This window comes from Chrysemys picta, chromosome 11, assembly GCF_011386835.1.
Source record: "Chrysemys picta bellii isolate R12L10 chromosome 11, ASM1138683v2, whole genome shotgun sequence".
NCBI classification, from domain to species: domain Eukaryota; kingdom Metazoa; phylum Chordata; order Testudines; family Emydidae; genus Chrysemys; species Chrysemys picta.
The window spans coordinates 29,923,691-29,995,779 of NC_088801.1; the positions used below are offsets into that span (position 1 = coordinate 29,923,691).

At 40.5% G+C, this 72,089-nt stretch overlaps 1 long non-coding RNA gene across 2 annotated transcripts; it reads left to right on the forward strand.

Annotated features, from left to right (window-relative positions):
- Window positions 1–12,590: 12,590 nt before the first annotated feature.
- On the forward strand, window positions 12,591–22,013 carry LOC135974249 (uncharacterized). 2 transcript variants are annotated; one of them, XR_010591474.1, is made up of 4 exons: window positions 12,591–13,334; window positions 15,311–15,443; window positions 19,086–19,153; window positions 21,832–22,013. It is a non-coding gene; the product is annotated as an uncharacterized LOC135974249 (long non-coding RNA). The 2 variants fall into 2 exon arrangements; XR_010591475.1 differs by lacking the exon at window positions 21,832–22,013 and adding an exon at window positions 21,561–21,678.
- The last annotated feature ends 50,076 nt before the right edge of the window (window positions 22,014–72,089 follow it).

The following is a 72,089-nucleotide window of genomic DNA, read 5'->3' on the forward strand; positions in this document are numbered from 1 at the left end:
TAAAGACTGCAATATCCAGTGGGGTGAGAAAAACTGCTTCATCTAGTTGCTGCCCAGTCTAATAGGGTTGAGAGTTCAGACTGTGTGCTTATATTTTATTTCTTTTGGTAACTAACACTGACTTTTTGCCTATCACTTAATATCTATCTTTTATAGTCAATAAATTTGTTTAACTGTTTATCTTTACCAGTGAGTTTGTATGAAGTGTATGGCAAAACTGCTCAGGTTTGCAAAGGCTGGTGTATAACCACTTTCCATTGTTGAAGTGGTGAACCAATTAATAAATTTGCACTGCCCATCTTGAGCATTGCAAGATGGTATATTCCTGAAGTACGGAGCTAGTGGGATTTGGCTCTGGTGCCTTTCTCTGTGTGATTCATGAGTGGCTCTGGGAGCATTCATGGAATATAGTTGGGTGTGGGGCTCCACGTGCGGTTGTGCTGAGTGATAACAGCGCCTGAAGGAGTTTGTTGATGGTCACTAGCAAGGCACTGTGAGAGACAGCCCAGGTTGGAGAGAGTTAAGGGAGAACAGTGGTCCCACAGTCCCAGGCTGCACCCTGGGGGGATCCCGTCACACCCACCGCCCTCCTTTCGTATGATGATAAAGGGGAAGGTGGACAAAAGGGGGGCGGGGCTATCTCTCTGCTATGCCAGACACTAGGAACCACAGCCTTTTCACAGCTTCCTTAAAGCAAAGTTCACTTCCAACTCTGGATTCTCAGGGAACCATATGACCTTTGTAACAAGTACCTGCACTGGACACCTGTAATAAGAAAGTGTTAGCAATTAGCTTGGCTGCCTCGCCCACCCCTCCAGCTGAGTTCCCCAGGAATTAACAGTTCCCTCCTAAATCAGCCAAAAATATATGCACTCCCCAGTTGTCCCTGGATAACTCAGGTATCAAATATTATAATTTTTTTGGTAGATAAAAAACAGTCCTCTCCATTGCAGATGTTTCATACATCTTCTGGCCTTTATAACCCAAGGAGGACTGGCAGTTTCCCGCAATTCCCTTCACTACAGTATTTCAGACCAGTTTACAATCACCCATGGGAAAAGGTCCTGGATCTGCCCTAAGTGTGTCTGTGCCATGATGATTATGCCAACCCACTAACAAAATCCAAATAGTTTTCACCTAGCTGTACAATATTTCAGGTGCCTGTTTCCTGGATGCATAACAGGGGCATCAGCGGGTACCACAGCATGCTTCTCTTGCCATGCCAACTCAGATTCACTTCACTACCGAGGTCCAGCTGTGATCTTAAGGGGAACTGGCTACATGCCTAAGGGCCCAGTGCTTACCGATCCAAACATCTATTCTCATGACCTGTTCCTTTGCTCCCCGTAGAGTGCTCCTCATCCATACTAAGTCAGAGATACCGCACCACTGAGGCACAGCAGTTACCTTCCAGAGGGAACTCACCAGCTTTCTCCAGGCCAGATGCACAGTATTATGCCAACCCTTCCAGTTATCAATAGGACCCTTAAAGGAGTCCCAGCCCCTTTTCTTCCTGCCAGCCAGACACAAACTCTCTCAAAGCCTCTTTGTTTCTAGTGTGTGTATTAGCTGAGTGGCAAAGATGGACATTTAAAGAATGCTCAACATTGACCTAACTCTGATCCCATTGAAGTCAATGTGAGGTTTAACATTGACTTTAATGGGATCCGAGTTTGGCCAAACTTAAACACTTCTGAAAATCCCACACATTCTATACTCTCTCCCCATTACAGATCTGGCAGGCACTTAAACAGTTATTACTGTAGGTTCCACTACATCTGGAGTAGTACTGATTAACCAATAAAGCATTTGCTATCATTGTACCATGTGCTGCTTGCTCTTGCCTACACCCCAATATAATAATCCCTTTCTCTCTGCTTCGAGACCCATTTTGTGCTCATACCCCATTTTCTTCCCCCCTGACCCCTTTCAATAGACATTAGCCTTTCTGAACCCCCCCCCCCACACACACACACACATTTAACTTTTCACATAATTTTTGTGATGCCAGCCAACAAAATAGAAGCATTTGACACCACCATCAACCTTAATGGAGCCCTACCTTTCCATGAAAGTGAAGCTCAACATGTTTGGTTGAAAAATTATGAACCCAAGATGTTTAAATGAGTATGAAATTTTTCTACACAAGTTCTGCCATCCTTGTACTTTGGATTCCCAAAAAGCTGATGCTCAACATCCTCTGTAGTTGGTGCAGCTTCTAAATTTTCAGCATGCATGATGGATCTGGACAGTCAGCTTGTAATTCATACATAGAATCATAGAATATCAGGGTTGGAAGGGACCTCAGGAGGTCATCTAGTCCTACCCACTGCTCAAAGCAGGACCAATCCCCAACTAAATCATCCCAGCCAGGGCTTTGTCAAGCCTGATCTTAAAAACCTCTAAGGAATGAGATTCAACCACCTCCCTAGATAACCCATTCCAGTGCTTCACCACCCTCCTAGTGAAAACGTTTTTCCTAATATCCAACCTAAACCTCCCCCACTGCAACCATTACTCCTTGTTCTGTCATCTGGTACCACAGTCTAGATCCATTTCAGCAATCAAATCCCCCCTCATTCTTCTTTTCTGCAGACTAAACAATCCCAATTCCCTCAGCCTCTCCTCATAACTCATGTGCTCCAGCCCCCTAATAATTTTTGTTGCCCTCCGCTGGACTCGTTCCAATTTTTCCACATCCTTCTTGTAGTGTGGGGCCCAAAACTGGACACAGTACTCCAGATGAGGCCTCACCAATGCCGAATAGAGGGGAATGATCACATCCCTCGATCTGCTACCAATGCCCTTACTTATACAGCCCAAAATGCCGTTAGCCTTCTTGGCAACAAGGGCACACTGTTGACTCATATCCAGCTTTTCATCCACTGTAACTCTTGGGTCCTTTACTGCAGAACTGCTCCCTAGCCATTCGGTCCCTAGTCTGTAGCAGTGCATGGGATTCTTCTGTCCTAAGTGCAGGACTCTGCACTTGTCCTTGTTGAACCTCATCAGATTTCTTTTGGCCCACTCCTCGAATTTGTCTAGGTCCCTTTGTATCCTATCCCTACCCTCAGCATATCTACCACGCCTCCCAGTTTAGTGTCATCTGCAAGCTTGCTGAGAGTGCAATCCACACCATAAAGATCATTAATGAAGATATTGAACAAAACCAGCCCCAGGACTGACTCTTGGGGCACTCCGCTTGATACTGGCTGCCAACTAGCCATGGAACCATTGATCACTACCTGTTGAGCCCAAAAATCTAGCCAGCTTAGGAGATACTAAATGATTCATCCCTTTAAAGAAAATCACACTGTAAAGCTGCCAAATTTACTGAAACATTTTTTCATTTGCTATTTAAGTGTAATTGTCACGACTTTCAGGTACACAAAGGCAGATTTTACTGTTTGTGTCTTTAACTTTTTTAAAATGTTGCCTACAATAATCGGTTCTTTGTTGCAGATTACATTGTCTATTATTTCTCTCTGTGTGCGTCTCAACTCATCTAGTTAGACCTAAGCCTGTGATGTATTACTTTATAGGTTTAATATTGTTAAATTAAATAGAAAATTGTCCAAATGACTTACATAATGATAAGACATGTGGTGCTCTTTGCATTGTCAAAATTCTTACAAATTATGTATCTTATGGTTTACTTTTCCCATTCTTAGAAAACATACAAAAACCATTACATTTCTTGTAGCCAAATTGACCTGTTATAGGAATACTTTCTAGCTTTTTGGACACGTGGATCCCTATGATGAATGCTGTGATAGCTCAGAATTCTATACAGAAAATGTTGAGGTATTTTGCTACACTAATAATGAGCAGTTAACAAAAAAGGTACCCTTTGTCAGCCACAGAGGATGTAAATCTTATAGACTACCTTATATATTCACAACATCAGTGAAGCAAAAAGAGATAAATTTTAAAACCATAATATCTATATAAGGCATTCATTTCCACAACCTTTTGCCAACAAAAATCAGCCGAATTTAACCCAACACTGTGAATTTAGAACTAATTTTGAAGATGTTTTGGAGAATCACTTGGTGATGGTTGGACACATGAAGCCATACAGAAATGTTTGCTAAGAGAGATTGACCTGACATATTCACAAAGTATAGACACTGTCTGGAGAATGCAACACAACACACAGAGAAACTGTCCCAAAGTGAGGATGATGCACACCAAATTAATGTCATTCTGTAAACGTTGGACTGAGCAAACAAATTTTAAATATTCTCACAGTGGCCGAACAAACCTTTAACCATATGACTGCTGTTTCAAGGGAAAGTTGTGTCTGAAGTCCTGTAAGACAAGACATATATATGTTGTATGTGAAAATCTGTGACAACTTCATCAGAAAGAATAAAAGAATTAAAACTGTGCATAGAGATCTTGTGCTAGTGACAGTGACTATATACATCCATAGCTATCATTTGAGGAGAACTGCAAGTGGTTGGCAATCCTTTAAAAATGGAACAGAACATGGTCTGCAGTTGCCATTTCCTCCTCTAAAGATCATCAAGAGCTATTTAGAGCCATGCTAAATATTACAGTAACTTCAGACATACAAACAGAAGAAAAAGGTGATGGCAATCCTGCATGTTGAAGATGGAAAAAGATAAGCTATTTATGGCTATTTGCTATAGAGCTGGATTGTCATCCACTATTGGTAAGGAGGTGGTTTGGGCATGGTGCTAAAGCATCAGTACAACATGCACTTGACAGTCATGGAAATGACTTACCAAGACTTCCAGAAAAAGCTGTTATAGGTTTCACTGGTGGCATGGGTCAATTAATAACAGTGGAAGAAGTGTGCCAGTTAAATTTTAAGACAGCCCACCCAGTTCCACATGCTCTCAGGTCAAAAGATGAACCAGGACTAGAGAAGTTAGAGCTAGAAGGAACTGTGAATAAGGCAAATCACAGTAAATGGGTAGTGTCAATTGCAGCTACACCCAAGAAGAAAAGGGTTGTAGAGATCTTTGTTGCTACCAAATTAATACTTGATCCTATTTTAAAAGTAAACAAATACCCCTTATCACAAACAAAAGATATTTTTACCATGAATTGTGCATTAGCAGGTGGGTAAAGATGGACTTGGATCATGCTTATTTACAGATCACGCCTCACTGTGTACACCCGTAATGGACAGTTTCAATGTAATAGAAAGCTTTAGAGTAGCATTAGCTTCTGTCCTATAACAAAGATCCACTGGAAGAGATCCCTGGAATTGTTTGTGTTGCTGAGGCTAGACATGCCATGGGTCATGGTAATGGTAAACAAGGTTAAACGTAAAGAAAATTGAGAATTGTACCCATGTTGTCGATCAAAAGGGCCTACATAAGTTAGATGATAAAATTATTGTTGTAAAGAATGTCCCATGTTCTACAAACATTGCACAGCTGCATTCCTTGGAAATTAATAAATTACAAGCATTTTTTTCCAAAACTTGCAACAGTCCTGAATGCTCTGTTTCTGAAAGATTAAATACAGCAGCAGCTAACCTGTGCCGAACTAGTTAAGGAAGATAGGAATTCTAGTGACCTAGCACTTCCCCAGAGATTGGCTTGTGATGTCTCACCCCAATGCACAGGAGCAGTTATGTAATATATTCTGCCTGACAGCTGTGAAAGACCAGTTTTATTTGCATCTTGTTTGTTAACATCAGCTGAAAACAATTATGTGCAAATAGATAAAGAGACCCTCCATTTGGTTTGGGGAATTTTAAGAAATTTCACTGGTATTTATATAGTTGACATTCTACCTTAATAACAGACCATCAGGCTGACATCTTTATTCAGTCCCAGAAAAGGTATTCCCAATAATGACTTCTGCATGTTTGCAATGCTGGACTTTGTTCTTTGGCAAGTACCAATATGAAGTTGGCTATAAGAACTCAGCAAAGCATTCAAATGCCTATGGACTGCGCCAACCACCACTGAATAGTCTAGGATCAGTTTACAGAATACATTCAATGGATTTAATTGACACATCTTAAATAGAGACTTTATGAGGCATCTCTGCAATGTTGAAGTGAGTAAACGGAGGTCTGAACACAGTTGCAGTCTCTCCCATTTTACTGTTTGAGGACACAGAAAAATTGTCCCTATGTGGGGGCCATTCAAGCAGTCACCTTCAGAAAGCTACAACAAGTGTTGAAAATGCTGCATGTAAGATATCCAAGAGATGATTAAAATGAAAACTTCGGCAAGAACCCATGTTTGGTGGCCAAACATGAACAGCCCAATAGAAAAGTTGTCCAAATAATGTACTGCGTATCAAATGTTACAGAATGCACCAGACAAGGCAACAACCCACCCGTGGGAATAGTCAAGGAGATATATACATATATATATATATATATATATATTTCATGACAGTGCATATGCATGGATTTCATGGGACCTTTTCAGAGCTAAATAATACATTCCTGTAACTGATATCTGCTCAAAATGGCTGCATATATTTTCTGTGTCATCTACATGAGTGCATCTAACTGAAGTCCGACTCACTTTGTTTACAGGGGGTGGGGGAAAACCTCAAAGCAGGTACCAGTGATAATGTTCAATTGTTTGCTTCATCAGAATTTCAAGAATTCATAAAGTTAAATGGAATCACACATCTAACCATGGCCACATACAATCCATCCCACAATGACCTGACTGAGCAGTTTATTCTAATGTTGGAAGAGAGTATTTCAGCCTAGGAAGTCAGAAAAGAGCAATCGGAAAACGAAACTGGTCAACTACATTAAAAAATGTTTCTTGTGGCAGCGCTGGACAGGCACCACCTGTTTTGTAAGAAGCAAGCTCCCAATAAACAATACACCATATTACAGCAAGAGAATGGGAAAAGAGATGTTCATGGAGACCAAAAATGAGTCAGTCACAGTTACATCTGATGCTTTACACAGTACATGATAGAGATAACAAAATCCGCTGCAGAAACAAATCTATCACATGTAGCAAAGCTAACACCTAACTCTAATTAATTTGTTATGAAAGTTCCAGAATTAACACCGACAACACTATCACTGAACTGTGAGTTATTTAGTGTCTCTCTTTTCTTTGGCTATCCCTCAATGTGAGGATGTCTGCCTGCCAAGGGGGTTCATTGGTGGGTTTTAAGGTGGCTGAGGAGCCCAATTCGTGCCCTGCAGATTTTCCCACAGAAGTGACAGGTGTAATCTTGGAGGAGATATGGTTGTTGACTGGAGTGTTGTGCCCTTTCTTTCCTTTGTTGCTTTAGTATTAGTATTAAGTAGGGAAATGGAGCAAGACCCAACTACAGACATATCTTCATTTGATGACGATATCACAGTTCAGCAGGGTCAAGAAACTGCACCCAAAGAATCACAAACAAATCATCCAGGGAGTTTTTCAAGTCCTATCCATTTAGAGAGTATGCCTATGCCTGGCCATCAGACAAATAATTTGTTATTCAATAAATTGAGATTATACTTAAAGGTGTTGTTGCATTCAGGTCTGTGCAGTATTAAACTTACACAAGGTTACTTACATGACACATCACTGATGTAGGACAGTGTTAAAGCAAAAACAAGTAAAGTTAGTGTTTTTAGATGAAAGAATATAAGTTATTGGCATAAGTAATATAACTCCCCCAATGGTATGTCTATAGATATAGCAAGTCACAGGATGTTCTTTCTGTTTGTTAATAAAGTTAGTTTGAGACTGGATCTGAGCGTGATTATTTGTGTATGTGTGCGGGCATGACTCTCACTGCAGCAACTCACTAAGAAAGTCTTAAAGTTAGCTTAGTGTTCAATAGACTCTGTTGCCTTTGGTCTTCCACACATACGTCATTTTCTGTCTTTATTGGAAACTCAACTTAAAGCCAAATTCAGAATTCGGGCAGTACATGCCCAATCTAATTGATGAGTTTTTAAATTTGTTTACTTGCTCCTACTACTGACGGGGGGGGGGAGCAGGGATAGCTCAGTGGTTTGAGCATTGGCCTGCTAAACCCAGGGTTGAGAGTTCAATACTTGAGGAGGCCACCTAAGGATCTGGGACAAAATCAGTACTTGGTCCTGCTAGTGAAGGCAAGGGGCTGGACTTGATGACCTTTCAAGGTCCCTTCCAGTTCTAGGATATCTCCATTAATTTAATTTAATTTATAGTGCTCCAAGCACACAACACTAAGGCTATGTTTAAACTTCGAGCTGGAGGTGTAACTTCCAGCTTGAGGAGACATACTCACAGTTTCCTCAAGCTGGAAGTGTAGATATACACTAATAAATAACCTTCTCAAAAACTCAGTGCTTTGCAAAAGCATATGGCCCATTTTGGTTTATGGGAGAAGTTTGTTTATTGGAGGCACATGGAAGTTGAATGGCTTGCCCACAGTCAAACAGCAAGTCAATGGTAAAAACTCCTTATTACCATCCCTGTGCTAGCTGCACTGTACCACAGCTGCTTCTATGAAACAAAAGTGAAAAACAGTTTTAATTATCTAAATGACACAGATAACACCTATGTAACTTTGAATTTTATTATTCAGAGGTAGTGAGTTGAAAGTAGAAAAGGAATCAATAAAGAATAATGCAGAATGCCAAGCCCTCCAGAAGCCAACATGACAATTCTAGAACCTTCCATATAGACAACTGCCTTCCAGTCTCATCTCCTTTTGCATGGCTCAGTTTAGCAACAGCAGGTTTTGGCTTAGCATATGTAGGTGAGTATGAGGTCTCCTCTCAAGAGCCCATGACTCAATTAAAAAGTTGCATTCACTGTGAGGAAAATAATGCTTTTTCCTCTCTTGCTTGCTGCATTGCTGGCCAATACCCAGGCAAAAGGCTTTTAGTTCCAAACTGCTCCTTCACTACAGAAATAAACACTGGGGGCGGGGCGGAGAATCTCTGCCAGCTCCTCAGCCAGTGTAAATCAGAATAGCTCCATTGACTTCAATGGAGGAACACTGACATACATCAGGTGTGGATCTGAACCTTTGTATGTTGTTTCTAATGTCAGCAATAGGATGCTAGTGACACTGAAGCAAAGTTTACAGAATGTTACTGAAATTCTATCAAATAGCAAAGTAATAAGAGGGGAAGAAAGCAGGGAAATATAATGTGAAGTTTTCAGTTTAAAACATTTTCTGACTTCAGAAGAGTAAACCTTAAAGCAAAACGCAGGTATTTTTAGCAGGCACTGACCAACCCCTCATTCATTTTTCACATCTTCATTCACATATCTTCTTCTTCCACCGAACATACTCTCTTCATTTTCTTTAAGCCTCTTTCCTCTCTCCAGGCCTTTATCTTTATTTTTGCATTTCCACCATTGCTGCAATTCACTAACTGTCAGGAAAGTAGTTGCAATCATCTCTGCTTGGCCATATCACCACAGCTTACCTTTTCACTTTGCTACATTTTTCTATTCTTCCTCACTGAATTTTTTTTTAAACCAGCTACTATCTTCTAAGAGGTTCCTGAACAACCTGTTTGGAACAGTAGGTCTAGATTTGATGACTGTTCATGACAATCATGGAGCCTCAACTAAAACTTCAGCTGCAAAAGAAGGAATAGCTTTCACCCCAGAGAGAAGGATGTGAGCAGCTTATCTTTTGAAACTGACATTAATGGCTCCCCTCAGCTATCACTGATTGTTCCAAAAGGAGTTCCTCCAGACCAATCTTGATGGGAAAGTCAAGTCTGCTTCCAGACATGGATCAACTGAGCAATGCAGGTTTAAAATCTTAAAGTGCGATTTAGTGATTAGAGTCTGGGAGTCAGGATACCTAGATTTGATACCGGACTGTCACTGATCTTGGGCAAATCACTTAACCTCTTTGTACTTCTTGGAGGAAGTTTGGGTGCAGGAGGGGGCTCAGGGCTGGGGCTTGGGGTGTGGGAGGGGGTGTGGGTTCTGGGAGGGTGTTTGGGTACAAGAGGGTGCTCAGGGCTGGGAGGAAGTTGGGTGCAGGAGGGGGCTCAGGGCTGGGGCTTGAGGTGTGGGAGGAGTTTGGGGTACTGGCTCCAGGATGGGGCAGAGGGTTGGGTACGGGAGGGTGTGAGGGGTGCAGGCTCCAGCCGGGCGGTGCTTACCTCGGGCAGCTCCCAATCAGTGGCGCAGCGGGGCTAAGGCAGGCTCCCTGCCTGCCCTGGCCCTGTGCCACTCCTAGAAGTGATGGCACATCCCTGAGGCCCCTGGGGGGGGAAAAGGTGGCCTCTGTGTACTGCCCCTGCCTGCAGGCACCATCTCCGCAGCTCCCATTGGCCGCAGTTCCCAGACAATGGGAACTGCAGAGTCGGCGCTCGGGGTGGGGGCAGCACGCGGAGACCCCCCATTCCCCGCCCAGGGGCTGCAGGTACGTGCCGGCCTTCTGGGGGCAGCATGAGGCCAGGGCAGGCAGGGAGCCTGCCTTAGCCCCGCTGCGCCACCAGACTTTTAGCGGCCTAAAATCTCCCAGTTTGGCTTCAGTAGTCTCCAGGAGATAGAGCCCAATTCCGGGAGACTGCCAGCAAAACTGGAAGGGTTGGCAATCCTACACTACAAGTGCTAGCTGTTCATTCTATACCAAGTGACAAAAAGCCTGAACCTGCATTTCACCAGCTCTACAAACATAGAGCTTTAGAGCTAAATTAGCCTCCCACAGCAGTATGCACCTTACTTAGTCATTGTATTACACATCTTTGTATTTCACAAGGGTCTCTTATCATCATCGTTCACCCAATTTGTTTGTTAGAGGTAGGCTTTAAGTTAGTTACATATGCATCAGTTTCTTCACAGCTCTTATTACAAACAAATGATTTTCAGTAAGTAATATTTTTTCCCTGGGGTTACAGTACTGTATCTTTCTGATTTATCTGTCCTAGATTGAGGTGTCAAATAGAGAAGGTTTTGGGGAAAATTGATAAATTAAACAGTAATAAGTCATCAAGACCAGATGGTATTCATCCAAGAATTCTGAAGGAACTCAAATAGAAATTGCAGAACTACTAACTGTGGTAAACTAGCTGTGGTAAACAGCTTCTGAACCAGATGAGTGGATGACACAGGCTAACATAATGCCAATTTTTAAAAAGGCTCCAGAGGCAATCCTGGCATTTACAGGCTGGTAAGACTAACTTCCATTCCATGCAAATTGGTGAGGCGTGATTTTCCTTTACAACAGCCATGCTGACTCCTCTCCAACATATTACATTCATCTGTACGTGTGAGCATTCTGTTCTTTACTATAGTTTCAGCCAATCTATTAGGGATGTCTTTGAGGGAGTCATCAAGCTTATGGACAAGGGTGCCCTGTCCCTTTGAAGGGTCTGGCACTGGCCACTGTTGAAAGACAGGATAGTGGGCTACAGGACCGGCTCCAGCTTTTTTTCCGCCCCAAGCGGCGAAGCGATTGAGCTGCCGCCGAAGTGCCACCGAAGAGAAAGCGAGGCACTGAAGGACCCGCCGCCAAATTGCCATTGCAGACCTGGACGTGCTGCCCCAACAATGGACGGACTGCCGCCCCTTTCTATTGGCCACCCCAGGCACCTGCTTCCTTCGCTGGTGCCTGGAGCCGGCCCTGGTGGGCTAGAGGAACAATTGGTCTGACCCCCAGTATGGCCATTCTTGTGTTCTTATCCATAACCGATGACAAATGCCCTTTGTCTTCTTACCCTGCATTGTGTAAATGCCTTATATACCTAGAATAATGTACCTACCAGATGGGAGAGAGACTACTCTTTGGACATTAGGTGCTTCCTAGGCAGACCCAGTGATGTGAAAATGTCACACTGTTGCCTAGCATGATGCCTTATTTTGTGAAGTTTTCTTGTAAATCCAGTGGATATGGAAGAAGTAATCGTGCCATCTCTGGTTTGATGTAATTCCTGACACCATGCAATGTTTTAATAAACACTCAAGTGTCAAGTTCGTCAAGAAAGAAGACATTATTGTTCTAATAATTGCATGAGAAAGCAGCTCATACTTCTGGAACATTCAGTTTAGACAACAGATACTTAGAGACTTTATACAGACAGTAGCATAGCCAACGCTTTACTTGAACCTTGATAGCTATCCTTATATCCCTCCCCTGCACCCAGGCAATACAGACAACATGAAGGTGAACCAGATCTCACTTTCTCAGACACAGCAGTATGCAGGACAGATCAACAGCCTCCTACTGGCAGCTGGGGTAAAGGGCAGAGCTAATTATGAGGGACACACTTTGCCAGTAGGGGGTGGGAGAAGGAACAGAGTAGGAAGGAGCTGAGCCTGCCAGCTAGAACAGTAGCCAGCTTTGACCAAAGTTGCTCCAGCCCTTTCTGATTGCTGCAGCTCTTAGTTTACATGGTAATCTAGGGGCCTTGTCAGCATTTAGAGAACAGCTCCCATATATATTCATGTCTTAATGTTGACAACAACATCATCTGTATGACCCTAGAGACATGCACCATACATTCTTGTGTTATGCTGAACGGTGCAAGGCTGCATGATATGGAGGAACAAGCATAGGGCTAGGCGCTCTAATCCTGGGTTCCGCTACTGACTTGTGTGGCCTCAGGCACATAATCTTTTTGTCTCAACTTCCCATCTGTAACATGGGGTGCAATGGGGGGCACTCACCTCTTGAGAACCTCCTTGCAGCTGGGTGTGATATTACTGTTCTTTTCTCCCCCCTTGGCAACCTTGCAAGCTTCTGGCCAATCTTGGTAGGTCTTTCATGGCTTGGCCCTCCAGTCAAGTCACAAAGTGCAAATGAACCCCTTCCAGGGTAGTAAAGAGTTCAATAAATGAAAAGTCCCCTGAAGTTCAGCCTCAGCTTTGAGCCCTTGAAATTCAGCGCTCTGTTCAGGCTCTCAAATAAACCCTGTTCCCTTCTTGGAGTTTATTCCACTGTAGCCAGTATGGGGACCTAGTCCCACCCACAGCTCTGGGTTAAAATCCAGGGACCCTATAAACAGCAACTAAACACCGCCTGATTTTCGATTGTTGCTGCTTCTTCCCTGAGCCTCTTCCGACTTGGCCCCTTTTAGCATCACCCTTGCCTCAGGGTTAAGGTCTTAGGTTCTCTCTCTCTCCCTACAAATCCAGCTTAAACAAATGCGTCCAGAAACAAACTGGTTGTCCCTTGAGCTGCTTTGGCAAGAGATGAGCATCTTTCCTTACCCCTCTTGTCCCAGCCAGGAACTAACCTGCTGAACTCCTGCAGCTCCTTTTATCTGAGCTTGCCTGGCTCTGATTGGCTGCTTTCATGAGGCCTTTCTAGAAGGCCTGAAGGACCCACCTTCGCTGCTCCTTTCCTGTCACTTTGCTGCTTCCTGGGGTAGGAGTAGGAGGACTGCAAGGCCTCCTGTAGGGAGCTGTAAAAGCCAGGTAAGCCACATCACATGAGGTTACTAAATATTCACCCACCTACCTTGCAGGGGTGCTGTACTAAAACAATTAATAGCTTTGAACATGTTATAATATATAATTATATCAATGCTAAGTGTTGTTAATATTTGCTAGATACCACCAGACACCTTATCCTCCTTGAATTCATTCAACATGCAGCACTCATGGAGTTAATTAAAAATACAGATTTTTCACATTTTCTCAGAAGAGATCAAACGAGTGTCTCAAAATACAAATGTAAAGTACTAGTAAGGAAAACTAATTGCTCATTTTTCAATTAGATTATGTTTTAGGGATACAAAATTGCATATTCCATTCCTATACATGTTCCCTGCACTTTTTAAACACAGAACAACCCATTATTAAGCTATTAATCACCTCTTTCAATTAATTGCTCTAAAATTACCCAGACTTTAGGAGTTGTGTTGCAATTGAAAACTCACTGATATTTGGCAAGGTAAAGTTACAGGCAGTAGTAATTTGAGACAGTTGGGCTATTAGCTGCTGTTTCGAATCTCAATTATGCTAAAGATGGATAATTACAAACAAAACAAACTTGTGATCCTACATTAGTAAGTACATTTCTTTTTTACTTTATGAAATTTACGAGCAGTTTTTCAGCCACTGGATTTAATTTCCACATGAAAAATTGACCTTAACAGTATGAAGTATGGCTACAAGTAAAAACTGTGTTTTCAATGAAGAAAATAAATGCATTTCCTGAACACCGGCTGTTAAAGCTAATTGATTTATTGGTTCTCTGTATAGTGTACTATTGTCTTTATACTCATGGGACAAGTAAGCTCTTCAGAAGAAAACTAAATTCTGCCACACTAGCATGACAGCTGAAGGGGTTTTTAATATGTGTGGAGCTAAAAGAAATCTTTCTAGAATAGGTGGAAACTAACTGGATGTACCTGTTGGCTTATTGGATGTGTATTTTTAATACCTTAATATTCTTGGAGAGTTAATAGTGTTGGTGGTCGGGTACTTCCTTTTAATCAGATTCCTTCCATAGGACAATATTTATTCAAGCAAATGTAAAATACTTTTCAAAAGAAGAGAAATACGAAATTCCCATTTTTTAATTTTAAAGGAGTTAGTTTAAAACTCAGGAAAAATGCAAAGTTTAAGCAAAAATATTTTTCCTGTGTTAGAGAAAACAATTTTAAAATTCATGGACTAGTCAAATATTTGCCGTTATCTCCTACCCAAATTTAGGTTACTATGCAAATTAGTGTCTATAAAATGAAAGAAAATGGCTGTAGTTGGACTCAAACCCACATAATATTAATAAAAAGGCTATGAAGAAAAACAAATAAAATGAAAATCAATTCAAGGATGTTGTTCTCTAGATTCACTATTAAAATATAGTATTCCAGAGATCCATTGCTGTCTCCATAGGAAAGATGCAGATAACGGATTTTTTCTTTTACTGTAAGGCATATTAAGGGACAAATTCTACACTCAGCTATGCATGTAGGGGTCCCATTGATCCCAGAGGAACTCCCATGCATACATGAGAGTAAAACACAGCTGTAATGTTGTGCTTTGCAGAGGAGGATGTGGCAAGCATTTAAATATGTCATTTACCCCTCATACTTTTTAAAGTAGATGTGAAGGGTGTTTTTATCTGCCATTGGCAGTTTCAGTGGGTCACAGTTGTCAATGTCAATAAGCAATCATCAAAAGTTTTTCAGAGGTTTACTTCGGTTTGGAAAGTTAAAGCTTCCAGGTCCAGGAAAGTACATCAAGCCAGAAATCTGATTGTACTTGTCTTTATCTCAAGATTTCTAGACCTTTCCAATTGGTGGATGGACCAAAACATCATAAAAATGGTGCTTCTTGAAATAGTTTGCTTCCTCTGCTTCTAGTGCTAGCTGAATGCAGGAAGTGCAGGCAGAAGCATAAGAAAAATAAAATAAATTAATCTCACTTTTTGTGTTTCCAAACAGGCTCTGTATTTCAGACCCAGGTGACAGGGAAGTATGTAAATGAGCCACCTCCGCAGAATGGCAAGAAAGCAAAGAAAAAGTGAAACAGCAGCCAAAATATTGTTATAGGTTGGATTAAACCTCATTTAAACTGGTGAGTGTGACCGCAGCCTCTCATTTAAGATAGCTAAGAGGCAGTTAAGCTAAGCAGTCCCTGCTGAAAACCAAGGCATATGTCAGTCTACTCAGGAATTAGAACTGTGAGGGCTTCATTGAGTATGGTTTTGGATAAGGGGGCAGGGCCAGCTCCAGGTTTTTTGGCGCCCCAAGCAAAAAAAAAAAAAAGTTGCCAAAAAACAAACAAACAAAAAAAAGCCGGAGTGCCACCCCTTAAAAAGTGCTGTCCCAAGCACATGCTTGGGATGCTGGTGCCTAGAGTCGGCCCTGGGAGCAGGAGAGAGACAGACAGAACAACAAAAGCACCATGAAACAGCAGGAGCAGAAAGCACCAGCATAGCCTCACAAGCACTGTAGCTTTCCTGAGGAAAGGCCTAGAGAGTACGCTTTTGGGGGTTCTGGCAAAAAGAGGTGGAGTGAACAGGGACACACTCTAGTTCATTTGATTCCTCCTATGTTCAGGAAAACAGGACTTTGTACATTTAATCTTGTAAATAAACAGAATTGAATTGAAGAAACCTGACTCACTCATCCATTTTTCCTCGCTGGAACAACCTGCAAGACCCCAAATTTGGCTAGCTGCCTGGATTGAAATAACTAATATTTTCTAGCTGGAAGGAAGGGAAGCAGATAAAGTATTACAGATGGTTTGTCCCTATATTTTTTTTTAATTACTGCCTTAACAGACCTACTAAAGATAATAAGCCCCTACAATTTTGTGGACTAAAGAAAATGAACAACTCTCTAAGGAGATAAGTGGTTGTGTTAATTTGCCATTTGTCAGAGGGCAGATTTTGAGATACCAGCCTGATGTCTGTCAACTGGGAAGAGGCATTGTGGTAAACCAAGAATTCACTGTCTTTCAGATATTCCCAAGAGAACAAAAACACTCCCAGCTATAAAACAGACAATTGAGGATTACGTTGTAACCTCCTAGGGCAAGAAATCAGTGTGATCACAAACTATCATCTCTTAAACTGAACGAACAATAGCAGCAACTTCCCCCTTCCCCCCAAAAAAATACCATAAATTACTATGTTGTACTTAGTACTGCAGACATACAGCTACCAAACAGACTTCCTGGCTTCATGTGGAGTGGGGAAGACCACTGAAGTTGGGAAAGCAGGCTCCCCCAGCTGGGGAGGTATATGAGGATGCACTACCATCAGAACTATGTGAGAAAATCAGAAGAATTAAAAAAGAATAGATGCAAGTGATTTAGAAAATAAATTTTTTTTTAAATGTCCAAAAAGACTGACAGGTTTCAGAGTAACAGCCGTGTTAGTCTGTATCCACAAAAAGAAGAACAGGAGTACTTGTGGCACCTTAGAGACTAACAAATTTATTAGAGCATAAGCTTTCGTGGACTACAGCCCACTTCTTCGGATGGGCTGTAGTCCACGAAAGCTTATGCTCTAATAAATTTGTTAGTCTCTAAGGTGCCACAAGTACTCCTGTTCTTCTTTTTGCAAAAAGACTGAGGGGAAGAAGTAGGAGGATCCTGAGGAAAGGAGAAATTCCTAATTACTAGAAACTTGGAGCCAAATCATCTATGTGGGAGTGTTACAAGGCTTGGAATCCATACATGTGAAGTGGGCAGGGGCTGGGAAGAGAAGGGACAATCATTCTGCATTGGACTGCCACCTCACAGTGATTCCACAGTCCTTGCACTGTAACCTCCCCTCTGAATGGGAGAGGTGTTGAGTGCTGTAGATGGTGAGGAAAGGGAAACCCATGGAGCTGTGTTGCCACACAACGGGAAGGAGCCAGGAGACATTCAAAGGCACAGGGCCTGCATAAAGCTAGGCCTTGCCTATAGTGGGATACTGGTGTTTAGTGGGCTAGTTATGCGTAGGAGCAAACTCCAATCACACACAATGAAGTGAAGTAAATTCTGCAAGTGCAAACTGCAATTTTGTAATTGAACTGACACGTGACACCTCTCCTTTCTGAATATAACACCTCCCTCTCCCTAAATAGCCCCTCCTGCTACAGCAAACTAATAGTGACAGTCCTAACTATAAATGGTATATATGTATTTGATTTCATTACAGTAACATAGGATACTTCCACTGAAAGCTTCCTTTATTAACTATTAAATTCTTTTAATAGTTAATTCCTTAAATCATTAACATTTAATCAAACCCAAGTTTTAAAACCCTGACTCTTATCACAGTTAGTACCTATAATCCTTTTTTCCAGACTAGATGTTTCCAAATCATGTTAAATCTTTCATCTTTCTTCTGGTCAATTTCAAGGTTTTTACTGAATCAAGTAAGACATTCTTTAAACCTCTCTACTTGGTTTTTCAAGCTTTTAGTCACTTCCCTAGTTTAGATCAAGCTATCAAAATTAGGCGACCATTCTGCGTTCAGCCACTTCAGTAACTCTTTTTTTTAATGAGAATATCATAATGACAACTGTCTTCTTATTATTTTAATGCATGTAATAATTTACATGATAAGAACTGCAAAAGTCAGGCTATTTTGTTTTACGGACTATCAACAGCCTTATGACCTTGAAACTAGTTAAATTGTAAAAATCAGTGAGTCAGTTTAACAAAAAAGCACATATTTAGCATAATTTTATCAACTTTGGCTAGCCTTATGAAAAAGCAGTTCTGTCTAGATAGATAAATGTATGCTTCTGATATACTTTATACTATAAAGAAAGTTTATTCTAGAGAGGTACGTCATGTGAGAGTAGCATAAAAATGATGCTGCTGAGCTGCAAATGTGGGATGTTAAAAACTTTTTTAAAGGATTAGTTTTACTTTAATGTTAAATAAAGTTCCTGAATATACAAATGACAGAACACCAACCCGCAGTTAATTCTCTCTTAAAATGTGAAACCAAAGGAAAGGTAAAGAGGAAGAACAGTTAACCTCTGGTGACCAAAGGTGCACTTGATCTGTTATTTTGTATTCTATACTCTTCAAAAGAGCAATATAAACAGAATTATTTATGCCCAGCAAAATGTTGCTTAATTACTTATGCACCACTGTTTGCTTGTATTTTAAGCTCTCTCTACCACCCACAGGCAGACGTTAAACAGCTGCTAAAAGCTAGCTTTAGTCTTGCCTGTTTGAAATTAGCATACTTGAGCTTTGAAAAAACTTTGTTGCCAATTTACATATGCATAGAGACTGATATTTAGAATCACCATATGATATGTCCCTCAAGAGCTTTTCTTATTGCCTCCATCCTCAGGTCTCAACCTAGAGACTGTAAATCTAGCAGGTGATTAATTCTATACCCTTGAGAAACTAGCAATTAGCACTTGCAACCAGTAAAAAATTGTCATTTCAAAACCCTGTTTACTATGCCCGTGTATTTTCTATGAACTCACAGTTAACTCTAAATAGATGTATATGGCAATAGATTTGCAGTCATTTCTGTCTCTTTATCTAAAATATAATATAGCTCCCAGCTAATCAACCTATTAAATATACTGAAAGGGATTAAATAATTGACATTCCTTTTTTATATGAAATAGCGAGATGTAGCAAGCATGAAAACACTATACATGATGTTTTATGTTACCAAACCTTAATCAGCTCATTTCAACATGATGACTTTGTAGGGTTTACCTGTTCTGTGTCAATTCTTATCTCTGATAGCTGAAATTACCGTACTTCCAGATGTTCTTATGCATTATTGAGGTCTTCTGCAGTAGATGCTGGAAAAGGTAAGATAAGGTTTTATTTCTTTGTAGTAGTCACAACATTGAGATCAAAGACAGTAAAGTGCAGTGCTTAGTATTGAAAACTATGATGAACTTAACATTTATTTTCAAGTAGCAAATCTATCATAAAAATGCTCATCTATCTTCAGTTAACTATTTCAAGTGTAATCCATTGGACTAATACTGAACATTTTTAAGGTGAGGGGGAAGTTTAATAGAAAGAACATTTTAGTACTCATTAAATGTGTGCTAATCACCAGTGTACATAATAAGAACATAACACATTGCAAAGCTATACTGTGTTAGTTCAACTGAAAACTTGCATTGAAGAAAAAAGCTATGTGTTGAAATAATTTTGGAGATTAATTTATAGTTAATAGGGATTTTGGGGGCCGAGGGGGGAGTTAGAGGGCCAGGTTTCAGACATAGCAAAATAAAATCCTATGTCATGTACAAGTGTGATTTAAAAAGAAAAAACAACTGCTGCTTCAAATAGTAATTAGTTACATGATGTACTAAAGTGAAGTGAAAATGTTAGTTCCTTTTACAGAACATTTCCATAAACCAGATAGAAGTTTAGTGAATATAATTAACATTTTCATTATATTATATATACACATACACGTGTGCGGATATGCACGCACGTCCATGATCACACAGAGAAATTATAGTGTGTAACTTCTGTATAACCCACTACTTATATAACACATATTTACTGTACTTATCTTTATTAAATTATGTCTTTTTATTAGTGATCTTCAGTTAACAAATATCATTGCCTCCTAAAAAATCCCAAGAAGTAACATTTAAAGATTTTTGAAGTACACAAAGGCAAAACTTAGTTTAAAGAGTTTGAAATCTACATATTTCCAAACTCTCACTTTTGTCTAAAAACAAGAAAGTAGTGGTTAATGTAAAAGTGGTCACTAATGCAAATACTCATTTTTTCTGGTTGCACAAATCATTAGGCAGTCTACTGCAGAAGCCTGCTAGACTTACTTTCCACTAATTACATCATCAGATCATCACACTGTTAAAATCAGTTGCAGAGAGTACTTGTACACAACTAAATCCCTGCTTCTAATTACTATTTTAGTCTCTTTTTCCTTGTGACATGTTGGTGATAGATCATTATTTTTTCAGCAATTTGTTCGCATTTATATGCAATATAATTGGATCTGATTAATTATTATGATTAATGACTGCAGAATTTCCTTGCGAAGCTATTAATACTGGTAGTATCAAATGAAAGACATGGACAAATTAAAGCCAATGGAGTCCTGTTGCTTGTACTTACAACGCCTAGGCTAGAATAACCCTTTGCTGTTCTGAGCACTACAATAAATATGGAGATCTTATTTGGATTTCCCTACAAATCTGTATGTTTTAAGTGATATTAAAACATAACTAATGTGGGAGGAGAGATTCAGATTTCATTTTAGGTGAACTATTGTACTGTAAATTATATATCCATGGGTATATTTTTTAATGAGTTCAGCAGAATTACTGTAGCAGCATTGATTTAAAGCAGTAGAACTATAGAAAAAGAGAATAAGACTGAGAAATGCTTTTGAATAACCAAGTAGATTTATCCATTTTTCAGGTTTGTTTTTTGTTATGGCTTGGTTTGGGAGAGGTGGAAATTTAGAACAAACATGATAATAAATGCAATTAATTTCTATTAAATGTCATATTACAAAATTTCCAAAGGACATATTTATGTAGTGCATGTTGTATTTTAAATTACACTCTGGCTTAGAAATAGGATATTACATGTAAAAAAAGCAAACAATGACTGAGTAGCTTAGGGGATCGACTTTCCTGTTACCTCTGGGACCTGACTTTAAATCTGGCTTTGAGCAAACTGAAGAAAAATCATTTCAGTCTAATGGCAGTCATATATATATATATATATATATAAAATCAGATAGCATGAGTTCCAAGCAGGTGGCAAAAAGCTTTAGGGGGAAAAAAAGTGTCCAGAATCAGATGTGCTTTGAAAGTGTTCTGATTTGGGAGAAGATAGTGATTTTGCTTGAGTGTAAATCTCCAAATGTAAAGACTTTGAATGTGATTTTAATCTGTAATAAATGGCAGCAGCCCTAATCAAATTCTGAGCCAAAATAAGGACATTGAGATTTTGGGTGCAATGTTACTGAGACTTTGCAAAGGAATTTATTTTAGTACAGAATCAGAAATATAGACAATAGCAGGAGGAACTCACTATCAAATGAAAGATTTTTAAAACCTCTGAGGGAATATAAAAGACACTATAAGAATGCCTAACTTTAATGTTATGGTCAATACAATACAATGTGAGAACCAAAATGTGAGAAATGTATGAAAAGTGCATTGAAAAATTAGCAAGATTTCAAATATTAATAAAGCATACTCTATTCTAATTTAATAGATCACAAAATAAGATGGCTAGACACATGGAGTCTTTCTTGCCACGTGTACAAAGATGCCAATTTGTCAAAGATCATATCAGTCAAAACCACACTAGCAATGTGTCTAGTGAACCCAAGTGATTTCTCTGCATATTGTAAAGTCATGTTACACAGTTACTTGTAATAAAAATGTGTTTTCTCATGTAAGTGCATACTGGTTTCATAATCTTGCCACTCATGCTATGTGTAGTCTACATTTTAAATCAGGTATATTTCCTCTTTGCTTCTTAGGAAAAAAAGAAATTAATTCATATAAAAAACATCTTGAAAACCCTGTGTTCATGGAACATGTCCGTGCCAGTTCTTCATTTCAGAGGGCTGCACTTCACAGTAACTGAAAATGGGGAACAGACCATGAATGCTACTCAGTATTTGATCACTGCCCCAGTCACACAGACCAGGAGACAAGATAATAGGAGGTATTCACACTTTCATAAGAAAAATGGAACAATTAGTAACAAACTGATTAGTAACATCATTAAATACATGTTTGAAATACCATTAGGAAAATTAGTTTTGTGTTAAATTTTTCTGATGAAACGTGTAAGATGTAGTAAAATAATTTAATTTTCCAATAGGAACATCTAATAAGGCAGAATCAACACAAAGGTTTACCAAGAAAAAAGGTTTTGTGTGGTTTCCTTAATATGAACATTTTTACCCAATCTGTGCTTCCTATTGCCTATTGTTTACATAATGGGCCAGATATTCAGTTGGTGTAAATCAGCTTAGTTCCATTGAAAAAGAAAAAAACGATGTCAATGGGGGTTTTGCCCGAAGGGAGATCCAAAGTAAATATTACTTTGTATTCTGTTAAACACTCTAGAGGCTCTTACACCCACTAAATAGTGGGAAATGTCAGTGTTTTGATACCATGAGGGGACATTCATTTATTAATTCCTAGTTGAAATGGAATTAAGCATACCATATTTTCAACAATACCAAGGGAACTACAAGGGAAATCATTATTCTTGCACAATTACGGGAAAGTGTTTCCCTGAATTTCAATTTGTTAGATCATGGAATCATATTTGGATCATAGTTAGAGATAGAAAAGGCCTTATTGCATCATCAATCATTTCCCCCACAGTGCAAGATTGTTCTCTTCAGTATATTTTCCTAGTGTTTGTCCCAGTTTTATTTTGAAAGGCCTAAGCAGTGAATTTCCATCATTCCCCATAGCACAGTTCCACAATCCACTATATCTCACTTTCAAAATATAAGATTCTCAGCCTCAACTTTTTCCCTTTCTTAATTTCATCCCATTACTTCTAGTTATAACCCCTGGACAATGTGAAATAATTTCTCTCCAGCCTTGGCCTTTACACCCTTTTAATTATTTAACAATTATCATCATACCCTCTATTCTGTAACTGCCTAAGCAAGCTATACAGATTTAGATATTTTAATCTTTCCTTATAAACTAATCCCTTTAATTCCTGATAAATATTGCCAAACTGGAGGAAGGCCAGACAAAAAATTTCTGGTATTGGAGATGTACAGAAATAAATGCAATATTTTAGGTGTGGTATAATTACAGGCAAACATGAGGGACCATTAACATAAATCTGGTTTCTAATATACAGACTACATTTATATTGATTTTTTTTGCAGCCATAATTGCAAACTCATGTCTAATTTGCTGTCCACTATCACTACAAGTTTCAGAGTAGCAGCCGTGTTAGTCTGTATCCGCAAAAAGAAGAACAGGAGTACTTGTGGCACCTTAGAGACTAACAAATTTATTAGAGCATAAGCTTTCGTGGACTACAGCCCACTTCTTCGGATGCACTACAAGGTCTTTTTCACCATTACTTTTTTCAGGTTTCTTCCTTCAGTTGAATTTCACTGTTTCAAATGATTTTTCCCATATGTACTTGCTTTCATATTTCATTTTGGTATTTCCTAATCTTTCTAGGTCCCCTTGCATTAGTTCTCTGCTCACAAATCCCTTCATAGTATAGCTTCCTGTGAGAATTTCATTAGTGGGTCATTAACTTGCTCTTTTAGATGCTAAATAAGATCAGTCCTAACACCACTCCCTGAACCACCCATTATACACTTCCACTCCAACTCAGTACATTCCATTTAGTTAGGGATGCAGGGTTTACAGCAATATTACTATGGGAGGAAATGGCTTCTATTGCTTTGCTAACTCAGTAATAGCAGAGGTCTGTTTGTGAAGCACTGTCAGAAAGCATCATTGCAAAGGACTCTGAAAACGAGAGGTTAAGGGGAAAAGCAGAAAGGGTGGGGGAAATAAACTACAGCCATCATTGAATAAAAGGGGAAATGTTTTATTAGATGAAGTATTTGGAATGTGACTCTCATAGCAACACAAATGAGTAGCTCTATTATGTGGCTTGTCAAATGAGATCATATGGTCTCTGATCAGAAAGGGCATTAACACAGCTTACTTTTTTCCAAGGCTGCAGTGCACATACAAACTGTGCAGTCTGAGGACTTCACTCAAACGCATGCATGTGTTTTAGTACAAAGATGTGTCTATTTTGTACCTAAATTTAGAGGCATCAATGAAACCTACCCAGAATAAACAACAATGGAGCTTTTATAGTCAAACGAAACACTAATAGTTTCCCATCCTGCTAGATATGTGCAATATTGTATTAACTTGCTACAATACTAGTCTAACACAGAAATATTAGCAAATTTCAGCATTTTCAGCTATTTCATTATCTCTTTTTCAAAACTGCAGGAAATTCTTGATCACATTCAGCTGAAAAATACATGGGGGATGATTCTGATTTCAGTTACATTGGTTTAAATTAGGAGTAATTCCACTGAAGTCAATGTTGTTACAATGGTGAAAAAACAGTGAAAGTGAGGTCAGAAGAAGGCCCTATAACAAGCAGATTGCTCATTTAGTCTCATTGCTCCATATGTAACGGGACTGTTGGCCCCTTAGTAAAACTCAGGGGGGGGGTGTTGGTTGGCTAACCAAAAGGAAGGGGAAGGGTTGATGGGAAATCAGGACCCTGAGACTGACAGTCCCCAGGAACAATGGGGAGAGGCCAATGCTCCCGGTCAGCCTGATTGACAAGGGCGGGCAGGCTAATCTGGGAGTAAGGTGGTCATGGTGGGTCCCATTCTCCATATGAGCTGGAATTGCCTGGGTCAGACAGAGTGGGGCCGAGCTAAGGAGAGACCAGGGGCTCAAGCTGAGCTGGGGAGCAGAGCTGTGCCAGACCCGGAGGGGACAGAAAAGCAGCCCGGGAAGCAGGTCAGTGCTGGGAGCAGAGTCACAGAGCAGACCTGTGCTGGGAGCAGAGCTGTAGCAACCAGAGCCAGAGGGGCCGAAGAAGCAGCCCAGGGAGCTGGAGGCAGAGCAGCAGCCGTGCTGTGACAGAGTAGAGCTGGAGCTGAGGCAGAGTGGTGGGACTGGAGCAGTCCGGAGCTGGGTGCGGTGACCAGCTGGGGAAAGCAAGGGGGACCCTTCGCAGTGGGCCCAGCGCAGGGAGATGCCCCCAGGCAAGACGCCTTACAGACCAGACTTGGAGGGGGATCATAACCATGATGGGGTGGGGGCAACGCTGGGTAGAAGGGTCCTGCCACCTAAAGCCTGAGGGCGTGTGGCCACCGCCGGAGCAAGTGTCCGACCCGCAGCATCCCTGCAGCACAGCCAGAGCCTGAAAAGGAAGCCTGGGACTTGTGAGGAACAGACTGTGAACTTCCATTACATTTCAGAGACGCTGGTTGTAATGTCCCCGTGCCACAGAGCGGGGTGATGTGTTTTCCTTTAACCTTTCCCTTTTTTCCTTATTTTTTTAATTGATTGCTGTTTAATAAATTGTATTTGCTTTGAACTGTATGTGATGATCAGTGGGTCAGGGAACAATCCAGTGCAGAGAGAGCACCCAGGAGTGGGGACACCCTAGCCCCTGCCCTAAGTGACCACAACAAGGTTGGGGGTTGAGCCCCCCAGGAATCCTGGGCCCAGCCTTGTTGGGGTTATGAGGACTCTGCCACACAGGAGAGTGGAAGGGGAGCCTTTGAGGTCAGGCAGGCCTCTGGGTAAAGGAAGTGGGAGCGAGGACTCAGATCCTTTTTCGCTAGCCCACTTCACCGGGGTAGTGCATAAGCCAGGAAAGTTCCCCACAATAGTGGGACCATTTCCCCACTTACACATAGCTTAATGCCAGAAACATTCTTACCAAAACGTTCCATAAGCAGAGAAAATATTTCCACAGCAAGCAGCTGGGTGAACATGCTTTTATCAGTTTTGTTACACAAGTAACAAGTTAAAAGAAAAAAAAAAAAAAAAAGAGGGGACAGGTGATTTTAAAATTTTGACTTCATTTTTTTGTTGCATTCCACATCAATGAAATGCGATTTTCTTTCCAGGAAAAAGCTTGAATGTGTGTCTGCAAATTTCCACTGAGCAGCTCTGTGAAAACCTTGAGATTTGGTCCTCCACTCTTTTTAGTACAAAGATCCATGTTAGTGGAAGTGATCAACTCACCAACATCTTGTAAATGCACATGGAAACCTGTGTTCACATGCAAATATTTGTGAAACAGAAAATGAGAGTTTGGTGTAGCTCTATTCTCTAAGCATTAAGAATGTATTTTGAAATTTAAAAAAAAAATAAAAGCACGGGTTTGCACTTGCAAAACCATTTATCAGTTTCTTGATTTTTCAGGCACATCACAGTTGCAATCACTCTCCAACATTTTGCCAAGGTTAATTAGTGTCATGGATATTAAATGACCCACTATGTTTACTCCCAGGAGAAGGTAATGATTCTGTGCAAAAAGAGTTACCAAGGGTTTGTTCTTCACTGTGGATTCACTCATTATTATTATTACTTCTATTAATAATTTGTATTCTGGCAGAGCCTAAAGGCCTAAACCACAGCTGGGGTAGTATTGTACTAGGCATTGTATTCATACAGAACAGAAGATAACCCCACTCCCCAAAGAGCTGACAATCTAAAATACAAGACAGACACACAGATATAGACGAAAATAATTTGTCAAAGATACAGTAATTTTTTTTTCCAGTTTTCCTTCCACGGCATAACAATCCCTCTTTCCCACCAACTTCCTCTGTCCAGCTGCCAGTTGGACATCTTCACAGTCTTGAACCTGAGAGTCCGCCTTCACCACATCACACCCTACAGGAAAAAACCTGCCTCATTTTCTGAGACACACAAAAAAATATAAACCCCTAAACTGTGAAAGGTGTCTTAAAGTTTTTTTTTAAAAAAGCTAATTTGTTATTTGGTTAAAACTTTAATACACTGTATTATCTAATTAATAAGGCCACAAAAATCCAAAACTACTGCATTAAAAGAATACTGAGGTTATAACCACCAAGAAAATCTGTAACTAAACTCAAAATGTACCAGATGAAAACATGAAACTCCCACATCAAAATCTGAATAAGCACAATGGGCACATTAAAGCCTATTTATTCACCCTTGATCCCTGTGTATCAGTGAGACAGGACACAATACTTAGCATTTTATCATTTTTTATCTTCAAAGTAAGGCCACGTGAAGTAATTTAAAGGCATACCACCCTCTGAACACAAGGCTGGCCTTTTGATTTGCAAGACACCACACAAGAATGTGGTCTCACACCGATGAATTAAAGAATTAGGCTAGGCATTGCCTCTCTACATCGGTCCTTTCTGCAGGAGGAAGAGATCAGGCCAGCACATAAGTTAACCAAGTAAGCAGTTTATTGCATCACTTATTTTGCTCATGCATATGACTAGCCCTGATTGGAAGGACACAAACTGAAAAACAAGACAATACAAAACGAGATCTTGCAGGAGCCAGGTATCTCACATGATATGCTGAAATGAGTAGGAGATTCATGTGAGATGTCACTCCAGCTCCATTTTAACTCACCACCAGTGAGCAGTGGTCGTTACATGCTGTTTCACCCTAAATTGTGAATTTCGCTTATTGCTGTTTTGTTACATACATGAAAGCTCTTGTAGAATAGTTTTCTTGAATTAAGGGCCCAACTTGACTCTTCTTCCTATTAGAGTGTTTCCATTTACATCAGGGGGAGTCGATCAGAGCCCTAATTTTCCTGTTGTTTAAATTAATACATGGACTATGTTTAGTGCATGAAAAATAGGATTTGGAAATTTAAAAGCAAAGATCCATATGTTCAGAATGAACGTGCTGCAGTAACCATAAAAGGAAAACCTGTCAGGGTTTTTATCAGATATCATTATTTACTGTAGCCTATAACAGTCTCTTGAAATCTTGAATCTGCTTCCTTACTGATGCTTTTCTGGAATCATACATACCTGCGGCTTGTTATTTCTCAAAATTTGCTACTGATTTTTCCTTTAGAAAATAAAAAAAATGCATAGAAGTTTTGGAAACATATCACTTAATACAGGCACTTGTGTGTGTAACACAGACATACAAACAAAAAGGTCCATATTTTCATCCCTATTTTTGCCACACTCCATAGCATATAAGGTCACTGGGGTTTTCAGCATTAATGCAAGTAGCTACAACTATTGGTTGGTGGGAGGAGGCATGGTTGTAAGATGAGGGAAGACAGAGAAGGGAGTGATAGGAAATAAACAGAGATAAAGTGTGTTGAAGACAGAAAGTAAGGAGAAGGGAAGAGAGGTCCATGAATGACAACCTTCCAATCACAAGGTGCCCACTATCTCACCACCTAAGCCCACACATATTCTCTTCTGTCACATGGTCCACAGTTCAGAAGGAACTATGTTAACTGGAAATTGAATGATATATGATTTGTGACACGAAAAAGGTTGTTAAGGGAAATTGTCCAACAACAAGACGACAAAGACCAGAAAGAACACATGCTGCTGAGTGCATGGACACACAAAGGCTTGGACTCCTGGATGGAAGCTCCATCCAGACTGCCCTCTTGAAATTTTGTGGAGGGTTCGATTTGAAAAATTGTCATTGGTTGGCTCCAAAGGAGACAGGGAGCATGATCACAGAGGGGACTGGAGAGCTAGATTGTGGTGAGGGAGGGAAGCATTGCTAGGATCTTATAAAATTAGGCTTTCCTTCTTGGAGTAAGAAGTTAGAAGGGTTACTGAAAGCTGCTGTGATGTATGTTATGTTTAATCTAGTTAAATAAAAGTTTAGTGGTTTGTCAAATCCTGAGGTCAGAGATATAGTGAATCAGTGGGTTTGAGGAGATCTGCGGGGCTTCAAAAGAGAGGAAGGAAAGGCAGCCAGGATTGCCCAATATTTACAGACAAGTGTCCTGAGAGAGAAGCTTAGAGGAGTCAAAAGGCTGCACTAGTGAATCACAGACATGGTGCTGGACAAGATGTGTGCCCAGGAAGGTGCAGGTTGTGACATCGTCCCCACTTCAACAACCGATAACGGAGAGAAATGATCATGAGAGATGATGAAGAGGTTTTCTTTTAAAAGTTAATACCTCTGGATGTTCCAGCTTGTCTTTATTTCTATGTTGCAAAGCCCATAATTAATGCATAAGAAATAAGTGCCAGATAAAGTTTATTACAGTCCATTTGTCACAACTAACCAAAAACATTTACTCAGATTTAAAATCCATTTTTAACTGTTTTTACTGAACCCTGTTCCTAAGGAAAATGATAGGCAATTATGCATTATGCCGGATTCAAAGTATGTTAGAACACTATTGTGATTGTGTTAGTTCTCTGCATATGTTAAATCTCCCTTCTGTATCTTTCTAGGTAGCATTAACCTATTGTGTGTACAAAAGAGACTATCTGAATAAGCACACATCTCTAATCTGAAGATGAAAAATAACATCCTGGGAACCTTTTAAAAAAGATCTCGGAGCAGATGATGGTGAGATTTTGTGTTCCTATTTTCATTTTTATTAGGGGTTTTTCTTCATTTTTTATAATAAAGACAGTTGAGATGAGTGAGAGATCAGTTCAGAAGTTGGTAAGGAAACAAAATTTAGATCATATTAGCAGAAGGGGTAAGTATGAGCTTCATAATCTGTTAGCGCATTTTGCATTGTATTAGCAAAATACCATGTCATCAATCTCCTAATGTTTTTTTTGTCTGACTCTGCCACCTTTTGGCTTGCACACCCTGAGGATCATAATTACAGCCACAAAACATATGCATTGCGAGCTTGAAAAGTAGGGAATAGAAATGAGTTTGATACATAAATCACTCTTGATCTACTTTATTTTTAGCGTGTAAATGAGCATAGCCCTATTTTTGTTTGTTATAACTTTCTGAAACTTTTACACACTTTTTGTACAATTTTAGATTTATGAAAGCATAAGGGTTTGATAACAGAAAATACCAGTTTATAATAGGTATGTTTTCAAAATCTGAACCCATTACATATTTTTCCTATGACTGTTCAGAACTACTGAATAATAACTTGTAAGCAAAGAGAGGCACGTTTTCCTTCATATTTGATGGGTTTGTTAAAATATTGTGTAAATCTGTTTTATTTGTAACAGGGACTCTTGTGTGTTAAATCCACAAACTATGAAAACCTATCAACCAAAATATTAATTTAAGGAACATGGATTTCATTTTTTTACCTTTCAGGTTTTTTTAAGCCATGAAAGATAAGAGCATGAGTGGTCAGTGAGAACAGAAGTAAAACAAGAAATAAATATTCTAGAATGCTGAAGAAATCTGAACCAGACATCCATTATTTCCAAAAACCTAACATAAATAGAATTCTTAGACCTTAATCTTATCCTAATTTAAGATAAGGGAGGCTTGCAGAACATCATTTTGGCTGTAATTATTATCATCTGAAAAGCAGTGGAGCATTCTCTAGGGCATGTGCAACTAAGGAAGATTAGAGTTCACTAAGAGGCTCCATTTATTTCCACCTACCAATTTAAGTATGGATAACATATTACAGTTCTGGAAGGGAAAAAAAATAACTAGAACATATTAACATAGTCACGTCTCTCTCCTTCTCCTGAACTCAGGTTCTAACTGTACTGATTGCAACTCAATCATTCATTAGAAACTGAGGCCATAAGCTTATTTTATTGATTCTCTCAAGACGATTTTAAACTGTAGCAGAAGAGGTTCACATTCCTGCTTTAAAATGAAAAAAAAAAAAAAAAAAAAAACATTGTCCGGGCAAGGGAAGAAAAAAAATGACAAAATGAATTTGATTTTACATTAGTGCGTTGTGTAAATTTCTTGACATGGGCAATGAAACCACATGCATATTCTCAAGGATGTCTAAATTCCAGTGGAGACCGATAACATCGGAAAATGGGAAGGAAATTTTTAAACATAAAGGGGCACTCAGAGTCAATTTACAGCAGCATGTAAAGATCCTAGTGTATAGGATTAAAAATAAGGTAGGCACTGCTTACCCTAGAGAGTCTCAACTGCTATTTTCTGATCCCAAAACTCTTGTCATTGATTTCTGCAGAAGCAAAGAGAACCTGTCAGTTGTTTTTCAATATTTAAATAAATTGTAATGTTCTAAAGGGTAGCATTATGCTGCAGACTAATGTGTTAACTAAAAGTTTAAAGCGCTATATGGGACTCTGAGCTGTCTTTGGGCTTTCTTCCAATGCGACTTAGCTAAGGAATTTCTTCCCTTAATTGAAACTTAATGCCATTCCTCAAGACTCACTTTTTCTGTAACATCTGCGAGGTATTAGCCAAATCATAATGGCCAGACAAAAGAGAATATATATATTTTTTAATGTATATATTTGGTTGTATCCTTCTCCTCCATCCTTCATAAGTTGCTTGTCATCTTAGATTGTAAGCTCCTCAAGGCAAGGACTGTGTCCTCCTTTCACATTGTAAGTGCTATCAGAATACAAATTAATACAATATAAACAATACTAACAATTAATATTAGTATTACTAATACTATTAAGGCAACTATGCTGCACAGACACTGAAATAACTACAAATGTATTGATTTCAGTCTCAATGGGTCACAGTTGACATATTATTATGTAATAGTCCAATACAACACAGTAACAAATGTTCACCGAGAAGGGCAATGCATGCAATGCTCTTCAACATCTGCCTCAGAATCTACTTGGAGAGATGGTGAGAGACCAAAGGCTCCTCTGCCAACAATACACTGATGACACTCAGCTGTGGAGTCCATATTCCACAGACACAACCAGTGCTATCACACAATGTCAAAATGCCAGCAAGGGATCAGCTGGATGAAGAACAAGTGGCTCAGACTAAACCTGGGCATGACCAAAGTGATGTTACTCACAACAGAGAAACAGTTTAAGAACTGGAACTTTATACCTCTCTTCCATTTTAAAGACTGCCCTGGTCACCACAGTGGTGATCCTGTTGACTGACTGTTTAGCTTAGACAATCATGTAGCATCAATGGAAAACAATCCCTTTTTCCACTTTCATCTTGCTGGGGAATTTCATTCCTTCCTCTTGGAGATGGACTGTGCCATAGTGATTCACACATCTGTTACCATACACCTCCTGACTAGACTACTGCAACTGTGTCTGGGCTGAAGGTGGAATCAATACAGATAGAGCCCTGCAAATCCACAGATATCCACTTCATATTTGCAGATGCGGTTGTATTGTTTACCATCTTTGCGCATTGTGGATCGGATACATATCTAAATTTTTGTATCTGTCCAGGGCTCTAAATACAGAGGCTCCAGCTCAGGCAGAATACAATATCCTGCTTCCTCAATAGCACAGGCCACCATGAGCACACCACCTATGTGCTCCAATCCCTCCACTAGCTCCCAGTCCATTTGCTCTGACAGTTCAAATCCCTGTCCCTGATCTAAAAAGTCTTGCCTAAAGGGGAGGGGAAGGAGAAGGGAAGTCTGAATAGGCAAAATGATCCAAACTTAATCCTCAAACTATGGAAAATATGAAGTGAATGAGGGAATGAGCCATACAAATTTATCTATCTATCTATCTATATATAGAGAGAATGTTGAGGAAAGGAGATCACTAGGCGAAGGCTCTGGAAGGAGAGAGGTGTATTAAGAGGTGCTAGTGACTCTGTTAGTAAAGCTGTGGGGAGACGGGACTTTGGTACAGATTAGGCTCAGGTTCAGGCTAGTTATTATTTGGCTTTAAAATGTTCTTCCACCTCTCTGTGAAATCAGACAGTGGACAGCGCTTTCAGTCCTGGGTGGTTAACATAGGATACATATTTCCACAGTTGGGAATTCTAAATTTCGTGCCCAATTTCAAAAAGTGGGCCAACCGCCTTCATTTTAAACATCTACAAAGTTTGGACTAAATTCTGTGCTTGGGTATGAGAAGGGGCTTTAGTTGAAATCAGTTGGAGCCCCCCCAAGTGTGTACTTGAGGCAGAACATGGCTATTTGGCTGCTCTGTTCTCCGCATTAATAAAACAAACAGCTTTGGGGCAACTACATCTGTATTCCCCCTCCCCTCCGGGGTCCACCAGGGGCACACACAGTTAGATTTCCAGCTCCCAGAACACACCTCTCTTGGGCAAAGATTTGTGCCTCTCTCTCTCTCTCTCTCTCTCTCTCTCTCTCTCTCTCGTGACCAGGGGTTTTCAAGGCTGGACAGTTTCCTGCCTTACACTGTGATAGTCCCAGCAAGACAGACTGCCTAAACAGGCTAGCATCTGCGCTTTGTTTTCTCTCCAGATGCTCTGCCCAGCGTATTGCCTGCAGTTACAAGTTACCACACAGCTCTTTCTAAGCAAGCACATATATTCCTATGGTGAAAGCATTACAGAAAAAACATTAAAACAAGTAAAGAACCTACACACATGCTAAAAAAGACTACCAGAGGTCACCCCAACTCCAACGTCAGGCTCTGCTAGGTGTCAGTCCTGTAACAACCACAACTGGGTTTTCCCTGTGGTTACAAGTTTATAACGGTCTCAAATTCAGAACCAAACCACCATGAGTACTTCAATATTTCCTTTATACAGCTTGGGCCTCATGTAACAGATGATCAGCAGAAAATGGCCCACTCCTCAGAATGTAGCTTCAAAAGGCAGGGTATTTGCATAACCAGAGGTGTGGCATTTGCATTTACCTCCCCCTATATATTCCACAGGAAAACCACTTTAACATGTTTTGTTCCAAAGTCCATTCTTTTCTGGCACGTTATTCAATATAGCCCATGGAACTCCCAGACCTCATATCTATTACATCTCCAACCTGGAGACACTGCATACAATTCAGCCCACAATAATACATATGCTTAATACAATAAAGTTTTTAAAGGATATTGCAGAAATTGCCAGAACATAGACATTTGGCTGCTATTTTCCCCTCATTAAGACAACAAACAGAATCTTAAACAAAATTTAGCTATTCTCTTCAGGCACTAATGAACTTGCAAGTTCCTTTTTTGTGCTATACATAGCTCTTAATAAAATGTATCAGTGACATGAAACTAACATCAAGTAGGAGTGGGAGGATGATATTATCACAGTATATGGCATTAATGATACCATTAATGGAATACCATGTCCTGTTCTGTTATCCACACTTCAGAAAGGCTATTGAAAAATTGGAAAGGGTTCAGAAAAGAGCAATGAGTATGATTTGGGATCTATAAAACATGCCTTATATTGAGAGACTTATAAAGCTCAATCTATTTAGGTTCTATCCAAGAGAAGATTAAGAGGTGACTTGATCAGAGTTTACAAGTACCTACATGAGGAGGAGATTTCTGATAGTAAAAGGTCTTTAATTTAGCAGACAAAGGCTAATGACATCCAATGGCTGGAAGGTGAAGCTACATAAATTCAGACTAGAAATAAGATGTACATTTTTAACAGTCAGGGTGATTAGCCATTGGAACAACTCATCTAGGGACATGGTGAATTCTCCATCATTGGAAAATGTATAATCAAGTCTGGATATCTCTCTTGAAGATATGCTCTAGCTCAAACATAAGTTATGGGCTTGATGTAGAAATTATTTGGTGTGATTCTCTGGCCAGTGTTATGCAGGAGCTCAGACTAAATGACTGTAAAGGTCTCTTCTGTTCTTACAGCCTATAAATTAGTTTTTGTTAAAATGTTTTGTCATTCAGCATTGATATAAACCTCAATACTAAAAAGCTCAAACTGAGGCAGTTTGACCCATATCTCAGGAATCTGATAACATCACAAATCACTGAAGCATCACATTGTGGCTACCAAGATGTAATCAATTCCCCCAGATATGCAGGCAGCCTTATACTGTAGCTCACTGTTACCTGTATAGCATCCTATCTGAATATCTATGAGGAATGAGGGAGAAGGAAATGTTACTCACCCTGTGCAGTAACTGTAGGTCTTTGAGATGTGCCCCCCTATGAGTGTTCTACTTCAGGTGCTCATGAACCTCTCAGGCCCTTGATTGAAGATTTCTAGCTAGCAGTGTCCATTCAGCCTGCACATGCACCCTCTGCCTCCTTGTGGCAGACACCAAGGCTGGATAGGGATGCACAGATGAACCACTCTCCAATTTCTTTTCTACTCGGTCATCCCCTAGGGAACAACCAAAGCAGAGGGGAAGGAGGGCAGCTAGTGGAGCACCAATAGGGGCACATATCTTGAAGAACTAGAATAACTGCACGGGAGAGTAACATTTCCTTCTTCTTCAAGTAGTGTCCCTATGGATGTTCCACTTCAGGTGACATCTGAGCAGTATACCTAGAAGGAGGAGGGAGCTTTGGAACAGGATCCAGAACTGAAGACAATACTGCACAGCCAAGTGCCACATCAGACCTGACAACATGGAGCAGGGTTTATTGCTTTGAAGATGTATGGATTGAAGTCCGTGTAGCAGCTCCACAGACCTGAGATACGTCAATATTCTACAAAAATGCAGTAGATGTTGCCTGGGGATCTAGTCGAATCTGCTCTCACCCACTGCGGGACTGAGCACCTGCAGACTCATAACAGGTAGAGATAAAACCAGATATCCATTCTGAAAGCCTTTGAGCAGAAATAGGAGCCCCCTCAGATCTATCTGCGAAGGATACAAAGAGTCTAGGCAATCTCCTAAAATGCTTAGATCTATCTGGATAGAAGGTTATGGCCCTCCTAATGTCCAAGGAAATAGGATTCCTGCTGAGAACTATGGGGTGTCAGAAAAAATACTGGTATATGGATAGATTGAAATTCCAATGTAGCCTTCTGGAGGAACTTAGGGTGCTGGCAGAGAGAGACCTTATCATTAAATAACATGGTAAAGAGGGATCTGCCATCAAGGCTCCAATCTCCCAAACCTATGGGCCAACATGATGGCAACTAAGAAGGCAATCTTCATGGACAAATGAAGTAGGGAGCAGGTCATACTGGATTCAAATGAAGGTTTTATGAGGTGATTGAGAACCAGGTTGAGACCCCAAGACCACGTGGAGTGTCTAATGTGTGGAAAGAGATTATGTAGACCCTTAATAAATCTGGACCATACTAGGTGAGCAAAAAGGGAGAATCTCTCAACCAGGGAATGAAAGGTTGATATGGCAGACAGGTGTACCTTGACTGAACTGATGGATAACTCGGATGTCTTTAGACCCAGCAGGTAATCTAGGATGAGGGAAAGGGGAACCGATTCCAGCCAGAGGTAACAATGACCACACCAATGGACAAATATCTTCTATTTCTGCAAGTACTGTACTTTCTACTGTTTAATAACACCTGCTGTACCTCAATAGAGCAGGAAACCTCTGTTGCTGAGAATCACCCAGCAGTCATGCCCTGAGGCATAGAACTGCCAGGTGGGGTGAAAAATGCAACCCACATCCTGAGACAGGAGATGAGGAATGGTCGGGAGAGTGTTCGGCAGTTGGACACAGTGTTGAAGCAGGTAAGGGTACAAAGCTTGTCTCAGCTGTCTGGAAGATAGACTGCTGAAATCTGGATACGATGGTTATGCGCCAGTTCCACAGCTTTGTAGCTTCAAACACACAAGGAGGGGGATCTTGCTCATCCCTGTTTGTTGTAAAACATGAAGAACATGTTCCACATCATAACCCTGATTGTTTTACCTCTGATGAAGGGCAGGAAACAGAGGCAAGCTTTCCTGATTGCCCTGAGCTCCAGCAGGTTGATGTGGAGACTGGTTTCATGGACTGTCCATCTGCCCTGAACCGTGAGGTTGTCAAGGTGGGCCCCCCATTCTAACACAAATGAGTCGGTCATTAGGGTCATTGATGGGGTTTGGAGATAGAAAGGGATGCCTGCATAGATGTGGAGTTGCTCCTTTTACTCTCAGTTTAGTTTTCTTTACGTGGAAGGAGATTGTCATGCACCTGTCAAAAGTGTCCCTGGTTGGAAAACAGGCAGTTTGTAGCCAAAGCAGAGGAGGCATAGCCTTGCATTATTGTTACAAAGGTGTAAGCTGCCATGTGGCCCAAAAATTGGAAACACTGTGGCCCATGGGCTTTCCTGAATTGCCCCAACCAGTCCTGACAAGGTCACAAATCTGTCTAAAGGGAGGTACGCTCTGGATGTCACTGAGTCCAAGCATAGCCCTATAAGCTGTATTCTTTATGCCAGTGCTAGTGTGGTTTCCTTTACGTTCAGCTGTAGATCCAACTCTTGAAACAGAACAAGGGCCTTCTGGGTGGATGATAACACTGTCTCAAAAGAGCAGTCCTGCTGAAAGTAAGCCACCACTATAGCTAGAACCTTCGAAAACACCCACAGTGCCCAGGATAGGCTGAAGGGAAGCACTCGGTACTGGAAATTATCTTGACTTATGCTAAATCATAGGTATTACCTGTGAGATGGTTGTATACTTATATGGAAGTAGGTGTCTTGTAGGATGATGGATGAAAACCAATCCTCATTTCTCTAGTGAAGGAATTATAGTTGCTAGAGTCACTATCCTGAACTTTTGAGGCTTCATGAACTTGTTCAGCTGTCTTGGGTCTAAGTTCAGCCTCCAACCTCTGTCCTCCTTTGGTACTAGGAAGCATTTTGAGTAGAACCCCATGCCCTGTAACAGGGAGGTACCAGTTCTACTGCTCCTAGTCATAGGAGAGAGTCCACTTCTTGCCTTAGTAGAAGTTCATGAGAGGGGTCCCTGAAGAGGGATGGGGAAGGGAAGAAGTGACAAAATAATGTAGGCTGATGTTATGACATCCAAGACCCACTGGACTGTGGTGATCCACTCCTAAGCCTGATGGAAGTGGATAAGGCAGTCCCCAGGGGTGGGAGGTGAGCTAAAGGGCGTAACTATAAATTCAGAAGAGTGGGAGAATTCAAACCCTCGACCAACCCATCAAAACTACAGTTTAGAGGACATCTAGGTGGTCATGGGGGGCAGATAGGCAGCCCTCTTCCTCTAGAACTTATGTCTCTTTCTGTGCAAAAGAGGCAATGGCAGAAGCCTGGTGAACCAGGCACACACCACCAGGCGAAGACAAGTCTCCCTGGGGAAAACAGAGGGTAAAACAGCCCTCTCACCTAAAACTAACTATACTAAATGCTAAACAGTAACCTACAACTATAAACTAACTAACTTTGTAGAAAAGAGAAAAGGCTGAGTTCATTCTAGGTGGAAACACTAGTGTTCCATCTCAGGCCAAGGCAACAGAGAAGGAACAGAGGGAGAGTTCACCTGCGCACCTTTATATAACCTCAGTGCCTGCCGCTAGGAGGCATAGGACATATGCATTGGCTGAACAGACACTGCTAGCTACACATTTCCAATCAAGAGCTCGAGAGGCACATGAGCACCTCTAGGGACACTACTCAAAGAACAGGAGAATGTATATAGCTTGTTAAATTTTCAGGAGAATTTGTAATATTGAGTTTTGAATTAATTTGAAACAGTACAAATATTATATGTTTATAGATCTGTTTGATATTATAAACTAGAATCTTTTATAGCGGGGTCGGCAACCTTTCAGAAGTGGTGTGCCGAGTCTTCATTTATTCACTCTAATTTAAGGTTTTGCGTGCCGGTAATACATTTTAACATTTTTAGAAGGCCTCCTTCTGTAAGTCTATAATATATAACTAAACTATTATTGTATGTAAAGTAAATAAGATTTTTAAAATGTTTAAGAAGCTTCATTTAAAATTAAATTAAAATGCAGAGCCCCCTGGACCGGTGGCTAGGTATTTCCAAATACAAGAACTAGAAAGAAAATCAGCTCGCGTGCCACCTTCAGCACACATGCCATAGGCTGCCTACCCCTGTTTTATAGGGTTTTAACTCTACCATAGCAATTACTGGGTTGCTTTTGTTGTTGATGCTCAGGTTTATACTTTATATAGCTATCCGCTGGGCATTCTCAGTGGAGAGCTCACACCTCTGGAATCTGGCTTCATAGCCCAAATTTGGCAATAGTCTACAAACTATTTGTTTAGCCGGGCTTTTGATGTTTTTGCTTTGTTTTTACATTGGGTGCTATTATAAACTAAAGATTCCTATGCCATCTCCAGCATACACCAGCCTGCCATGTATAATGTGCGTCTTTACCATGTGTTGTGTTTGAACTGGATTGTAAACTCCTTGGGATAGAACCATATCATATTTGTCTGTAAAGTACCCAGTAAATAATGAAAAATAAAGTATAATAAGTTCCCAAATTCTGCATAGTAAAATGATCTTCCTTTACATTAATATTAACAGTTAATTTCTATTCTGATATAACTGCCAGCCAGGCAGTTTCAATTAGAATGATCATTTAAACTTAAAGAACAAAAATAAAGTATTTTAAGCAACTCACCAGCACAAAGAAGCCATTAGAACTAATGACACCAGAGGTGGTCAGCAAACACTTCAATTCCTGTGTTTTTCATGGAGGTTACACAGATTCCACTGACTATTTGCAAATAGAAAAAAATGAAGACAATTCAGATGGGTTACTGCTGCAGTCGAAGCACACTGCTTTCAAATTTCTTTGTAAATAAGGATATATGTGAAAGGGAAGAACTAGAAATACCTCAACATATCCCTTGAGCATGGTTCATAGCCCCCAACATGCTGTCCTGGTTTTATAAATTAGAAATCTTGTCATCTTATCATAGAGACCAAGAAAATTGTGGCAAACTTTATCTGTTAAGTGAACCTTAATAACCCCAACTTTAACTTCAAGAAAATTACACTTGGAAACATTTCACAGTCTTGCAGGTTGCAGAAGATACAAAATGCGTTCTTTTTCCCCCTCTCTCAAAGAGTTATTAACCCTCCCTACTGAGTCTCAGAGACCTCAAGCAATTGTAGTTTACTGAAAATCACATCCAGTTATAATGATCATGTTTCCATTTATTTTGGCAAAATATTTTCAGCAGAATTTAGGTCACAAAACAAACGTATGGGATTTAAAACTAACAGTTAATTGGCAGTAGCTTTAATTCTAAAACATGGTAGACTTCAGTAAAAAATTTGACTGTTGTAACTACAGAGTTGGCATTGGGCCCTTATAAAATAATTCACAAAGGCTCATTTCTGATAAGGCAGACAGTACCCTTTATTACAACATCCAACTATCCTATACACTTGAAAGGGAAAACAATAGATATTGGGTTTCACAGTAAGAGACTGCCCTTTCGACCAGTTTGCTGCCAGGATTTGTCTTGAATATTGCAGTTTGAATCTTGGCATATCATGACAGTTTCAGAGTGCAATCAGCTCTGATGCAAGACCGTTATAATTGTGTCTTAATGGTTTCAGCATTGCAAATTCACATGATCTTATCACGCGTTTCACAGTATTTGGTGTTTTTCTTAAAAGCTCCAGCTCCTGGAGTCATGCAAATATGAGAGAATCTCAGTTTTAATGTAAAAAAAGTTTCTAGTCCTCATGACTCAGAAGAAGAGCTTGAAATTATGACAAGTGTACCCTAAAAGTTCAAACACCATAAGGCAAATAAAAATACCTCAATGTATTATCTGTATTTTTTAAATCTCAATCTTATTATTTTTGGGTGGCTGATTCATTATTCTTTAACATTTGGGGATTGGCCACACTGTAGTTCTACCTCAACAAATGCTGAGCTCAACAGTGTACCGTGCAACAGACCTGAGTTCAAGAACCACATGAGGAACCTAAACAGCAGCACGCAATGTGAAACTGAAGTTGGTCCATCAGAGGCTATGAATAGTGAGGATGGTCGAGGGTCAGTACCTTTCACCACACTTAAGCAACCCACATGCTGCATCTGATGCCTGTGACATGAGCACCTTTCTGAGGAGGAATCATACAGGGAAAGAATAGTTTTTTTTTTAACCAAAATATTTGCAGATTTTATGGTAATTGAGGAAGTTCAGCACACGTGTAAATATATGCAGCTCCTCTGAAATAAAGTTTTAAATGTGTTTCTTTCACCCAGTTCAGAGTAAGTGTGACATTCCCTGCTCAGAACTACCTTTCTCTCCCTGTCCATTTAAAACCAAAACTCTGTCCATCTCTCTCCATTGGTAACTTCCCTTAACCTTCTTTACCTGTGTACTTTATTAACAAGATCAGAAACAGAGATGGGCTACAGCCAGGATGCAAGTCCTGTGCTGTGCTCTGTAAGTACAACAACATGGCAACTTTATACCCAATTCCACTCGAGACAAAGGGCATCAAAACCAGTTGTCAAAAATATGCAATTCTACTTGTTTATTTTCTTGGGTTAAAAACTGTGAGAAAATCCTTCCTCAAGGAGGTTCTTATGCATCTAAATCAGTGGTTCTCAACCTGTGGCACCATGGCCTAGTGGCCAGAGTCCATGCAGGGCAGCCTGGCCTAGTAGCCAGCGTCAAATAGGGCCACCCTTCTGCGTGGGGCAGTGTTGCCTAGTGGCTAGAGTCAATGGAACTACCCATTTGTGCCTAAGCAGGGCAGTAAGGCCTGGTGGCCAAGCAGGATGTGGGCTGCTACCCAGGGATGGGTTGGAAGCTGGGGTAGGGGACCCAGGCCCTCCCTACTCCACCGGGTTCCAGCCCAGAGCCCGATCAGTGGCAAGTGTACCCCTTGCTAGGTCACTGGGGATCCATCCGAAACACGCTGAGCCAAACCCCAGTTCGAAAATCGGATCAATGTCTAGCTCCCTGGACTACTTCCTACCTGTCTACCCTGTCTTCCTGTGCTGTAGACCACAAGTCCTCTGGATCTCTGGGGTAGTTGACCGGCGAAGTTCCCAATGACTCCTTCCCCTTTTGGGCTTCCACGGGCAACCAGGTATTCGCCTGGGTCTTGGCGTGCCTGGCCTCTGTGGGCTGGGGCTCTGGAGTAATTCCCATTTACTTCAGTGGAGTTATTCCAGATTTACACCAGTTTAACTAAAAGCAGAATTTTGATTCCTAATGTTTTCCTCCAGAGTTGCAAACTCCAAATGCAACTGCTACTTACTGGCCATACCTAGGACTAACAATTCTACCAAACAAAAGGAAGTGCGCCCCCCCCCCTTTTTTATGCCTGTTCATAAGCCAACATAAAGAATAAAAATCACAAAACAAAGAACATTTGAAAAAATGATATTAAGATAAAACAGCATCTCTAATAATAATACCACCTAGCTTGCATTTAGTGCTTTTCATCAATAGATCTCAAAGCGCTTTACAAATTAACCCCTTCTTTTGGCTAAACGTATGAAAGCAGTACACTCCAGTCCCATGGCATGCTTTGTGACAGCCGGTGCCAATGCTTGGGGTGGGGGGGGGGGGGAGAAATAGGGAGCAGATTCTATGGGGCTACAACATCTGCTCCCACACAGGGGATAGGCAGGCTGGGGGAGGTAATAGACCAAGACTTGGCTCTCCCTTCCCAACACACTGGCCCGAACAGCTGCAGTGGTGAAGGAGGATGTAATCTGCTACTGGTATAAACCAGTAGCAACCCCTAGGGCCAATGGGGAGCCGGGAGAGATCTGTGATTCTCAAAGTCCTCCGTAGTCTGCCACTGGGGCAGGGCAGCTATGCACTTTTCTTTTACTTAAGGCAGATTATAAATTTACAATCTAGCTCTTAGAAAATGCTCTTTTGTAACCTTGTCAAAGTGGTCACTGTACTAACACATTGCATGGGGTTATCAAATTGCAGTAAAAGATAGCAATTCCACAAAACTATTTTAAAGAATATTTCTCTTTGAATTTCATGGTTGAAGGGCTGAGGTAAATATCCCCAACTCAAGTTTTCTGTAACCTTGTTGAATGACAGATCTACTGCACTCAAGAGTATAATATAAATACATTTACCTGAAAATAATATTCCATTAAATGCACAAAAATTAGATATATAAATATACATTACAATATATTAAATGGATGTCAACTTTGAGTTAGGAAGTCAAAAGCAAAGAAGAAATTCATATATCCTGACCATACCAGTACCATGGAACACAGCCCACACGTGTGCAAAAGGACTTACTCTCTTTAAACAAGAGAGGGGAGTTTCTAAATTTAAAAACACAGAATTAAAATAAAACAAATGCTCCAGGTATATTCAAGTTGTTTAATTTTCAATAAACAGTCCATAAGCATCAATGGAGACTATTTAGGCTTTTTGCCATAAATATTTGATGAGGAAATAGTTTTCTTCTTCACGGTTACATACCACAAATGACTTCACTGAATACAGGGGTTCACTTTATTTCAGATCACAACATTACAGTGGTCATATTCCATCATGTGGGGAACAAACTAAAAACAATGTATTCCAAAAATTTAATCTCTAAAATAATTTATTGCCATATAATCAATACATTCAGTGTTGTATGTGTCTCCATTACTACGTTGTTATAATTTGTTGTGCTAGACATCAGTAGTTGTTTGGTCCTTAACTATGAATAAGGATGCTGCGTTATATATTTTGAACACTAAAGTACAAATGTAATGCATTTTTCTCCTCAGAAACAAATGACTGTGAATTCACAGTACAAAGACCTTCTAGGTATATATAAATGCTTTGAAATTAGCCTTCAATCCACACAAAGCTGCTATACTGGATATGGATTGAGAGGATCCATTATTAAAAGAGGGATCAAAACAGGCTGCAATTATGCTCAGTTAATCCCCTCAAAACAGTGAGGCATTTCTTCTCCATAGTAATTATTTGTACAGGGGTGAAAATAACCACCATATAGAACAAATTAAATCTTTACCTTCAGATGCTACCACAATTGTTATGCAGATTTCATCATGTTCATTCAGTAAACGGCAAAAGAGACACAATAACAGGCTTTTTTACCCCTCAAATAATCAAAACAAAACTGTGATATAATTCCTAAAAAGGTTACAACTTTATTTGGTTTATTTTGACATATGTTGTGTTTCTTTATATCACTGTATATATTTTAAGTGTGTTTTAAGCAGATATGATGTAAAATATCTCTATATTAAAAGGGTAAGCAATACATCTTGTGTCCTTAGAATTTCTATAGGTTGTACCTGGATGCATGTGCAAATGCACATCAAATGACCACTGTGGTATACAAACTGCTTGTGAGGCTTTTTTAAATACAACTATCACACATTTAAATGTCATGCTGGGATTTAGTTAACTAAGGTGGCAGGTTCTTAAAATGTAGAATTTATTATGTTGAAATTTTCCAAATACAAGACTGAAAAGGGAAAAATATGTCAACTTTTATTTATTTCCTATATAAATATAGGCAATTTAGTTCTTCCCCAAAATACAGACAGATTAGATGAGTTAGATAGTAGTCAATTCATTTTGCATAGGAATAGCTCATTAAAAAAAGAGCCCCACATTTGTATTATGCTCCGATTGGACAATGCACAAAATGAATTTACAGTGTCACTCAGAGATGTAGCAGGACTAATGAGGGAGGGAGAGTATAGTGGTGTGGGTAAATCTACAGTATATTCATTCTTTCAGCTGGTAAAGCTCATGAAACGGAGGTGTCCCTCATTATGTATGTGTCTCAGGAGCTTTCTTTAATATTTTAATAAATAACAACATCAGCCCAACAAGAAATTAATGAATAGTATCATTAATAATGAGCTAGAGTCTTGTAGTGATAGGACAGATATTAAATTGAACCACTGTGGTGCTATCTCTAGAGACTTGGGATTTTTCCAGCGGCAAACAAGGCCACTGAATGAAGCAGCCATCGCTCTGTGCCAACAGCTTTTACAACAGGTTGGGAGTAATAAAAGAGGATTTTCTGCACGATAAAGTTAAGCCTTAGAAAATCTGCTGGTGTAGATCGGTGTGAAAAGTACTGCCAAACGTGATCCTTAATTAAACTTTAATTAAGATAAAGCTTTTTTTTTAAATAGGGGAAGTAGCAGCAGAAAGGGTGTCAGCTATTTTCCTACTAATTTTTACCCTAAAATAATTCTATATTGAACTACAGAAAACTGTGTTCAAATAAATTTAAATCCACAAAAGCCAGAAAATTCAGAGTTTAGGCTGAAACGCCATCCTTAACTCACCCCATTGTGTCTAGGTATCTTAGAACTTTTGATAAGTGAAATCAGCCCTAATTAGGAGCCTCTGAAACAATGGAGATAAGTCTGCAACTCTTTGGTCAGCTAAGTCTCCATTTTCTTACTTTTGGGAGTTTAAATCGAACCCTCAGTATATTTCCATGCATTTTTCCTGAGGTTTAGGGTTTTTGTTTTAAAGAAATGACATCAAATACCCTACGTCATATTTGTATATGAGAAATTAACTATTCACTCAGCAAAACAAATTATAGCACAACTTTAGGGCCCAATTCTAAAAGCCCTTAGTCATGTGAGTAGTCTTTTCTCAACTCAGGAGTAAATGGGACTGTTCATGTGAGTAAAAACTGCTAAGACATGTAGGGATTGCAGGATCAGGCCTTAATTCTGTACAGCATATTTCATACAAACTGCATCTCAATAACCAACTAATGAATAGGAAAATAAATAAAAATCTTTTAAAACATCCCAAGACCGGATTCTCAGCTGCATCAGAGCTCTGTTCAGTGTAGTTAAGGATGGGAATGTTAAGGCTTTCTATTCTCAGAGTTGTTATTAATTATGTACAGCTGCACTGGCCCACCTGGGCAAAACCAAACACTCTTGCCCTGCCCCTTCTCCGAGGCACCACCCCACTCACTCCATCCCCTCTCCGCCCCCTGTCGCTTGCTCTCTCCCACCCTCACTCACTCGCTCATTTTCACCAGGCTGGGGAGGGTCCCTTTTCGACCAAGTGTTCCAGTTGAAAACCGGACACCTGGCAACCCTACGTGGGGCCAGGACCAGCTATGCCTGTGCTAAGGAAATCCATGTGTTGCTGGATAAACCAACTTTAAGGCTGGGAATAAAAACATCTTATCTGGGTCAAGATTTTAGGTCATCAATCATATTAGCTCCAAATACAATAGAGTAGTATACCCCGTCTTCATATGACACATTAAAATTGTATCTTTTCTATCAGTGCCTCTATCTCTGGTCACTTTTTAAAAAGTATGGGGGATCACCTGAGTTCTTAAGTGGAGCTCCACTTTACAGAACAGTGACACAAATGGGCATGTATTATATTCATTCACTAAATTCTCCCCACCCTTTTAAATGGATTTGTCTTGGTTGGCATGGTTGTTTTAAATATTAATTTACCATCTCTCTAATTTAGCACCTCTATATTTCTTTATCTGGCGTGTTTTTAAATTGTTTATTATTAATAATACAATGCTGTAAAACTGCAACATAGGAAATGGAAGTTTGGGGGATTGTAGTAGAGAGTTCATACCACTAGGTAATATACTTCCTTGTAAGCATGAACAATGGTGCTTCATGGCAGCAACAAGCTATCTGAAATTAAATCAAATCTTATCATTTATGACATGTTCTGCCAAATATTTTTAGGTACCTCAATTACCTCATGGACCCCAATAAAAACAACAGGTGCAACTGAGAGCAGAATTTGACTCCCAATATACAACTTCATAGATCCCTTTAATCTACTTACAATGTTTTGTGGTAAGTGGAGTCAGAGTTGGATTCTGACAAATGCCTTCTGTTTTTAGACAAACTTGAACTCTACTTTGAATGGGCTTGATCTAGGTGTCTAGTTCCTACTGACATTACCAAGAGATAAGCAATTGACACAAGAGTAGACTAGAATCACATAGATTGTGAAAAAAAGCAGAAGATAGTCCTAAATTTCCAACTATAGTATAGGAAAACTCCCAACCATAATTTTATTTTGATCAGTTACCTGATCACCAGTACTTTGAGTACTTACCTCTTTTATTACCATTTACATAAAACTTTTCATCTGAGAACCACATGTTTACAAGCAATCAATCCATGCAATTAAGCCTCACAAAAACCATCTGAGGTAGTTATTACTTTATCTCAGTCTTGCCAAAGTATAAGCATAAGCAGGGTAAATTACGTGTGCAAAGCAGAGTAGATCAGAGGCAGAGACAAGAACAGAACCCAGACATCCTTATTACTATTTCCATGCTTCAACCTCTAGACTACACTATCTTCCATTTGTGAATATGTCTTTTATTCCAAATGATGAATGGAAAGTGTCTACAAAGCCTTTTGGATTGCACATTTGAGGAACTGGTATCCTTTGTGAGATCTTTGGCAGAGCTTTTCCTACAGGCCTAAGTAAGTGAATGTAAGTTTGGCTGACACAGCACTAACATTTCTGCAATTCAGATTTTTAGTCCAGGCATGTTTGTGTTAAATCAAAGATTGATTAGGATAGTTAGAATAATATAAATCTTGTATTTCCAAAGGGAAAAAAAGAATGCTTTCTTGTAGAAAAGCTAATATTTACCAGGAGATTTGAAATGCTGGTGCATTATGTAGTGATTGCATTAAGATTTTTATGGAGGTGTATTATTAATTAGGATATAATGAAATAGCTGGGTGGCCTTTCTATCTGACAGACAGAAGTTAAAATTCCAGACCTGTTTATTTCTGTTCCACAAGCAGGATCTAGACTGTTAGTTTGGGGCTTAACAGAGAGGATGGGGTTCAAAACTCTTTTAAATGCCTATGGTCCCAATACAAAACTCAGATATTTATTATTGGTTGTAAAATTCCTACCCTCATCATTGTTCAGAGCCTGATTCTTAGGATTACACTAATATCACTTTATTTAGTTCAGTGCAGGTGTTCACTTATATTGGTGAGATCAGAATCCCTCACTCTTGAGGAAAGACATTAAGCATTTCTCCATGTCTGTGCTGCAGGACATTCTTGAGCATGACAGAAAATCTCCGATACCCGGTGAAAATCTCACACTAAATCTAGAGAATACCTGGACTTGGATCCACAATGTTGCAGTACCTAACTCATAGGCGCCTTGAAAAAAATCACTGGAATCCACAAACCGAGAATTAGGTACCTAGGCTCCCTGTACAATGCATGGGTAGGGACAGACACCTGGAAAAGGGATCCACAAAAGCCAGTATGCTAGGCAGGGAGCCACCTGATCCAGCCAATAGCAGATGCCAACAAGAGGGATATGTTCTAAGCTCTGACCCTCTCACTGAGTTAGGGCCACTCACTTGGGATGTGGGAGACCCTGGTTCAAATTCCCCCTCTGCCTGATGAGGAGCATTTGAACAAGGTTTCTCCACCACTTAAAAAACAACCCTCAACCCCCCACTCCTGGGCCACTTTGTGTGAAGTTAGACATGCTCTGCGCATGACAACACATCGAGCCCTGCAGGCAAAGATAGTTATTGCCCCTTCTATCTCCACCTGCTCTGGGGCTTACGTGTGAGATAGGGGCCTGGACACCTGCCTGATGCAGCAGTACACAAGCCCAGAGGTAGAAATTTAGGCCCTGAGGGAGCTTTACAGCAGAAATGTAGGCATCAAGTGAATTTAGGCACTGACAGGAATATGTGGCAGAGGAGCAGAGGACTTGTGTATCCTCTGTGGTACCTAAATCTGGCATTTAGGTGCCTAAATCTGTGGTGTAGGCACCTAAGTCCCTTTGTGATTCCAGACCCTGGGTGCCAAACATGGGCTGTACATTGCCACTTTGTGAGGGTCCAATGGTGTAAGGTTCCATTAGGCTGCTCTCACGTGTACCAGGCAACCAGCCTGGCTCAGAGAGGACCCAGAAGTAATGGAACACCATTATGTAACCTCCCTTCCTTGGCTGTGCCAGATTCTCTTCGGCTGCATCTAATGTTTTGTGCCCTTTTGTCCAAACCCACAAAACTACTGACCCCAACAAAGAGACTGATCAAAGCATTGGACACTTGCTTCTATTTACATTTTAAATGGTAAAGGAAGCACAATATTTTAAAAACAACTGCACAGTGCACTATGTTCATGTCTATAAATTATCTGCTTCTATTTTTCCAGTATACTATCCCATTGTGAGAAAACTGTTCAATTTTAGACTTTTACGTGTGAGATTTTAAGGTTCCCTCCTCAGTGATTACATTTAGTAACTCCCTTTTGCTGTCTGAAAGCGCAGGCAATTTTTCCATAATAAAAACTGGATTAACATGTATCAGGAAGAGGCACCACCAGCTGTCACTTTGAAATCAGACTACTCTATCCTATGTTTGAGATAATGGATAAACCAATAAATGGCAAGCAGTTTTCTTGTATTTATCTAGTAAGTGGCTAATACAGGCTAGCATCTTCTATAATAAAGTGATATAAAAGGAAGGAGAAACAGGCTAAAGCTCTATTAGAATGAGATATGAACTCAGCAATATTGGCACATGAAAATACAGCATGGCAAATTGTATTATCCCATTTATTTTTCACCTGTTGCTGCCGTCTGGTTTGATTAGATCCAGAATTATATTTCATTTTCATGCACAACTCCCAAAGGTAGACAAGGATGGTTTTTAATTGGATCACATTTAAGGTTTTCTGAAACCCACTGCACTTCCATCTCATCAAAGCCACTGATTTTTAAACTCTTACTTTTAGTGTTTGTAAATGAATTGAGTCTGAGTCTACACTAAAATGGTGCTTTGATAGTCAAAATAGCCGCACTACCCTACAAACAACAGGCAGTGCTCACATAAGAGTTATTGGAGATATTATTTCATTTGTAGAACATTAATGAACACATTTTCCAACCACTATTTTTCTGCTTCACAGGATCTGATTCACTACCACAGTTTTCTGTTTTTACACCAGTTACACTGGGGTTACACTGGTGCAGAAATATAATGGTGCAGCATGGATCTCATGGTGTGTGAATTGAGGGTATGTCTACACATCAATCAAGAGGTGTATATCTGAGCATTCCTGAGCTAGTTTTGATCTATATAGCTCACTACAAACAGCAATGAAGCCACAGCAGTGCAGGCAGCAGCACAAGCTAGTGACTTGAATACAAGTCTGCCTAGGACCCTGTGCCACCACCCATGCTGCCGCAGCTTCAGTGCTAATTTTAGCACATTAGCTAAGTCCAAGCTGGCCCAAGCATGCTGCAATAACACCTCCTAATTGCTGCTTTGACAGTAACACAATTCTGGAATCATATCAGATGTCTAGTTTTATTTTATTTTTAATATTGTTAGAAAAAAACATACTTCAAAAATATGTAGTTAAAAAATTCCTAAAATTAGAACTTTATGGTTAAAATTCAAACAAATAAATTAAAGATCACACAAACACAATTAATATTCCTGTTAATTGTGTCACCTGTTAATCATTTCAATACTTTGATCCAACATGACTAAATTCAGAAGTTATAAAGTTCAGACAATAGCCAAAACATTGACCGCTGATGGAGAATAATGAAAAGAACAAAAGGGATGTTCTGATTCTATACCACTTTTTCACTCTGCTCTTGAAACCAAACTTCTAAACAGGTGTAAAAGAATAATAAAGGTTTTTGAGTCCTGCTACAACCTATAGACTAGCTCAACACCAATCATAAGCATCTTTAAACACAAGTTGTTAAGGCCCCTGAGCAGTGCATTATCATATTGGACATTGCATGGCTCAAGGAATACTGTTCCCAAAGAGCTAGATCTTGACTGACAATTAGAGCTGTGCAGGTGGTGTGGAATGAGGATGCCCTTTTTCCCGCTTTCCTCACTCCCCAATTCAATCATGCAGTGGGTCAGGCAAAATTGTCATCCCCAGCTCACCACTAGCATTTAGCCGAGCTCTTCCTTTCATTCTGTGATTCTTTTTCTCACTTTATAGTTTCCTTCCCACAGCCCCCACTTTCTGATGCCTGCACAGCACTGATAAAACAACATCAGATGAAAAAGGTTTTTTTCCCCCAACTTATTACAAAAGTGATGGTTAAAAACCAAACTTTTTTTCCTGTGTACGTGAAGTGTTTCACGCGGCTTTATAGAAGATCAGTCTAATTTTACAGTAGAATTGCAACATGCTATTTCAGTGCATTATTGTGCGACTCCACAGAAGTTTTAAGTGGAAATAAATTGCAGTGACAGTCTTAGAATATTTGTAAAAGACTAAAAAGGGAAGAATGGAGGAGGCAGAGGGGTGGAAACAGTAGGCCCCAAACTGCTAGACGGGGAGTACCCTCTGCTCCCATTGCAGGAGGCATTCAGTTGCATTAAGTATCACTGCCCTGTCTAGTCAAATTAGTTCAACATAAAAAAAATAAGAGCTGGTATACCAGATCTGACCATTTATCTATCTATTCCAGATCCTGCCTCCTACAGTGACCAGTAACTGTTTCAATATAAATACAGTAGCCAATTGCGTTCTGCTTTACATGAGGGATATTTTTTCCTGATTCCCACCGTCAATCAGTTTATATCTTGAAGCATGAGATTTAATTACCGTTATAATTACTTTAGCTTGTATAGCTACAAATTTTATTAGTGGCCATAAAATTATCCAAGCCCTTTTTTAAATCCAGCCACTGTATCTGACTTGATGACCCATTGTGGCAGTGAACTCTACAAGCTGGATATGCAAAGAAGCATTTCCTTTTATCTGTTCTAAATTGACTGCACTTTAATTTCAAATGCTTCTTTTTCCTCGTATTATGAGACAAGGTAAGAAAGGTGAGACTGAGCAGCTTTCACTTTGCCCTTCATAGCTGTAAATACCTCAGTCATGTCTCCCAATAATGGAGAAAGAAAAAGGAAAAAAGTGAATGGGGCACTAGACTGGGAGATCTAGGTTCAATTCCCAGTGCAAGCACATCACAAAATCTATCCTGTGCCTCAATCTGTAAAAGGGGCTAGTACTTCCTTTTATCAGAGAGGTCTTATGAGGACAGAGTCCATTAAGGATTGTGAGGCACTCAAAACACTACCATGTTGCTAGCCATATAAGTACATAGATAGGTAGAAAATGTCATGCATTACTGTTTCCTGGAATTCTGGGTGTGGTAGGGAATCCTGATTGAGGATGTCACCGGCTCAGACTCAGGGAGTCCCTTATGCATTCTTCATGCACCAGACTGTACTGCGTCGCTCACAAAGAAAGCCTGGAATGGAGTTTTGAGTGGATTTTGAAGAGAGGTTTTTAATTTTCTCTCCAAATGGGGAGAAGGGAAAAATGGCATATTTTTCTTCTGTTTGGTTTTCATGAAAGGGAAGGGAGGGAACTTGTCTCTGCTAGAGTCTCAAGAGACTTTTCAATAAGCTAAAAGCAGCTTTCACTAGGGAAAGGGAAAACAAGTGAAAACAATACTTGTTGGTCATAGGAGAGGGGGAGCTAAAGGTCAAAGGGTAAATTCCACTTGCAACATGCAACATATTTTCGTGGGCTGAATCAATACCCTGATGATCAGCAGGATTTAGATTCAAGAGGGGGGATTTGGACAAAGAGCAAGCAAGCTCATGTAGGTGTGGAAGAAAAACTAGCTGGAAATACTGCAAAGAACCATTCCTCGATGAGTAATGAAAATGTTCTACATTGCCTCATTTTCTTTTGGTTCATAGTTTTTGTTGTTCTGTCTTAGAAAAGGCAGCGTCTCAAAGTTTTGTCTTTGTTTGGTTGAACGTGTGGGAAGGGAATCAGGGTGTGATGAAGTGGAGGCCTGTGAAAGGGATTGTTTATTATATTTCTCCTTATTGTTTAGGAGAAATGTTTAAAAAAAAACACAGAAAAGGCATAGAGGAGAAGGAAAAGAATGGAAATGTTGTGAAGAAAATCCAGTTAATATTCTTTACATTTCTATAGCATCTCTCATCCAAAGCCCGCAAAGCGCTTCATAAATGCTAATTAAGCCCCAACCACACCGTTTATACCTGTTTCATAAATGGGTAAAAGCTGAGGCAACAAAAGGTTAAATGACTTTCCAAAGGTTACAGAGAGGCAGAGCTGAGAACGGGCATAGGGGCCCTAACACGAACTTCCTTGCTCTATGCTTTTGACCATACTGCTTCCTAAGCAAGGGTAGATTCAGGTTAAAGAGGAACGCTACTACAGTATTATTTAATTCTGTCCCTCCCAAACTTAACTTTCCTCTCAAGCGTACTTCTGAAAAAACTTTAACAGTATTAAAAATAAGAGAAAGTAATCAGTAAATATTCACCAAATATATTTGGAGAATGGCACTGTCTACTCCATCCTGTTGTATTTCTGCATCTTTATATTTGTGTAGAAAACAATAAAAATACCGAATATTAAAAATAGTTAAACCATACACTTTTTCTTGGGGCAATATGCTGACACAAAAGCCTAAGCTTGAAAGATAATGCAAGAAACGTGACTCCTAGCCGATGTGAGCATATCTGAGAAACAGGCCACTTGTTTAGATGCCTAAATATGGATTCAGGCACCTAACGCCAGATAGTCAAGTTTGACAATTTTGGCTTTTGTGAATCTGAAGGGCAAGAGGTACTATTGCTTATTTTCCTCTTCTCTGTTGCACATTTGTGATAGGATCTTACAACCATCTTAGCCATGACCCCTATTAAACACTGAGCCAAACACCACTTCTAAATTCAATTTTAGCCTAATAGTATTGTTGATAAATGTCAAACTCCCCAAAAACCAACAATATTGTATTAAATAATGGATAATTTACATAAAATGGGCAACAATATCTAAAATAAATTATTTAGTTGGGGGAGGGTGTTGAAATCATCTAATTTTGCTGTGAAGCTTTTGTTTGAGTCAAAACATGGTCATTTCCATGCCCAGCAGTACCTCTGCTTCTAGAAAAGGTCTTTGACTTTGTCCCTGTGCAATGGATAGCCTACATTCAGACAGTAGTTTGACAAAGTTCCACATCAGAGATTAAGGTCTTTGTACAGAGATTGAGGTCTAAAGAAAGGAAGGAAGCGGAATGGACATAAATGTAACACAAAATGGATTGAACATCGGGTAAAGGGCAGATGGGAGATACAGTCATAAATAAAAAACTTTTCATGCTGAGGAGAAGTGGAGGGAAGTTACTGGATCAGCAAGAGGTTTCCATATATTTGTCATTTAAGGTGAATTTTATAAAAGAAATGAAAGGAAAATCTGATTTTTCTTGCATTAGTGTAAATCAAGAGTAACTCTATTGAATTCTATGTAGTTACGCCACTGTGAAACTGATGTGAGGTGAATCTGGCCCACTTTCTGCAACTATAACTCAGGTGAAAAAAACTAAGGGCTTGACAGGGTATAAATCTACAGTCCTCTAGCCTGACATTCACTAAGTGGCCATGTGGCCTCTGCTACCATTCACTAAATGTTCTAAATGAAACAGCAGTACGACAAAATGCACCACAGAACTTTTCATGTGCTATTGCCAAGTCCACATGGCCATTTAATGCATGGCAGGCTAGACTTAGGTTGTAGATTTACATCCCAGCTTGCCGTGCATTGACTGTGTAGACAAGCACTAATGTGGTACAGAGCAATATGTTTTGTTACCTAAGGAATGTCACTGGAGTAGAAAACATAAAAGAAGTTATTTGTTAGACCAGTGTTTTTCAGTGCAAACATTACACAAAGTAAGATGTGTGGCTCACCTGATTACAAATTCGGTACACAGGCCGGACTCACTCTAAGATCTGTGATCTACTCAAACACTCTCAACTTTGATCAACTAGGCCAATTTATGGGGTGTGTCAAATCCCTGTGAAATTATCAATTTTCAATGTTTTCAAAACATCAGCAGGAGAAACTCAGTAACTGAGGGCTGTGTATACAATTTGTTAAACTGATACTAATTCCCAACACAAAGGAACATCTATAATTATAATTTTGAGCCAGTTCATTTCCTCTCATAGAAAAAATCATGGGAGAGGAGTAAGGCAAAGCAAAAACCCATTAAAATCCATAGAAAAGTTTCCAGTAGATTAATCTAACATGGAATATGAAGAAAGAACAGGAGTACTTGTGGCATCTTAGAGACTAACAAATTTATTAGAGCATAAGCTTTCATGGGCTACTGCCCACTTCTTCGGATGCATATAGAGTGGAACATATATTGAGGAGATATATATACACACATACAGAGAGCATGAACAGGTGGGAGTTGTCTTACCAATCTGAGAGGCCAATTAAGTAAGAGAAATTTTTTTTTGAAGTGATAATCAAGCTAGCCCAGTACAGACAGTTTGATAAGAAGTGTGAGAATACTTACAAGGGGAGATAGATTCAGTGTTTGTAATGGCTCAGCCATTCCCAGTCCTTATTCAATCCTGAGTTGATTATATCTAGTTTGCATATCAATTCCAGCTCAGCAGTCTCTCGTTGGAGTCTGTTTTTGAAGTTTTTCTGTTGTAAAATAGCCACCCGCAGGTCTGTCATTGAATGATCAGACAGGTTAAAGTGTTCTCCCACTGGTTTTTGAGTATTATGATTCCTGATGTCAGATTTGTGCCCATTAATTCTTTTGTGTAGAGACTGTTCATGCTCTCTGTATGTGTGTATATATATCTCCTCAATATATGTTCCACTCTATATGCATCCGAAGAAGTGGGCAGTAGCCCACGAAAGCTTATGCTCTAATAAATTTGTTAGTCTCTAAGGTGCCACAAGTACTCCTGTTCTTTTTGTGGATACAGACTAACACGGCTGCTACTCTGAAACATGGAATATGAAGGGGGCTTAGCCCCCAGAACTGGCAGATTTCAAGTATACAACAGAGGCCAACACAACCTGCATGGAAGCCCCATGCCTCTTCACAGTCTGCTAGTGTAAGAACATGCAGGGCTAGAACCTAGGAGGTTCTGAGCCACTGATGCTTCCACATCAACATTGGAAGCTTAGGCCAGGTTTCCACTGAAGGACTCTGTGAAGTTGTGAAGGCTCTACCGGAAGTACCACCCAGCAGAGCATATGTGGTGGCCCCTCAGAGCCCACTAATTTGCTGGTGCTAGTATTTAAACCAGGAAGCCATCGTGGGGAGCTGTCTGAGCAAGAACGCAGACTGACTGACTACCTATCTGGTCCAGACTCTGTTTACTATAGACCATAGACTCTGACTGCTGACTCTGGTTTGTCCTCAACTTTGCTATTTGCTTATGTGACCCTGACTTCCTGGTATCCTGACCCAGCTTGACCCCGACTCTGCTATCTGCCTGCTACCTGCAACTTGGTGCCTGACTCTGACTTCTTGGCATTCTGACACGTTACTCATCTCCTGACCACAATTTAGCAGCTGACCAGTGCACATAGGCCTCCCATGGCCAGGCCCTGACAGTTAGCTTCCTGAAGCTCTCCTCTATAAGAGCAGCCCCCGAGGTATGTTGACAGGACCTTCCCTGCTGGGCACAGTATCTCTCCCTAAATGGATAGCGACGGGCAGTACTGAAGGGCTCTGTGGAAGTGATGCTACAGGCTTAGGCTGTACTACCTTTTCCAGAAGATTCTTTACTCGTGCCAGGGAGATGATGGGTGTAACAAACTTGTCTCCCTGACTCTCCTCCTCCCCTGACCCTCCATATGTAAGGATAAGGCCTTTGTCTGCAGCCATATTGTAAGGCCTAAAGCCTAAGGCCTTCGTCTGCAACCAGATTAAAAGAGCAGCTGAGCAGCAGCCATTAGCTAAGAAGCAGGAAGTCCCATCCTCACATTCCATCTAAATTACGTTAAAACAATGGACTATACGGCTGTTAAGAAGGAGGCCCCGTCCTAATGGCCCCCACTATCACCAGATAAAGAAACAGATCTTAAGATGGTTAAAGAAAACTGGATAGTGTTCTGTCTGTCAAGTAAATCACTTATCAATAGTTGTGGTTCTGAAATCCTCATTTCTTTATTGTTTTGTCATTATGGTCCCCACTTCCCTATTGTTTATCTGTATGGCCTCTGTCTGGTTCTTTAATTGTTTCTGTCTGTTACATAATTAATTTTGCTAGGTGTAAATTAATAAAGGTGGTGGGGTAGGATTGGTTAGAGAATTTTGTTATACCTTGTTAGGATTGGTTAGTAAAATTTTAGTATACTGATTGGTTAAGGTACAGCTAAAAAGGACTCAAATTTCACTATATAAACTGGGGTCCAAAAGGAAGTTCTTTGGGAACCAACTCCAGGACACAGCCCCAAGATCAGAACTTCCAGACCTCAACACTTTGCCAATGACACCGTGCAGAAACTGGAGTCCCCCAGATGGACCTGATCCTCACTGGCCAGCAGGGAAAAGATCATCTGTCTTATTGGGAGTGGTGAGCACTGTATGTGTAGCATGTGCATTCTGGTTTTGGTGATTGTTAATAAATAGAGGTTATGTAGTATATTACTGTGTAAGGCTCTTTCACTGGTAAAAGGTCCTGCAAACCCACAGGGTTTTATGCCTGAGTCCTAGGAACAGGGTAAGGGTGGGTGCCCTAGAGTGTAAGGTTATGCCTGAGCCCACAGAAGGGTGAGGGTGGGTGCCTAAATTAAGAGGGTTATGCCTGAGCCCTAGGAACTGGGTAAAGGTGGGTGCCCCTATTGTGTGTGAGAGTAACAGAGAATTTTGTGTGCGTAACACACAATCCTACCACCGAGTGGATCTCTGATTCATATGGCCATTGTGAAGCTGACTACCTTCTCGTGCAGGCAGAGGAAATCCTAGCCCTTGAATTCAGTAGAGGAATTAAGAAAAAGTCTGAATTTATGCTAGAGGCCTTCAAATTAATTTATAAAAATATGAAAGCCTGACGGTTGGTGCAAAGCACTACTCCAAGGTTAGAGACATCAGAATAACAAACTTTAGATAAGTTTAGAGGCACTGATCATGATGTCTTGATTGCTGTAAACACAAATAATTCTACAGAATGTTAGACCACTGACAGGCATTCACAGAGCACTGTCTCATTGGATGGACTCAACACAAAGAGGGACTGCTGGACCGGAGGCTCTTGCAACTGATTAAAAGAACTTTAAACTAGAATTCAGGGAAGATGGTAGAGAGACGCTCATGGAATCTCCACACTTGATTCTAATATTGAGTGGGTGAAAAATCAAGTAAAAGAGGATATTGCAATGGAGAAAGGAACAATAGAGGGTAGGAGAATGGACAAGATTAACACAGTGCCAATACAATGACAGTAACAGTCAAGTAGGCAATACTGGCAGTAAAATGACGGTACCTAATGACTGGCAAGGAATCTGGGTAAGGCCAAGCAGAAACAACTATGATGTCTGTATACCAATATAAGGAGCATGGGTAACAAAATGGAAGAACTCTATCTTATCTTATAATATCTGCAGATATTATAAGGATAATTGAAACATGATAATTGAAACAAATAGTAGTTATGATGGAGTACGAGTATTGAAGGGTATGTGCTGTTCAGGAAAGATAGAAGTAAAGGTAAAGGTGGTGGAGTAACATTGTATATTAATGATGAGGTAGACTAAAGAAATCAGAAGTGATGAAATGGAAAAAAAAGTAATCTGTTTAGGTCAAAAACACTATGGGGAAGAATGGTAACATGGGCTCCACTGGGACAGTGGGTTGGGGTGTGGGAGGAGGTCAGGGGTGCAGGCTTCTGGGGGCGCTTACCTCAAGCAGCTCCTGGAAGAAGCAACGTTCCCCCTCCGGCTCCTATGCAGAGGTGAGGCCAGCAGGCAACACCCCCGCAGCTCCCATTGGCAGTGCTGACCAGAGCCACCAGCGTCCCTTTTTGACTGGGCATTCTGGTCGAAAACCGGGCACCTGGCAACCCTACCAGGGAAGAAGCAGCAACAAACTGAAATCAAGCTGTGTGTAGCTGCTGTTCTTAGGGTCTCTGGGTTAGAACCCAGAGTAATGGGTGGGCCTGGGTTCCCCTATCAGCTGCAGGGGCATAAATCCCAAGAAGGAAAGAGGGCTTACTTGAGAACCCTAACAAAAGGCTGCATTTAAGGGGCCCAGAGACAGGGCTGCAGACCCTAATGAGGGCAATGGGACTGTTCATTTATTGGACTCTTTACTACCCTGGAATGGGTTCATTTGGACTTTGATGTGGCCAGAGGGCCAAGCCACTGAAGACCCACCAAGGTCAGCCAGCAGCAAGCAGGGGGCAACATAGTTGAGAAAAAAACTGCAGGACCACACAGAGCCATGAGGAAATGTTCAAGAAATTAGTGTTCCCATTACACCTTGGCACAAAACTGGGAGTGAACTAATACAATTTGAAGATGACACAAAGTTGGGAAGTATTGCCAACATGGAGGAGGACCAGAGTATCATCCAAGGACATTTAGATGATCCTGAAAACTGGAGTAGCAGAAATGGGATGAAATTTAATAGCACGAAGCGCATGATCATGAACATAGGGACTAAAAAAAAAAAAAAAAATTTTGTATAAACTGAGGAGTTATTGGTTGGCAGCAACAGAGGAAGAGAAAGGCCTGTGTGCATTTGTCAGTCACAGAATGACTATGATCCACCAGTGTGATGTGGCCATGAAAAAGGCTAATGCAATCCTAGGATCCAACAGGTGAAGTATTTCCAGTATCATCATTGTACAAAGCACTAGTGAGACCTCATCTGGAATACTGTGTACAATTCTGGTCTCCCATGTTTAAGAAAGATGAATTTAGATTGGAACAAGTGCAGAGAAGGGCTACCAAGATGATCAGAGGAATTACCTTACGAGAGGAGACTTAAGGAGCTTTGGTTGTTTAGCCTAACAAAATGAAGGCTGCGGAGAGATATGATTATTCTCTATAAATACATGAGAAGGACAAATACCAGAGAGGGAGAGGAGTTATTTAAGGCCTGGTCTACACTGGGGGGAGGGGCGATCTAAGTTATGCAACTTCAGCTATGTGAATAACGTAGCTGAAGTAGACGTACTTGGATCTACTACCACGGTGTCTTCACTGCGGTAAGTCGACGGCTGATCCTCTCCTGTCGACTCCGCCTGCGCCTCTTGCCCTGGTGGAGTTCCGGGGTCCATGGGAGAGCGCTCGGCAGTCAATTATCGCGTCTAGACTAGACACGATAAATTGATCCCCACTGGATCAATTGCTGCCCATCGATCCAGCGGGTAATGTAGACAAACCCTAAGATAAGGGCCAATGTTGGCAAAAGAACAAATAGATATAAACTGGCCATCAACAAGATTAGTTTGGCTTGAAAAATTTATGTGGGGGTAGTATGATGAGATTGCCTACAGTGGAATGTGACCCATCTGTGACTGCTAGTAGCAAATATCTCCAACAGCAGGAGATGGGTCACTAGTTGGGAAAGGGCTCTGAGTTGTTACAGTGAATTCTTTCCCAGGTGTCTGCCTCATGGGTCTCGCCCACATGCTCAGAGTCCACTGATCACCATATTTGGGGTCAGGAAGGGATTTTTTGCCTTCCTTTGCAGCATGGGGCATGGGTCACTTCCTGGTTTGAACTCGAGTAAATGGTGAATTTTCTGTAACTTGAAATCTTTATTTCAAGATTTGAGGACTTTAGTAATTTAACCCGAGGTTATGGGTCTATTACAGGAGTAGTGGGAGTAAGGTTCTGTGGCCTGCAGTGTGCAGGAGTCAGACTAGATCGGGGTTCTCAAACTGGGGGTCAGGACCCCTCAGGGGGTCGTGAGGTTATTACATGGGGGGGGTCGCAAGCTGTCAGCCTCCACCCCAAACCCTGCTTTGCTTCCAGCATTTATAATGGTGTTAAATACATAACGTGTTTTTAATTTATAAGGGGAGGGGGTCACACTCAGAGGCTTGCTATGTGAAAGGGGTCACCAGTACAAAAGTTTGAGAATCACTGGATTAGATGGTCATGATGATCCCTTCTGCCTTAAAAAGACTGTGAGTCTGTGTCAATGGATTTACCCCAGTGTTAAACTGTTCCAGGTATAATCACATCAAGTCAAACATCATTAAGCTTCTCAGCTCCTGATCCAATCGAAACTGCAGAAATAAAAGATGTATGCACTCTCTCTGCAGAGAAGCAGCAGGCCCAAAAAGCCCAATTCTACTTCCACTGAACTCAGTGTGAGTTTTGCCACTGAATTTGATGAGGGCAAGCATCAGACACACCCATGATGGGCAGCTAGTGTACAGCACTGTCATCAGCATAAGCCTATTCAGAACTCAACAAAAGCCAAACTGATAAATATTGTGGGGCTTGCCGGCTTAAAACAAATGCAGAAAAGTGTTTTTACTGGTTTGGTTCTAGGAACGAGGAGACTGGGATGTTAGAACACAATGCAAAATTGAAAATGAAATAAAGGAGTAACATTAAAAAGCATAAAATTATGGGGGGGGTTTCTGTGTTGTATACAGTTTTCTGAGATGGAGATGCTGACAATTAGATTTGCTGAGAGTCTAGCTAAGAAAATGCACATTAGATTTACCAGCAGAAAAGAAAAGGTATAGATTCAGCTTTGACATATTGTGCAACCTTGATCAGAATGAGAAAAAGTGGCACATTTTTTCTGATGCATTTATTTAAAACACAAAAGGAACCACATAGTGGACTGCTTGCATGCCAAGTATCCTTTTTCTAAATCAAAGCTTTTTCTTCAGGCACTGGGGCTGTTTGCTTTCCCCTATGTTTTCTTCCTCCTATGGTGATCTGTGATCAATCTAAAAAACTCTGAAACAGTAAATATGCAATGTTCTTTAAAAATAAACAAACACTTTTAAACATGACCAGTCTCTTAAATACACTATAGATCATTATAATGAAGACATGAATCTTTTACCAATACGCAGAGCATAACCACGATTTGAATGTGACTGGGGATGGAGGAATCCCCTACAAGTATATTGCCTCTGTATATTTTTTCTCTTACTTTTTTTATATATATGGGCTAATTATCAGAAGAATGTTCCATCTGATTTTCCTGTTTTACGAAAATTATCATCTTCAAGAATTGTTTAAATTTTTCTAGTTTTGTATCAATGATTAATGAACGTACTCTGCCTGGCTTCCTCTTCCCTGTTAATTGTTTTATACAAGTGGATGCTAATATAAGCAATAAGGTTTTATTAATGTCCCAATCAAATATATTGAAGCACATATGTGTTAAATACAAGAGTGTTAAAGAGGTGATCTTTCTTAACAGAACATTAGGTTTTAAACATTGATCCTTGTTTGTTAATCTGGTTTCTCAAGGAATTCTGTAAACTTATTTGCATTTGTTTAGATTTTATGTAATAAAACTGTTTATTTTGTTAACGTATTCACATACTGTATGCATTACTTACACAGCAAGACTACAGCTCTCCAACAGCAGTGCTTGGAGAGGGGAATATGCTCATCTAATTTGACAAATGTTTTGTTTAACTACAGCTTGGGCTTTTTTTATGATGCTTTAAAAATAAAATTTGTACTTATGCCAAGCCTTAGAAAAACTCCACTCGGCCTGAATACTTTCAAGGATGCAATGAACAGACAAAAATCAGAAGAAATTGAAAATGTCAGTGAAAATATTTTCCCCTCCCTACCTCTTGACGGTGAAATATTATTGTAAGAGGAGTTTTAACTATAACAAGAAGTGAACATGAATTATATCTACATGGAACTACAGTTGCATGAACTCAGAGACACCCCACGAATATTGAGTTTAGCAGATCATATTAAAGCTTGGCAAGCCCACCAGGCTTTTAATGTTATCAGATTAAGCTTCTCTCTCTCATGCTCTCTCTGAGAAAATGGTAATAAAAATAATACTTTGCACTTCTATGGTGTCTTTCATCTGAAGATCTCAAAGTGCTTCACAAATATTGAATAATTAAGCCTTAAAACACCCTGTGAGCTAGGTAAGGAATATGTGGGGAACTGCAGGATGGTAACTTTTGCATTACACACAGTAACAGTTTAGGACAGGACGCGAAGAGGCAAGCCATCTCCAATTGAAAACACGGGAGCAGCTTAGGTAGGTGGAATGCACTTGCTTGAGTTAGAATTTTGCCATAGATTTTAATATCCCTATCCTTATGGAAAGTGCTTGTTTTATGGTCTGGACTTCAGTTTTCCATGTCATTCAAAAGACAGCATCTCCATCAGGGCAGTGTATTATAGCACCATCTTGGGGCAGCATGGATTCAGAGAGAAGAGTACCAGTTACTGAAACAAAAGCAGCACTTCTTGCACCATCCAAGTTTTGCTTGGAGGTCTGCCATTCAACTACCAACCCAGTCCAGGCCAACCTTCTTAGGTTGAGAGAATTAAGGAATTAGCAGCATGACTATAGGTTGAGAATAATACATTTCTCAGGTATGATAAGGCCTCCATGGCCAATAATGCCACCAAGCGCTCATTTGTCTTCAGAAAGTAAGACTACCATCCACCAAGCACAAGACCCTTTCAGTATGTATCTTGTATTTGCTATATTCAACATGTCTCTTCTGCTGCTATCTATCAAAGCCAAACTTTTGAAGAAGTAAAGGCTGATAATTGAGTCCTGCAAATGGAAGGCAGATAGCGGCCACCATAAGGGGACTTTTGCCATAACATTCTGGTAAAGCAGCCACTGCAAATAGCTGAGCTAGGAAATCTTTTTCTCTCCTAAGAAGAGACAGAGTAGACTGGGGATACCCATGAACAACAGGCTGGAGCAGACCATAGCCCTCATGAGAGGAGCCAGACTAGACCGGGGGCATAGGAAGAGTGAGTTCTTGGGGAGAACAGCAGGAGTCAACTACAGGATAACTTGGTTGGGGATCTTTGAGGTAAGAGACATAACACTGAGACCCCGTATTTGAGAATCTGGCAGAATTAGTGAGACAGTAACTCAGGTAACATCTCCCCAGGGATCTGGTAAATTGGGAATTGTTATATTTCTGTAATTGTTTCCTTAATGTTGCTTAGAAAATAAAATGGACTGATTGATCAGTCATTAACCATATGATCAGTCATTAACCATATGATGTGGCTCCAGGAATTCTTGCTCTAATGTAAAATTGTCCCCAAGCCTAACTACATGTGTAAATGACAGATCTGAACAAAAAAGGTGGTTGCACTTGTTTGTACACATTTTTGTAATCTTTCACAACCAGATCCTCAGCTGGTGTAAGTCAGTGAAGCTGTGCTAATTGCTTCATTGCTGTGCTTAGCTAAACTAAGAATCTGTTAAAATACGGAATGTACTTTCACCTCTGTATTAGCAGCTGGCATAATGTGTGTAAAAGACCCTCTGGGTCCTCACATCTATTCAGAAATGTCCCTTTGATTTCTTATCTAACTGGAAGGGGCACAGTTGAAAATAGCCCTACTACCCTCTTCTTTCTCATGAGTCTTCCTTTTTGTTTTAATACTAAGACTTTTTAATTCATATACTTTTGACTTCATATAATTTTGAAGAAAACTTGCACCAGATGACATGCCCACGCTAGCATTAATAAAAGTCTCCTGTTTAGAGTTGGTCATCACAATACAGTAATGCTGTCCCTTTTGTATATGCTTAATCTCTTATTATTGTTTAAGGATACCTGGCCTACCTTAAGAGCATATTTTAAACCTTTTAGAAATTGTGAAAGTGGACATGGAGATGGTTACATACTAACATATTCATGCACTGTCATGGTCCCTATTCAATTAAACATTACTTTAGAAGCCAGCTTGCCGTTTCTTCTTTGCACACCTTGAAGGAGCAATATTTGATAAAGTGAAATGGCTACTGTATGTCTTCAGAAATGTTACATAAAATGTATTGCATGTTATATTTTTTACCAAATGTAATTTAATATATTGTGACTGTAAGGTATTAATAAAATCTATGCTTCTTATAATTAATTTAATTACATTACAATTCCACATGCATTTTGTTTACAAACTCCTGACCACCACCTTACATATCGACTGGCCCAAATGCATGTGGAACTTTGTTTCTTCCCTAACCCTATAACTCAATCTCTTGCCCTATACCTCACAGCCAGTATGCATGTTCTCAATTTAAGGAACCCAACTGACTTCTCACCCATCCCCAGAACCTCCCAACTACCACCAAACTCTTACACAACTGCATGCCCCAGCTTTCCCCAGACTATTTTGTACATCATTCCCTTCACCATCACCCCCCCCCCCAAAATCTAAATTGTAGTCCTTTCTCCTTAATCTATAGTTACATTTTAGTTTCTTTTCCATTTTGCCACAATAAAGTTCCAGAAACACAAAGCTGTTTGTAATCCATGATGTCCTTATTCCACTATTCTTGTTCCTTTTTTTCTCACCTCAATGAATTTCAAATACACCCGATCACCTAGAAATCCTTATAGTCCTTTTCCGACCTAAAATATCTTCCTTCCTCCTAAACGGATCTCAACATACTTAGCAAGCTATTCCAGATTTTGTAGGAGAATTTAGGAACTTTACTGATTTATTAGAGTCTACTCCTATACACTTCTAACTGGATTTTCAGAAGTGCTGAGTACTTGCAGCTAACTTCAGCAATAAAACTTTATTGATGACCATCAAGAACTGCATACTATTAGGAAAAGCAGACCAACTTCAACAAGAAGAGTCATAAATTTTGGAGGTTTGGTTAAATTGCGTTCTTAAACTGGTATAAACAGGAGTAACTATAAATGAGGTACACTAAGTGAGAAACTGTGAAATATTTAAAATCCTGAAAACAAGCCCGAGATTGTTAGGGACATCTGAGAGAACTAAAAATAGTAGTTTTCTACTGGGCTATGAAGGGACATGTGTAAATACTTTTGATTTCATTTTGTAACAGGTCACATCAGGAAGTTGTATTCCTGAGAGGGCCAATCAGACATTACTGTGTATAGTACACAGTGTGACATTCTTTGTGCAATATGCAAGTCCTAAATTGTTTTCTGTTTGTATGATTTCAGCTTTTGAGCCTGAAGAATATTATTCTATCTAGATTACAGCCCTGCTTTACTTTAGCATCAAAAGGCATTTGTGTCTGTTAAAACAAGAATGAAATTGATGGGGCTGGATTTTTTTGTTGCTCTATCTTGCTGCACTGAGAGTTCACTTTGGAGACCATACATATTTTTTCTGTCTCTCTCCTTCAACAGATACCACAATGTTTATGGATAAATAAGAGGTGGACATTTTCCGAGAGGCAGAAAAAATAGCCAGAGAGGACTGATGCTCAGCAGACTAATCTTCTAACTATGAGATCTGAAATACATCATTTCAGGGTTCATTTTTAAAACACTGCCATGGATATTTTTCAGTACATTATAAGGATTAATGTTTAACAGAAGTATCGAGACTATTGTTGTATCCCAACTGCACTAAAATTGCCATGTGAGGGTTATGCACTGAAATGATATCCATGTATAATGTAAACTGATAAGAGGAGGAAACAGAAAACACTGTATAAAATTTCTTTGCATAAAAATCAGATGTTGGGTTGAAATGTTCTAGCAATAGGTATATCTGAGCCTGTAAACAGAGGTGGAGTTAACTGGCCAGTGTATAGGGGCCAAATGCAGACATGGCGTCAGAATTCACAATATTACCATCAGGTCTAAATTTGGCCTTTAGATAACAGAGCATTATGGTGTATCCTGCCTTCATCCAATTTGAGTGACAAATGGTTTACTCTACTCTAATGTTGTTTTTTAAACTGGTCTTCTCATCATTGAGTAGAACATGCATATATCTCTTCATTATTTGAACTCTTGGATATCCCACTGTAACCTAATATCTGTGTCAGGAATAGCATCCCTTGGTTATCCTGCAGGGTCCTTCATCAAGGTGGCATTCCTTAATTCCAGAAGACTGGGATCTATCCATTGGGCATATTTACCGCTAAAAGTCAAAGATCAATTAATTGCCAAAATTAGACTATCCCTTCATACCCTCCCCTCCATAAATTTATCAAGCTTAATTCCATTTACTTCAATGGGACCACTCAGAAGTGAGAAAGTACATTCTGCCCAAGTAAAGGTATCAGAGTCTGGCCTTAAATTCTAGATTTTAAAAGCATTCGGAAGTAATCTAAGATTTATTTAATTACTAGGTTCTTACCAGTATCTTTCAATAAGCACATTTCTATATTAATACTCTTTTCTACTTTGTTCCCAGTAGCTTTGTACTTTATACCTTGGGAATGAAAAACAAATTCCTCAAAATTCAGATCTCATTGGTTATAAGGGCTGAGTGCTCTTCTAGGGTTGTGAGTGCCTTCAACTCTATTGAACTCACAAGAGAGTTGAGGACACTCAGCATCACATAGGATCAGTCCTTAATATGGTACATATTACCTTAAATAATTAAAATGTAGTCACCTTAGCAAAATGCCTGGGAAGAGAGCTCTAAATGTTTTTATCCTAGAACTAGTTTATTTAAAACAATGAAGTAATAACTTAGACAACTACATCAAAAATAGTATGTTTGCTTAATCAGAGACATTTTTCTCTTGAAAAATCCTCTATTAAAGCCACTTCGCTTTGTTAACTTTCATAGCATGTATCCTCACTATAGCCTTCAACACCTGAAAAATTAGTGGAAGAATTTGACTGATTATAGAGGCTGTTTTCCTTGTTCCACTGCTTGTTCTAAAAGGGATACTCAGCAGAACTTGCATTTTTTTCTTTCATTTTGTGCTGTCTGCATGAGTAATTACCTCCCTGATTTCTGAGATGCAATTGAGTAGCTTCCACACTAGAAAAATCCAAAGATTGATAGAGCCATCTCTCCTAAAGGATTAGTTTGCTGCTGTAATTCCACTGAGTAGGTCATTCAAATAGCAAAATGCTACAAAGTTTAATTTCTCCTGTTTGTAAAAGCCAGGTATTGTTACCTATTTAAAGGAACCTAAAAAGGGCTGGTTATCCTTTTGAGGGGATTGGGTAAGGGGCTTACCCACATTTATGGAACATGTAAACCTAGTAGCTAGCTATATCCAATGCGAATGAGTGAAGACAAGGAGACTTGAGTATGTAAAGATTTTGAGAACTGGTTCATCCTTTTATGAATTCATGTGGAAGTTTCTCTTATGACTTAAAGGGCAAGTTTAGTTGTCTTGATAACTTCAAAGTGTCGAGGGAATTGAGGCAAACCCTTCCCTGAGTTTTAAGTACCTGTCACACCTTATGATTTTGTCTAATGATAGAGAATTGCCCCAGTGTTAAAATAGATGGATAAAGAAGCTTTCTGAGGGAGTCTCTTTTAATGAGTTTTCACACATTTAGATGATCAACCATGCTTAATCCAGCATTGGCATGGGCACATGTGTTTTAAAGCCAGAATTAATCAGTCTGTTGGTCCCATGTATCAGGTAGGTATCTGACACGTACACCACTGATGTTACGAAAATCATTATACATAAAATAATTTGCGGCTTACCACAGAAAGTTGAGTCTTAGTTTTATACTTTTCAAGTTACCTAATTTATTACATACAATTTATTAACCAGGATCTGTAATTTGTTCCAGATGTTCTAGGGAAGTTTTGCAAGCATTCAGAATTCAAATATTTTTTCAGAAAATCCATTTTCCAAATGTCTGAATAATGACAAAAGACCTTCTAACAGAATATTAAGGTAGGGAATTCATCTAAACATCACACACGTAATCATAAGGAGTGTACGCTGTAGTTGCAAGTCTGATTAATTTGGGGTTGGTATAATGTTGTTGGAATGATTACTCTCAAATCTCTCTTTATATTTTTATAAATAAAAGCCAAAACCAATCCCACATGCAGTCAACTACAAACCCTTCAACTAATTTTCTTTGAGAGCTTAGAGTTTGTTAATTTTACGGTAATCTCTTAGAAAAGCAATAATATATTTTATAGCAATACTTGTGGGGAAAAAAGGACATAAAATTTAAATAGCCTAATGAGGGTTTTTTTAAGTGAAACAAATCCTTTATTCTTGTTCTTTTTCTATAGCACATACACAACAGTTTGGGGCTATAGAAAAAAAGTGATTTTGTTACTGTTGGACCAGATCCTCAGTTGGTGTAAACTGGCATCGCTCTACTGAAGTCAACAGAGCGATACCAATTTACACCAGCTGATCTGCTTCATAATTTTAAAAGGCAAGAATAAACATTATGTCTGCTCTGCACGTCAGCTTAACTGAAATGCAAAAGATCTTTGTAAGTTAGGTGGACATTTAATTAATTGAAATTCAACCTCCCTAGACAAACCACAGATGCTCTACATATTTAGCACAGTATCTCCTAACCAGCTGCACTAATCTATGCAGTAACACTACCCTGTAGCTAAACATCTGGACAAAGCTAGAAAAGAGAATAATAAATACTTTTTAAATTCTACCAGGCAGATACCTACAGGTGACAGTACACCAGGGGGAAAAAATGGAATTCCTTTTAAAAAACAGTTATAGATATGAAAACAATATAACCAATTTGTGCAATGTAAGTCAGCATCTGTATTATACTTGTAACCCACAGCTATCAAAGCACTGACTTCACATCTACATTTTCCATTTTTAGTAGCTTTCTGACTAATTTTACTGGGAAACTGCAAGATAAAATATTACCAAAGTTACACAAGTTTTGTAGTTCAAACAGAGATTGTTTAATTATATACATAATTATATACATAACAATTATATACATAATTGTATAATCTTACAATATGTTTTGTTCCAGTCACCTCTATGGAGAAAATAAACCTAAATTTCATGAGATTTTCCAGTGACATGCCATTAAAACATCCACCAGGGTATGTCTGCACTGCAGCTGGGAGCCAGCCTGGGTAGACAGACTTGTGCTAGCTTGACTCGAGATAGTGAAGGAAAAATACCAGTGTGGACTTTGCAGGTGAGGCTTTCAAATCCACCCAACCCACTGGGGCTGAGCTTGGGCGGCTAGCCCAACTCTCCACCAGAGCCACAACATCCACACTGCTATTTTTAGTGCACTATCCCCAATCCAGCCCTACCACACACAGCACCAATCAACCCCCTCCTCAGCTGCTCCAGACACCAAGTTCCTGCCTAGCTACCACCAACCCCAATCCAGCCTTCCCATCCCCAAGCTTTTGCCTAGGCATCCCTCCAGTTCCCTCACAGTCCCCTACAGAACTCCCAGCTCTCCCCACCATCCCTCCTCACTTCCCTCTAGTTTTGATCCACTCCCCACAGCTCTCCCTCAACCCCCCTCCAGGTTCCTTCAGTGCAGGCCTCACTTCACCCAGACCCAATCCTATCATCCCTCCAGGCCCTTTTAGCTCCCTGCTGCCCCCCACTTCCCTGATCCACCCCACCATGATTCCGCTCCAACCTTCCTCAACTCCCTCCATTCCCCCAGCTTAGGGTTAGCATATTTGAACATTCAAAAAAAGAAGACAGTCCACGGGGGGGTGTCGGCCCCACCCACAGTCCACCTCCGCTCCTCCCCCACTCTGCCCCCACTCTGCCCCAGGTCCCGCCCCCTCCCCACTCTGCTCCGCCACCCCATCCCTCCTCACCCCCTGGCCCGCCGCTGGCTTGCTGCGTCCCTCCTCAGTCCCCCACCCACTGCTTGCCTCCTCCCACCTGCCACTCATCTCCTCACTCCCTGCCAGAAACCCCCATGCCCGCCCCGAGAACCCCCGCCTGCCTCTGGCTCGCCGCTTCTTGCCTCCGCACCCCTCACCCACTGCTGGCTCCCTCGCCTCTTCAACCCCCACTGCCCGCCACGAGCCTTTTCACACACACACCTCCACTCACCTACTCATTCCTCACGTACTCAACCTCCACTGCTCACTGCTTGCTTCTTCACCCCACCCTGCTCTCCTACTCACCCCTCCTGCCGCAGGTCCCTCTGGTTCCTAGGATCAGGGGCAGCCGAGGGGTCTCCACGGGCTGCGCCCGCCATAAGCGCGAGCTCCGTGGCTCCCATTGGCCAGGAAAAGCGCCAATGGGAGCTGCCGGAGCTGCAGAGTGGGGCTTGCAGGCACTGGCAGCACGCAGAGAGCCCTCCACCCCCGCCCTGCTCCCCAACCCGACCCTAAGAGCCAGAGGGACCTGCGGGGGGTGAGATGGGGAGTCCCGGTGGTGCTTACCTGGGGCAGCTCCCGGGAAGAATCCGACAGGTCCCTCTGGCTCCTAGGGTCAGGGGGAGGGAGGTCGGAGAGCTCTCTGCCCGCTGCCAGCGCCTGCAAGCCCCGCCCCCGCACCTGTGATTGGGCAGGAGGGAGCCGGTCCAGCACGCAGAGAACACCTCTGCTTCTATTTTTAGATATTTAAAAATTCCTCCTGGATGGCGATTTAAGAACTAAAAAGCCGGACATATCCGGGAAAATACGGATGTATGGTAACCCTACCCCAGCTCTGATTTAGACCCCTTGAGCTATGTTCTAGCCCCCCTCAACAGCACCAATCCAGCATCCCAGTTCTGCTCCAATCTGGCTTCCCCCCATTCAAAGCATCCAATGCTTATATCTTGCACTCCATCTTGGGATGAGGCGCATGTATCTCCCATCTCTACTTCACCCCCTGCACCTCCATGCACCTTTCCAGTTAGTCACGCCTGGGGTCACCCCACCCAAAGGGGCCCCCCATTCCAGCCACACTCCTGCCCCGGGGGACCAGCAAGGCCCACGCTCCCCTGGCGACTCTTCTCTGTCATAGCACAGCTTAACTTCTGCTGGGCTGGCAGAGGCATGAAGGCATACTCGTGTGCAGATAGTTCCGAGAGCCCTCCAGGGCTAGCAGCCCACTGCAACAGCAGCACACACAGTCTCTCACCCACCCCAATTGCCAGGCATCTGGTTTCCATCCATGGGGGTAATCCATATATACAATCTAGTTACATCTCCATGCAGTGGGCATACAGGCTCCCTGATGCCTGGGTCCCATCCACTGTACCAGTCGGGGTGCGATTCTCTTACATGCCCACACAAGGGATGGTGGGTACACACACACACACACACACACGTGCGCGCACACACCTTGTCTCTCTGGACTCCTGGGTTTCAATCGAAATCATACCTGGCTGAGCCCCCAAAACTTTGTAGGACCAGGCACAATGGCACCACCACTTGTACCATTATAGTTATGCCATTGTGGGGCTCTTGTTTCTGTTGTCAATGCTCTATGTGGTTCATACTTTACATCATAATTCTTTATATGCAAGGATGGCATTATGTCCTTATAGTGATGGAGCATTGTATGTAACTGCGATACCTTGAAAAAAAAATCCACTTCATTTTCATATCAGAACTTCGTGAACCGTCGCTACTTCATTCCAAAGAGTCACAGGTTTTACATGAGAATGAGTACATATTGGGACAGTATAATGACTCAGATGACCAGATACATAAACTAAGTACTTTGCCTCTCACTACTGGAGCACCTCCTCCTGTCTGTGCCTGGGGATTTTCTCTATCAGCCTGGCACCATCTTCTCGCAATTGCTTGCCCCTTATCTCACTCTGTGGCCCTTCTCTTGCTCCTCTGGAGCTACAACA